This window comes from Carassius gibelio, chromosome A10 (assembly GCF_023724105.1).
Source record: "Carassius gibelio isolate Cgi1373 ecotype wild population from Czech Republic chromosome A10, carGib1.2-hapl.c, whole genome shotgun sequence".
Classification (NCBI taxonomy): Eukaryota; Metazoa; Chordata; class Actinopteri; order Cypriniformes; family Cyprinidae; genus Carassius; species Carassius gibelio.
The window spans coordinates 20,889,982-20,947,174 of NC_068380.1; the positions used below are offsets into that span (position 1 = coordinate 20,889,982).

At 38.8% G+C, this 57,193-nt stretch overlaps 2 protein-coding genes across 10 annotated transcripts; both read right to left on the bottom strand.

The window, feature by feature from the left end:
* Nucleotides 1–10,677: 10,677 nt before the first annotated feature.
* On the bottom strand, nucleotides 10,678–16,312 carry LOC128021548 (macrophage immunometabolism regulator-like). 3 transcript variants are annotated; one of them, XM_052608834.1, is made up of 2 exons: nucleotides 16,158–16,312; nucleotides 10,678–14,706 (listed from the first exon to the last, which is right to left on the bottom strand). In XM_052608834.1, exon 2 carries the CDS (start codon nucleotides 14,701–14,703, stop codon nucleotides 14,077–14,079), a length of 627 nt encoding a protein of 208 aa, XP_052464794.1. In that variant the 5' UTR covers nucleotides 14,704–14,706; nucleotides 16,158–16,312; the 3' UTR covers nucleotides 10,678–14,076. The 3 variants fall into 3 exon arrangements, with proteins under 3 accessions (XP_052464794.1, XP_052464795.1, XP_052464793.1); XM_052608835.1 differs by having other exon boundaries at nucleotides 16,179–16,311; XM_052608833.1 differs by lacking the exon at nucleotides 16,158–16,312 and adding an exon at nucleotides 15,823–15,916.
* Nucleotides 16,313–20,837: 4,525 nt separating this feature from the next.
* Nucleotides 20,838–55,611, bottom strand: LOC128021546 (inositol hexakisphosphate and diphosphoinositol-pentakisphosphate kinase 2). 7 transcript variants are annotated; one of them, XM_052608825.1, is made up of 33 exons: nucleotides 55,269–55,602; nucleotides 53,843–53,899; nucleotides 52,665–52,934; nucleotides 51,968–52,163; nucleotides 51,518–51,608; nucleotides 45,585–45,670; nucleotides 43,285–43,439; nucleotides 42,604–42,705; nucleotides 41,296–41,457; nucleotides 41,063–41,184; nucleotides 40,790–40,891; nucleotides 39,691–39,777; nucleotides 39,516–39,591; nucleotides 39,294–39,403; nucleotides 38,530–38,615; nucleotides 38,281–38,406; nucleotides 38,073–38,194; nucleotides 36,929–37,111; nucleotides 36,575–36,716; nucleotides 36,267–36,490; nucleotides 36,005–36,132; nucleotides 35,646–35,760; nucleotides 35,425–35,532; nucleotides 34,604–34,720; nucleotides 33,718–33,888; nucleotides 31,929–31,970; nucleotides 31,623–31,796; nucleotides 29,235–29,307; nucleotides 27,839–27,958; nucleotides 25,183–25,245; nucleotides 22,744–22,887; nucleotides 22,546–22,653; nucleotides 20,838–21,770 (listed from the first exon to the last, which is right to left on the bottom strand). In XM_052608825.1, the coding sequence occupies exons 3-33, from the start codon at nucleotides 52,824–52,826 to the stop codon at nucleotides 21,514–21,516; spliced, it is 3,954 nt and encodes a 1,317-aa protein (XP_052464785.1). In that variant the 5' UTR covers nucleotides 52,827–52,934; nucleotides 53,843–53,899; nucleotides 55,269–55,602; the 3' UTR covers nucleotides 20,838–21,513. The 7 variants fall into 7 exon arrangements, with proteins under 7 accessions (XP_052464785.1, XP_052464786.1, XP_052464787.1 ...); XM_052608826.1 differs by lacking the exon at nucleotides 31,929–31,970 and having other exon boundaries at nucleotides 55,269–55,601; XM_052608827.1 differs by lacking the exons at nucleotides 27,839–27,958; nucleotides 31,929–31,970 and having other exon boundaries at nucleotides 55,269–55,601.
* Between the last annotated feature and the right edge of the window lie 1,582 nt (nucleotides 55,612–57,193).

A 57,193-nucleotide genomic window follows, 5' to 3' on the forward strand; every position in this document is an offset into this window, starting at 1 on the left:
GATCACAAGTGCAATATGAAGTACCTCAAGGCTCAGTACTAGGGCCGTTACTTTTCACGCTTTACATGTTGGGAGATATCATCAGGAAGCACGGTGTTAGCTTTCACTGTTATGCTGATGATACTCAGCTCTATATTTCTTAATCCATGCGTTTATGACCTCAAATTTAGATTATTGTAATGCTTTATTGGGTGGTTGTTCTGCACAACAAACTAATGCAGCAGCAAGAATTCTTACTAGAACCAGGAAGTACGACCATATTAGCCCGGATCTGTCAACAAAGCACTGGCTCCCTATCAAACATTGTATAGATTATAAAATCTTGCTCACTACTTATAAAGCCCTAAATGGTTTAGGAAGTCAGTATTTGAGCGAGCTCTTATTGGACTATAGTCCTCCATGTCGGCTGCATTCTCAAAACTCTGGTCAGATCCTTTTCCTATTTAGGAAATAACCTACTCTGGAATAACCCACCTAACATTGAATGAATACTATTAAATATCCGGATTAAATCTAGATTAAAGACCCATCTATTTAACCTGATTAAGACATAACACACTAACACATTTCTAATATTCAAATCCATTAAAGGTTTTTTTAATGCTATAATTAGATAAACCAGAACCGGGAACACTTCCCATAACACCCGATGTACTTGCTACATCATTAGAAGAATGGCATCTACGCTAACATTAGTCTGTTTCTTTCATATTCCGAGGTCACCGTAGCCACCAGATCCAGTCTGTATCCAGATCAGAGGGTCACTGCAGTCACCCGGATCCAGTACATATCCAGACCAGATGGTGGATCGGCACCTAGAAAGGACCTCTACAGTCGACTTGATTGCACAAATACTATTTAAACTGAACTGAGTTAGATGACATCACTGAAATCAATGATGAACTGCCTATTTGCTTTATTGACATACTATTTTCCTATTTAATGCTGTTCAGTTGCTTTGTCACAATCTGTATGTTTAAAAGCGATATATAAATAAAGGTGACTTGACTGACTTAAAGAAATGTACTTAAAAGTAATTAGTAAATTTTTCTAGTAGTAACAACATCCTTAATAAAATTTTAGAGGATCTGTATTTAACTGCTTCTTTTTGAGTAACATCCCCAACACTGCTCATCTCTTGGTATTTCTGACTCTCAGTAGTCATGTCAAACCAATCATTTTTCACTTATTAAAAAAAAAAACATTGCAAGACAAAAAAAGTCTCGACTGGAGACATTTAATTCTTGCAATATTGATAAGGATGATAAGGTAAAGATGATGAGTTAAAGTTATTGCTTTGCCATGTCACATGACTACTGACTCCAAATTGTCAGGATATTCATGGTAGACAAAGGTAGGTGAATTCAGTACACAGTGTTTATTAGTGATTTAAGTGCTTTATTAGTGATTTAAGTACTTCTTGTTTTCAAGTGCGGGCAGTATGATGGACACAGGGGACTGGATGGTAGACAGGTGAGTGCATTTGATTCAGAAGTGTCACAGCCACAGATCGCTCATAATTGTTCTCTTCCTTTACAGAGGCCGAAGTTAATACCAGCTCGTATTAATAATACTACCCCCCCTCCAGGGTCCGCGCCAACAGACCCAGCTCTTCAACGTCATGGGGGCCTGCCTCAGGGACGCGGTGCGAGTCTTTCCGGAGGTTGGGCATGGAACTCTGTGAGCAGATTGGGGTCAAGGATATCTTGACGAAGTACCCAACATCTTTCTTCTGGTCCATAATCCTCCCAGTCCACTAAGTATTCTAGTCGCCCACCATGATGTCGGGAGTCTAGAATCTCTCTCACTGTGTAGATGGACTCAGTGTCAATGGGTGGTAACCAGGGGTTGTCGTCATCAGGGACCGGGTCTGCAGAGGGAACAGAGACAGGTAAGTGATGGGGTTTTAAGAGAGAAACGTGAAAGGTGGGATGTATCCGATATTGAGCGGGTAAACAGAGTCGGTAAGTAACAGGGTTTATCTGTCGCTCCACTGGAAAAGGTCCTATATACTTAGGGCTTAGTTTTCTGCAGGGTTGTCTTAACCAGATGTCCCATGTTGAGAGCCAAACCAGCTGTCCAGGTTGATATGTGGGATTCTGCCTTCGGTGATTGCTAGTCAATGAATGACTAGCATTCATTTGCATTTGTTTTGGGGTGATAGCCGGAAGTGAGACTGTAACAACAATGAGTTTTACATAGTAATTAACTCAAATGATATATAGGGAATTTGAATAATTAATCAGGAATGTGATTAATATATATCTCAGATGACAGTTACATTTAATTTTATTGATTATGAAAAATAGCTCAATTGTCTATACCAATAACTAATTACAGGGCACTGTAACTTACTCATTAATATGTCAATATTCCATTCTTCATATCAATTATTGTGATATCTCTTACTGTAAATTACTGCACATCAAACAGTGGTTTGTCCAGCAAACCAGGTTGACCTATCAATTTTCAATAAAGTTATCACTCCTTATAATTCAAGGAAAAATATTCTCTGGCCATGAAAACATTATCCTATCCTTATGATAAATTTAGTTTCTAAATTTAAAGCTTGTAGCTAAAGATCAGACCTTTCAGTGACTCGTAATGTGAGTGGGGTGGAGTCCAAGCCAATCATCAGTATATGGGTTTTTAATAATTAAACTAGTAATACATCAAACTACAAATCACACAGAGTAAATATGCTTACGACAATACAGACAGTAAACTCTTTACAAGACATAACGGAATCCAAATAAAAGAGAGAGAGAGAGAGAGAGAGAGAGAGAGAGAAAGAGAGCGAGCGAGCGAGAGAGAGAGAGAGAGAGAGAAAATGGAGAAAGCGAGAGAGAGCACAGAATGAGCTCAGGTATGAAAATCAGTCAGTAACCTTTTTGGAAGCCAACAACAATCAGATCATAGCAACACTTTAAAGCAGCATTTAAATTTCCATAGAGAACGATACTTGCATGGCCCAGTGGGTGAGCGTGGTACCGGCGACGCGCGTGTGATGCGCGGGTGAGCTGCTCTGGATCTCTGCGTGAGCGTGGGGTCACGTGGTCCTTTGTGGCAAAGGGATGTTCGTTCATCTTCGCGAAGGTATTTGAAAGGTTCAACAAACAATGTTCCAGAATTCGTCTTCCTTGTGTGGAGAGGCAAATAGTCGAATAAAAGAAAACAAACAACAAAAAGAAAGCTTCCAAAAGAGCCATGAAAATGGCTTTCCTTTCCTCAGTCCCAGTGCTGAGGGGGACGGCGAAATGAAATGGGCCTCGCGGGAGCGACGTTGGTCGCAGCAGCGTGTCCAAGAACGAAAAATGAGAAGAAGAGAAGAGCGTGATATGAGCGCGGCCTAAGGCCACGCCGAGGGACTCGCGGGAGCGACCTGGGTCGATGCAGGAGGGAAGGGAGTCAGCGTAAGAAGAGAGTGGACCTTGTTCGGTCGACTTTTATAGCTTGAGATGATTCACGCCTCTTTTCGAGGGAACAGCCAATGAACGTCCGCGATCTGAAGCGGAGGGAAAAGTTCCTTTGTCTCTGTGGAGACAACCCCCTGATGATCTAGGGCTTGTCCGATTTCATCAGGGATATTCTAGCAAGTTCGTAATTCCAGATTAAATACATTTTTAATTACTTTGCTCTAGATAAATGGGTCTGTCAGAGCATGACGATTAGAAAAATACTAAACATAATATATATAAAATGATCCAAACATGAAGTTACAATCAAATGCAGAATTACACACATTTAAAGATTTGATTAACACATGATAACACTGCAGATAGTCCCAATTTATATGGGAAACCTCTAATGCACCGCAAAAACAATAATATACACATTAAGACTACATTTGAGTACATTTTACCATTCTTTTGTAAGGATTAGGTTTCCTGTCCTGTGTAGTCGTAAAATTTTACGAGCTGCAAGGGACTGGTTGCAGCACATGGCTCTCTTTGAGAAAGTTGGTGGGGAGAAACAATTCCAATTTATACGCTAGTAAAATTATAATCCTCGCATAACAAGGATTAACCATGGTACACACAAAACATATTCAAAATACATATTATTAATAAAATGATGAAAGTAAGGAACTTCTACGAAAGGTTTCTTTTTGTGTATGTTGGAATGTGGTTGGTTTAGTGTCTACTTTGAGGCTCGCCCACGTGACTCTGGAATTTCTTGTCGTAAATAACTGTCACTCAAGGCAGGATGTGGCTGACTTCAGGGCGGCCAAAACGGTGAATTATGTAAACAACGAAGGTCCTTGTTTACTCACGTTCTGGTTTTTTGAGTTCCGAATGTGTTAAGAGTCAGGATTCACTAGTATGGAACAGATGGCTGAAATACAGCTCATTAGTGTTACAAGACTTACAGTGACATTGAGTATCGCGAAGAACGACCGCCATACTCTTGAGATAAACTGGGGTCCTCGATCTGACACGATGTCCTCCGGAATTCCAAAGTTACGAAACACATGCTCAAATAGGAGCTCTGCGGCCTCGAAAGCTGTGGGTAAAGCTCTCAAGGGAATTAATTTGCATGCTTTAGAAAATCTGTCTATGGCTACTGGTATACATGTTTTACCATCTGAAACAGGGAGGTCAGTGACGGAATCCAACCCCATGTGGGACCAAGGGTGATGTGGAACCGGCAAGGGAATTAATTTCCCAGTGGGTAGTTGTCACAGGACTTTTGTCATGGTACAAAAGGCAGACCCCGGGATGAATTTCTGGATGTCATCTTGCATTCCTGGCCACCAGTATTTGCGTTTGAAGCAAGAGAATGAAGCGAGAGTTTTATTTACCCCGTATCAATATCGTAGTTTCTCTCTGTTGGAGACAATTTCTTTTAGAAAAAGGCGCATGGCATAGGTTTGGCTGCATTCTTAGAATACTGGGATAGGATGGCGGCGACACCAGTTGTGGAGGCGTCCACTTCCACAATTAACATTTTCTCTGGGTCTGGGTATTGAAGTAATAGAGCTATCGTGAAGGTGGTCTTTAAGGTTTGGAAGGCCTGCTCAGCTTCAGGGTTCCACTAAAGGGTCTTTGGTTTCCCTTTTAGGAGAGACGTGAGTGGTGCAGTCATTATACTATATTGGTTAATAAAGCGACGATAAAAGTTTGCGAAGCCCAGGAACCTCTGAAGCTCCTTGATAGACTTGGGAGTTGGCCAGGAAGCGATCGCCTGTGTTACCCCAGGAATTCAATGGATGGTTGGTGAAAGACAAATTTTTTCCGCCTTTACAAATAAGGAAAACTCTCTGAGACGTTGAAGCACTTGGGAGATGTAACACTGGTGATCCTTTTCATTGGGAGAGTAAATGAGTTATGTCATCTATGTTAACAAGAGCAAAACGGTTCAGGTACTCACGGAGGACTTCATCCATGAAGCTTTGGAATACTGAGGGGGCATTTACTAGACCATACGGCATTACCAAGTATTCGTAGTGCCCAGCGGGGGTGAAAAAAGCCATTTTCCACTTGTCTCCCTTCCGAATTCTGACCAGGTTGTATGCGCTCCGTAAGTCTAGTTTGGTGAAGATACAGGCATCCTGGAGCTGTTCTAGAGAGGATGGGATTAAGGGAAGTGGATAGCTGAATTTTACCGTTATCTTATTTAAAGCCCTGTAGTTGATACACGGTCGTAACCCTCCATCTTTCTTTGGGACGAATAAGAAACTAGCAGCCTCTGGGGACGTGGACGGTCGCATGTACCCCTGTTTCAAGGCTTCCTCTACGTATTCCTTCATGCGTTTTGTTCAGGGACAAGGAACCTTGGGAATGGTCTCTCCAGGGACTAGGTCGATAGCACAATCCCAGGGGCGATGTGGTGGAAGCTTGGAGGCTGCTAAGGGGTTGAAGATGTCTGCAAAAGAGGCATAACAAGATGGGACATTGACAGATAGATTCTCTTTGGGACTCTCTATCAACGTGGAATTTACTGACATAGAGACAGGCTGGTCATCAACGGATGGTGTGGAAAATGCTCCTTGAGTGACATGGCAGTTAAAAACCCCACTTTAGAATTTTCCCCGTAGTCAAATCTATTGTAGGCTGATATTGGATCAGCCAAGGGCAGCCTAAAATCAGTTCAGCTTGACTATTAGTGAGTCAAATTGTTCTTGGTGGTTATGCTCAACACAGAGGGTACCCTTTATTTATCATCTCACCTGTCACTACATAGATGGCGTATGGCTTTGGAGTTCGGGTCCTTTGAAGGCGATGGGTCTTAACGAATTTCCCTGAAATGAAATTGCCAGCCGATCCGGAGTCAACAATGGCGGTAGCTTCAACATCGAGACCTCTAAACCTCAGATTCACACATATGGTTAGTGAGATTGATACAGAAGGTTGAGGAAGAACCGAACTCACCACTAACCATGGAGGACGAGATGGACAGGTGCGTATAAAATGTTCATCACTTCCGCAGTATAGACACAGTTTGAGCTCCCGTCGACGATTTCGCTTCTCTGGGGATAAACGGTGGGAATCTACTTGCATCTTTTCCGGCTGTGGCTCAGGGGTTTTCTCAGGTATGTTTCGGCGAGGAGCAGTATCTGTGGTGTGTGCATCCCGATAGCAGGACTGGGATCTCAGGTGAATTCGGAGAGCTTGTTGCATGAATTTCTCGAACCCAGATTGTCATCATATATGGCAAGTTGGAGTCGGAGTTGGAGTTAGGGTTTAGTCCTCACTAGTCGATACACTGTCAGAAGAGCTTTTTCATTCCATCCACTCACTGCGGCCGAAGTACGAAATTCAAGGGAATACTCTGAGACTGTCTTTTTACCTTGTCGCAGGTTTAAAAGTTGATTGCTGCCTGAAGAATCTCCCAGAGGACGTCCAAACACTTCCTTGAAATGGCCAATGAAATTCTGTAAGGAGGAGGTGATTGTGGATTCCTGAAACCACAGAGCTTCAGCCCATCTAAGTGCTGGTCCAGACAGTTGTTGTATTTTAAATGAGATTTTCGATCTCTCCGTAGGGTATTGGTGTGCATGTTGCTTAAGTGCGAGTGAACATTGTAATAAAAACCCATTGCCATCTTCCTCCCCATCGGAGAAGGGCGCTGGTCGTGAGACTGAATTTGCCATATACACCAACGTGGAAGCGGGATTAGCGGAAGCGCTGTCCTCTGGCTGTGCTGAATTCATTTTTCGGTGTTGGTCAAGCCTTCTGTCAGGATATGCACGGGAGACAAACGTACATGAATTCAGTACACAGTGTTTATTAGTGATTTAAGTGCTCGGTGAATACTTAGTGTTTTCAAGTGCGGGCAGTACGATGAACACAGGGGACTGGATCGTAGACAGGTAAGTGCGTTTGATTCAGAAATGTCACAGTCACAGATCGCTCATATATGTTCTCTTCCTTTACAGAGGCCGAAGTTAATACCAGCTCGGGATATACACAGGAGACTACAGAGACCATTGGATCACAGGTAATGATAGAGTTCCGGGGTCCTGAGGGCAGCAGAACAAGGACACAGGTTAGTGTTACAAAAGCGTAAGTATACGTTACGTCTGGTAGGCACTGAAGTTGTGGTGAGTGTCTTATAGTTCTCTGATTGGATCATTGATGCGGGTCAGGTGTGGCTGGTTAGTACTCAGGGGAATGTGGGCGTTGTGGATTGGCTGAAACTGGGCTTGCCTGATCCCTGACACAAATACATCAAGATTGCTGAATTTTTAACCCCTAACAAGGGTTCAGCGAGGCTATAGGCACACCTATAAATGTGTACAAATAATTTCAATAATGCCAAAGAGTAGAGTTGCAGGAATGAAGTAACACATGCTGTGGGAAAATAAATCATAAAAGTGGTGTGTTTTGTTAAACAATATATATATATATATATATATATATATATATATATATATATATCGTATTACTTGTGCAAAACAATCACTTTAGCAAAGATTGTACTCTATTTGTTTTGATAAATAAAACAATAAATAATATACTGTCATTAAAATGTTCATTTTAATTTTTTTAAACAAATAATTTAAAAAAAGTAAAGATTTTGAAAGCTTTGAAGGAGATCTCTTAATAATTGTATATATAGCTTTACATTGAAACAATAAATGTGCTATGATATATTATCTCTAATTATCTTATCTATAAGGTTGACACCCAAGTTGATAAATTATCATCTAAATCTATCCATGTCATGTCAACAACCGGGATATTAATATTATTTATTATCATAATGAAACTGCTCTCCTTAGAGTTACAAATGATCTGCTCTTATCATCTGATCGTGGGTGTATCTCTCTATTAGTTTTATTGGATCTTAGTGCTGCGTTTGACACAATTGACCACAACATTCTTTTGCATAGACTTGAACACTTTGTTGGCATCAGTGGAAGTGCATTAGCATGGTTTAAATCGTACTTATATGACCGCCATCAGTTCGTAGCAGTGAATGAAGATGTATCATATCGATCACAAGTGCAGTATGGAGTACCTCAAGGCTCAGTTCTAGGGCCGCTACTCTTCACGCTTTATATGTTACCCTTGGGAGATATCATCAGGAAACATGGTGTTAGCTTTCACTGTTATGCTGATGATACGCAGCTCTATATTTCCTCGCAGCCCGGTGAAACACACCAATTTGAAAAACTAATGGAATGCATAGTCGATATAAAAAATTGGATGACGAGTAATTTCTTACTGCTAAATTCAGAAAAAACAGAGGTGTTAATCATAGGGCCTAAAAACTCTACTTGTAATAACCTAGAACACTGTCTAAGACTTGATGGTTGCTCTGTCAATTCTTCGTCATCAGTTAGGAACCTAGGTGTGCTACTTGATCGCAATCTTTCCTTAGAAAGCCACGTTTCTAGCATTTGTAAAACTGCATTTTTCCATCTCAAAAATATATCTAAATTACGGCCTATGCTCTCAATGTCAAATGCAGAAATGTTAATCCATGCATTTATGACTTCAAGGCTAGACTACTGTAATGCTTTATTGGGTGGTTGTTCTGCACGCTTGGTAAACAAACTACAGCTAGTCCAAAATGCAGCAGCAAGAGTTCTTAATAGAACCAGGAAGTATGACCATATTAGCCCGGTCCTGTCCACACTGCACTGGCTCCCTATCAAACATCGTATAGATTTTAAAATATTGCTTATTACTTATAAAGCCCTGAATGGTTTAGCACCTCAGTATTTGAATGAGCTCCTTTTACATTATACTCCTCTACGTCCGCTACGTTCTCAAAACTCAGGCAATTTGATAATACCTAGAATATCAAAATCAACTGCGGGCGGCAGATCCTTTTCCTATTTGGCGCCTAAACTCTGGAATAACCTACCTAACATTGTTCAGGAGGTAGACACACTCTTGCAGTTTAAATCTAGATTAAAGACCCATCTCTTTAACCTGGCATACACATAACATACTAATATGCTTTTAATATCCAAATCCGTTAAAGGATTTTTAGGCTGCATTAATTAGGTAAACTGGAACCGGAACACTTCACATAACACCGTACTTTCTACATCATTAGAAGAATGGCATCTACGCTAATATTTGTCTGTTTCTCTCTTGTTCCGAGGTCACCATGGCCACCAGATCCAGTCTGTGTCCAGATCAGAGGGTCACTGCAGTCACCCGGATCCAGTACGTATCCAGACCAGATGGTGGATCAGCACCTAGAAAGGACCTCTACTGCCCTGAAAGACAGCGGAGACCAGGACAACTAGAGCCCCAGATACAGATCCCCTGTAAAGACCTTGTCTCAGAGGAGCACCAGGACAAGACCACAGGAAACAGATGATTCTTCTGCACAATCTGACTTTGCTGCAGCCTGGAATTGAACTACTGGTTTCGTCTGGTCAGAGGAGAACTGGCCCCCCAACTGAGCCTGGTTTCTCCCAAGGTTTTTTTCTCCATTCTGTCACCGATGGAGTTTCGGTTCCTTGCCGCTGTCGCCTCTGGCTTGCTTAGTTGGGGTCACTTCATCTACAGCGATATCGTTGACTTGATTGCAAATTAAAACAGACACTATTTCAACTGAACAGAGATGACATCAATGAATTCAATGATGAACTGCCTTTAACTATCATTTTGCATTATTGAGACACTGTTTTCCAAATGAATGTTGTTCAGTGCTTTGGCGCAATGTATTTTGTTTAAAGCACTATATAAATAAAGGTGATTGATTGATTGATTGATCATGTTAATAATAATTATTATGCCTTTAGCCCCAAAATACTATACTTTAATATATTCTTCCACTACTGAAAAACTGTTAATTTAATAGAATAACAGAGAAAACCATCAACAAGACCTTTGATTCAATGATTTCTTGACTTCTCCAGCTAATTAAACCTATAGTTTCTGGCTAAATATTTTTGGCTAAAAAGCAATAAATAAATCTTGATCACATATTCATTTGACACTTCTGTCATCCTGCAGAAGTTTGCTGAGGCCCTCTAGTGGACCCCGGGCATCCTGACCTATATGAGTCCCGTCTCTTAATGCATCTTGGAGGACTAAGTGAAGCAAATTAGGCCATATTTCAGATCCATAACACTGTCTCACTGATGAAGATAATCTCTCTTATAATTATGTATTTGACAGAAGCTTTTATCCCAAGTGACTTAGACTGCATTTAAGATCTATACACATTTCATGCAACATTCATTCTCCTGAAAACACGATGCAAGAAATACACAATGCAAAGATCAGTGTTTTATTAATATCAAATGAAACTCAAACTTTGACAAAAACAAGAGTTAAACTTGTAGAGGGTAAAAGAACATTAAGCATTAAAAGAGTGTTCAGAATAGAAGATAACAGAACATTACGTGTGTATTCAAGTATTCTAACACAAACTCAGACATGCCTTCTGAATAAATCACATACTGTCTTACTGAAGGCACTGCAGCCAGTAGTGGTTTCTAATGCTTTTTTATTCATTAAGAGATTCAAATCTACATGTGTTCAAATCAATTACATTGTATCCTTCTAGGCAGGAATAGTTTTTAAATTATTAATATTATTACTACGACATTTTTTGATAAAAGAGAACACAACAGTTAAACATTTTCAGTGCATGACAGGTCTTCAAGCTTAAGATTTTTAGCCTTGTTGGCTCTGTAATATTACAGAGCTGTATGAATATATTTCTTGGTGAGCATTTCACTATTTCATGAAAAAAAAAGAATTAATAATAATAATAATAATAATAATAATACAATATATACCTAAAAACCAGTTAGTAGCACAAACTGACAGTCGGCTGACTGCTACCCAAAAGCAATGTCCACGACTGGGAATCAGAATCAGAGCTGTTTTTAACACTAGTAAGCCCATTCCTTGATACCTGTGAACTGATCATTTACTTTATGAGTAGTAAATCTAGTTAATAGACTAAAACAGGCTTGATCTTTCACTCAGTGTTAAGCATTGTATATTCATTGCTGTGAAGATAAATGAGTTACACCGTTCCAGTAATGTCACTAATTCAGTTTAAACAGTAGTCCAATAGATTTATAGCACATAAACATGAACACTATGTAGTCAGGAAATCAAACGACAACAAAACTATTAATTAAACCCAATATGTCAAACTTTGGAAATACTGTAATAAAACAAATCACCAACACATCACAATTAATAAATATATAAAATGACTGAATCTAAGGTGCTTTTCAGAGCATATTCCACCTATGGTTAGATGAATGAAAGATTAAAATAATATGGCAGATCAAAACGATTAGATGGGTAGGAGTCAAACAAAACAACCCATAGAAAGTGTGAAATCTAGCAATTCGGTTCAAAGCATTATCAAAGTTACAGGTGGAAGATATAGACGAAAAAAGATGCACGAGGGGTTCAACTAAACGAGTTGGAAAAAGGAGTTTTGAAAAGCACGAAATAATGGGATAAGAGAAACAACCGCAATAATAACAAAGATCCTAAAGAAACAAGTAATAATCAAAGGTTTAGATCTAGCATCTTCCATGATGATAAAGATATAAACATTTCAGAAAGCAAATGGACACATAAACACTGTTGTCAAAATAAAGAGAGATCAGATCCCATGAACTGTTACTAGCGCTTACTGTCTAAAACCATGAAAGATTGTCTGCTGTTCAAAAATGAATCAAGTTCCCCTGGACTTTGGTTTTTATAGCAGTGTTGTCTACTGCGTGCAACGTGAAGGGGAAAAGAGACGTATTAATGGAGAAAGTAAATCTCACAACAACCTTGATTAGCATACAGACTACAACACAGCATTCAGTGTCATTTCAAAAGATCTGGCGAGTCTCCGGTTAAATACTGATTAAAGAATGAAAAGGCCATCCATGGTTTCTCTAAGCTAGTGTTAGTTTGGGTGCTCCAGAGATAAGCCTCTCTTGCACAAAGCCTATCAGAGTCTGTTTTAAACAACATCCAGACTGTGTAACAGTCGAGAAGCTCACCTGACACGAGTTACTGAAGTTAGCAGAATAACACAAGTGTATGATCAGAGGTAACGGGACAACATAAGACTAAATGGAGCAACAACATTTCCAACGGTCTAAGTGTTTTGCACACACACAGAAGATATTACGCAAATAAGCCACACCATTTATTGCTAATCTTGAGAAACGTCGCCATGAATGTACATACCCTTCTACAATGATCTGAAAAGTGGAGGAAGGAGTAGTAATCACGTCAGTATTTACTCACTCTCATGTTTTTCCAAACTGAAGAGAAGGGATTCTTTTTTATTATTTGTTATTTTTCATACAAAGTCAGTTCATAAGTAGGGCTGCACAATTTAGCCGTAAAGTTATATTGTTAGAATGTTTCTACATTATATTATCATTCAAAAGATTATATTAAACAAATATTACCCCAAAAAATGTTTATTTTAATAACTGAAAAATGACAACATTAATATTCATGGCTGTCTTTAATTCTTCACTTTCACATGATGATGCATGAAGCTCTCATTCTGGCAGAAGACTGCCACGTTTATTTAATTCAAGTCTCTTGATAGTTTTGTGTGAAAGACTGAATTCAAAGTCTTTATTCATGGGACCAATAACAATTTTCAGCCTCTTCCCTACACAAAGCTATAGCTTTAGCAGACTGGGACAGATTTACTAACAGTTTGCACCAATGCAAACTCTCTAAACCCAGGAAAGGTGTGGATGAGTTAATTTTATGGCTTACTTTACAGCATAAACATTTATAGGAGTTTCTCTTTAAGACTTAACATTTACAGGAGGAGAGTATTTAAATAAACAGGATAAGTAGACAATTCACTGGTATTCGTGTCATTATTTAATGCCCAAAAAAAGCATGTCTTGAGCCATTTTGGGCTTGACATGGCTGCAATGCATGCTAATTAGAGCAGCTCTTGATAGATGCGTGGCTCATTATGGAAATGAGCTGTGTCTGTGTCTATAAAAAAATATTTTCGGTCAGGAACAACATGAGAGTTAAGTAGAGAGTGACTAGTATGTTTGCATGAACTACTCCTTTAGTTTCCCCTAACTGGGCCCGACGGTGCTTCATCACGCCTCGAGATTAGTGCTCTATGGATGCCTTGAGCCCAAAGTATACTTCATTTTAATATGTGTACGCTAGTTTGTGTGTACAGTCGAACGCAGTATCCTCCATTAGATAAACGAGCGCTCTAGAAAGTGTAATCTTTGTCCAGTGCCTGCTCTGTTTTTCTCCAGAAGCTATGACTGATGAAAATGTCTGTGTGTTCTTCTAAACTAGAGTTGTGGCTCTCTCATAACCCCCTCACACGAGCGTTTGGGAATGTGGGCGTCTGTTGTTGTTGGTTCTGACTCTTTAGTTTTGTGTGTTATTGTGAATCATGGTCCGGGCCAGTGCGGACAGTTTGTGGAACAAATGATTATTGCAAAACCAAGTCAGTGTGCATGTGCGGTTATGAAAATCTGTGCGTGTACAGTATGCAGTGAGTAAACTTGCACCCTCACGTATGTGTAAAAACTGAAGTATACTTTGGGCTTCGGTGGTGAAGTGCCTATAATCAGAGTGGTAGAAATCAAGGCCCTGTATGAAGTGCAGGCAGGTGGACGCTGAATGGTGTGTATCTGAGAACTCATGTCTTGTTTCGGGTGAACACGCGCTCGCCCCTCAAATTGAGATGCTGTAGCTGGTACTGCAGCACTTCAGTGTCCGCCGGCTCCCTGAGGCTCATCTTGTCCAGGTTGAGGTAGTCCAGGGATTTGGAGTACACCCGCTTGCCCTTCAGCAGGCAGAGGGGCAGGGGCCCGTGTAAGGCCTTGCTGGGCTCCCCGCTCACCTTCAAGCAGCCGTCGCCCGAGCTGGGCATGCGCCGCCTCCGGCGTCCGTTGATGGCTGGGATGTCATACGGTTGGTAGTAGCGGCTTTTGGCTTTGTAAATCCGCGAGGCTCGGTGCAGGCTTAAATCCACAGGCTTTTTGATGGGGCTGGGCAAGGCCTCTGTGTTGCTGTTGTCAGGGCTAGACCACTTCTGGGCTAATTTGAGAAGCTCCTCACCGGTGGTGAAGCCCACTAGATAGTTGGAGTTCATGTGGAGGATCTGGTATCCTGAGACAGTAGTTTTAATGGGGGAGCAGGGGGTGCTGGAGCACCGGGGTTTATCGGCTTCTGGCTTCAGGCTGGCTTTGACCTCAGCGGCAGGCAGAACAGAGATGGGTGCCCTGGACACCCCACTGGCATCCATTTCCATCTTTAATGACATGACCTGGATGAAACACACAGGGGAATAAACTGCATTCATTAGTTACACATTTGTTGAATTTACTTCTCACAATACACACCGTTTCAAAGCAGTTTTTACTGGAAGTTACATTGTTATGTCTATAATGCCTTTGTGTTTTACCACTGAGCAAGGTCCATGGCTTGACCATTTAAAAATCACGATACAAATGATCCTCCAGATTTTAGATTTAGCTATATTGTATTTGTAGCATTGTCTAGCACAGATATCAGTGCTGTGGCGACTCGGCACATGTCTGAGCGCTCAAAGCAATTCAGGGAGTTAAATATTGGATGGGTTTGTTCAAACAGAAGTAACCAATTCCCAATGAAAATATGATCAGACGTCACAGCTGATGAGTCTGATGCCTGGGCACATGCTTAATTAAGACTGTAAAACGCTTACATTGTTCATGAATTATGACAATGTTTACTCTATGGTGTTAATATTGCAATATGTTGTGTATTTCATGTTTCTGAATGAGAAGCTGGCAATAGTAAAGCACAGATATTCCAAAATAAGAGTCCCAGTGTATGTCAGGCTTAAAAGTCACATTATGCATACGTTTATATTTTAGTGGTTATTATTGATATTTTGGTTACACAGTATCTGGCATTTTACTTCAGTGTAAACTCTTGTATCTTGTCAGCTGAAATTCATGCAGAATGGATCTTAACATTAAAACACAGAAGGAGAATTTCAAATGCTGACTCTCATTCCGACTAATAAAATACCAAGAAAGAAAACCATTTAGAAGGCATGAAACAATCCTGATATAAACCACTGAGCTACACGAGTGTTAATGAGAAATCATTCATCTTTAGGTGGGCTTAATAATGTAATGTCCTATTTTTATTTGGTATGAATGAACAAACAAATAGGCCAAATTTAAGATCATGTTTTACACACTTATTAAAATCTTTGTGTAATTTTGGACAGTATAGTGCTGGATGTAATCAAACAGTGTCCACACAGAGATGCGTTTCATGCCGGACATTATGAAGGATAACCCCCGAGAAACCAGGCCAGTGCCTTACTGTAAATCAAACAAGATCACTAGCATTTCAGCAGAAATCAAATCAAATGCGCAGTTTAACACACCGGACATTGTGACTGATGTAAGAGCATGAATAATAATGATAATAGACCATCATTTTGAGTGTTTAGCGAGAGGTCTGTGAGGATTCATCCCGTTTCTTCTCCAGCTGATGCTCGACATCAGTCTGTCTGTCCCACACACACGCGTTCATCAGCAGCTGCGTCGTCAGACACATACACTAAAACACACAACCTGGGCTTATTCTGGGCTGTGCCACTGCCACCATTTCGTGATTTCCCCCAGCGGCACGGGATTTAACCTCACAACCGCGGCGTGCACACTGCTGAGAGACCGAGCGGCGGAGAGATGCGATGAAGACAAGAGAGTAAAACCAAACCTGTTCAGAGAGACTGCACACCTGGGCTTAAGAGAAGCACAGACGAGATCCCTGTCAGAGGAGAAGAGCAGAGCAGCTCCCAGAGTCTGCCGTCGACACCAGTCACGTGACGCGAGCCGCTGATGCTTCAGGATTCAGTCACGTGACGTCACAAGGCTCGGATGCTCTTATATAAAGCAGTGCTTCTCCTACAGGGGCCCGGGGCCCACTAGGGGACTCAGCAGCTTTCCAAAGGGTGCTACAAGAAGACTTCAAACGGTTTAAAATTAAATTAAACAAGCTTAAAATGATTCGTTCCAAAAAAAATACATCTGCTGGAAATTGTGTAAGTTGAGGTAGGTGGCTGGGGCGTTGCTAAGAAAATGGAGGCAGAGTAATGGTTGTGGTAATATTCTAATTTCCTTTAGATTTTTAAGGGTAGTGTACAGTCATGGCCAAAAGTTTTGAAAATTACATAAATATTTGTTTTCAAAAAGTTTGCTGCTAAACTGCTTTTAGATCTTTGTTTCAGTTGTTTCGGTGATGTACTGAAATATAATTACAAGCACTTCATACGTTTCAAAGGCTTTTATCGACAATTACATGACATTTATGCAAAGAGTCAGTATTTGCAGTATTTGCCTTCTTTTTCAGGACCTCTGCAATTCGACTGGGCATGCTCTCTATCAACTTCTGGAACCCATTCTTTCATAATCACTTCTTGGAGTTTGTCAGAATTAGTGGGTTTTTGTTTGTCCACCTGCCTCTTGAGGATTGACCACAAGTTCTCAGTGGGATTAAGATCTGGAGAGTTTCCTTGGATGAGAAGCAACCCCACACATGAATGGTGTCAGGATGCTTTACTGTTGAAATAACACAGGCCTGATGATAGCCCTCACCTTTTCTTCTCCGGACAAGCCTTTTTCCAGATGCCCCAAACAATCGGAAAGGGGCTTCATCGGAGAATATGACTTTGCCCCAGTCCTCAGCAGTCCATTCACTATACTTTCTGCAGAAGATCAATCTGTCCCTGATGTTTTTTTTTTTCAGAGAAGTGGCTTTTTTGCTGCCGTTCTTGACACCAGGCCATCTTCCAAAAGTCTTGGCCCCATTTTGCGTGCAGATGCGCTCACACCTGCCTGCTGCCATTCCTGAGCAAGCTCTGCACTGGTGGCACTCCGATCCCACAGCTGAATCCTCTTTAGGAGACGATCCTGGCACTTGCTGGACTTTCTTGGACGCCCTGAAGACTTCTTTACAATAATTGAACCTCTTTCCTTGAAGTTCTTGATGATCCTATAAATTGTTGATTTAGGTGCAATCTTAGTAGCCACAATATCCTTGCCTGTGAAGCCATTTTTATGCAACACAATGATGGCTGCACGCGTTTCTTTGCAGGTCACCATGGTTAACAATGGAAGAACAATGATTTCAAGCATCACCCTCCTTTTAACATGTCAAGTCTGCCATTCTAACCCAATCAGCCTGACATAATGATTTCCAGCCTTGTGCTCGTCAACATTCTCACCTGAGTTAACAAGACGATTACTGAAATGATCTCAGCAGGTCAAATGCAGTGGAAAGGTTTTTTTGGGATCCATAGCTCATGACCAGAAGAGAAGATGAGTCTTCTTAGGGGGAGGGGAGGTTAAAGGATTTTGATTATAGATTATGAGGACACATTAACAATTTTTTTTATAAACTCTACAGTATTCCATTATAAATTAGAATTTTCAATTTTGATGTGATGTTGACTTTAATAACGCTGTGTAACTGCACAACCATTGGTTCGAGCAGTGATATAAAAACAAAACAATGGCGAGGCAGTGGAGCTGCATGAGCCTTATGGCCTTGAAGCTCGCCAGACCTGGCCAATATGGGTGGGGCCTTCTGGCTGTATCAGCAGGCATTGTGGCATAGGATTCTCAGGTTACTTTGACTGAAGCAATGACACTGAGCCATGTTACGCTGTGCACCGAGGAACAACTGATATGTGAACTTTTGCTTAAGCGCCCAAGGGACTCAGAGGGACAAGTATAATACCATAAGCCCTTCAAGTGACAATGGGTCAAACTCACAGAAACTTAAGGCCAAGAGCGTACGAGAAGTAAAGCAATTCTGGCAAGTTTAAGCACATCACAGCCGAATGCAACTCGAAGCTAGTCACTCATATCTAGTCCCACCCTCTGGCAGGTGCATGCCAAATATGCTGAAAGGACCCTAGCCTATAAGGCAGGGATGTCCAGGTTGTAAAACCTAACAAATGTGGATGGTGAGGCCCAGCTGGCTACAGCACAGACTTCTGCACCACTAGACCAAGCCCAAGAAGAGGCCATGCCTCTGGTGGAGTGCGCTTGCACTCCAATGGTGCATTTCTGGCCCAAGAAAGAGTATGCTAGCATAATAGTGCCAACTATTCACTCTAAGGCCCAATCGCAATTCTATTTTATACCCCTTCCCCTTCCCTTACCCCTCCGCCTACCCTTTGTCCCTTGAAACAGAGTGTCAAGGGGTAGGGGAGACAATATTCCCCTAAGGATTGGGACAACACTACCATGACATCACAAGCCATCATTCGTCGTCTAGCTCTTACAATACACACACATACTGGTGTGCTGGTGTGCATTAGAGCCTTTAATTATCGTTCTGTATTAATGAGCTGCTTACTGACACACATATCGGAAATCGCGCAGCTCACACATCCAGGAGAAAATAAACTTGTCAACGCTGCCCCACGACTTTTACTAAATACAGTTTAAACACTGAATCGCTACATTATATTTTCCAGCGACGAGAGGATACAATCGCAGTTTTTAAGTAAACTCACTCTAAAAAGATAAATGCACAGACGTGAATACACGCAACTTCCATTTCTCTTTTTCTCTTTCTCTCTCTCTCTCTCTCTCTCTCTCTCTCTCTCTCTCTCTCTCTCGAATAGGCAATATTTGAGAAAATAGTTTAGCGATTTCTAATTATCAATGTCAACGGCAGTTATCGCCCTGATCAGACATATGCTATAGCACTATCATGCAGTCTGTAATGATATGACGTTAACAGATATTAGCGATTTTTTTGCAAACATTTCTTTGAGTAACATGACCATTAATATGAACTCACAATTGAATGTAACATAAAACAAATTATTACTTTTCGTTAAAATCTTTATGCCAGAAAAGCTTCCATTTATGTCTTTTTGTTCGCTGTAGCTGCCATGTTTCCGAGATAATTCATACCCCTTCATCTGAAGTGTGGTCCCGAAAAAATCTTTGTTTGAAGGGCTATCTGGCCCTTCGCCTTACCCCTACCCCTCCAACCAAAAGAGAATCGAGAGACCCCTACCCCTTCATGTGAATGCGCGAAACTGAGGGGTAGGGGGAAGGGCTAAGGGGTAGAATTGGGATTGGGCCTAAGTCTCTGCTTCAAAACTGGATGATCTTTGGTGCAGCCACCAAAACAAGTAAAGAATTGTTCCGACTGCCTGAACGGGGCGGAGTGCTCAATTTAAATTCTCAGTGTAGAAACAACTCCTGGTCTTTCTCCAAGGGAGGAAGCAAAGAGAGTGTTTCAGTGACAGGAGCCAAAGGTCGGTTGATTGTAGAGGCTCAAAAGGGAAGGCTCTTAAGAGCTCCCAGAAAAGTAGGCAGATCCCATTTAGGGACGGTAAAGGGGCAAGGCGAGTTGAGCCTCCTGGACCCCTTAAGAAAGCGGACAACTAAGTTGTTTCATTCTTATTCTGAGGTCACCGTAGTCTTACGGATCCAGTCTGTATCTAGCCCAGATGGACGATCAGCTCCTAGAGATGCCCTCTACAGTCCTGAATGTCAGCGGATACCATACCAACTAGATGAGCCCCAGAAACAGTCAGTAGAGAGAACAAATCCAATTTACAGTCGCTCCCATAAACGCTGTATTATAAACACCCTCACAATAGCGTTAACTAGCTTTTTGTAATTTGATGCACAGGAAATCTATGACAAAGTATAGTGTTAGAAATGTACATGCATTAAACAAAAATTAAAAAAAATTTTTTGGGAGGATTTACGAAGCTGATGACGCATCTTCACAGTCTTGTGAAAAGGGTACATTGAACTCATTCCATAATTGATGAACTTTGACAATTATTAAACTGAACTGAATCAACAATGAACTGACTTTAACTGGAAAATCGACTGTTCACTATGTCCTCTCTTTTTTTTTTGATCAGAATTTAATTTCTTTACTTTATTGAAACATTATTTTCCTGTTTAACACAGTACAGATGATTTGACACAATCAGTATTGTATAAAGCACTATATAAAGGTGACCTGACTCGGCTTTTAAAAGAAGATGTAAGCTGGTTGGAATTGGGCATCAAGATCGGCAATATAAATGTGGCCCTAAACACTAGTGATGTCTGATCCAATGCTTCCCAAACCTGTTCCTGCAGGACAATATTCCTTGCAGAGTTTAGCTTCAACCCTAATCAAACTCATCTAATCAAGGTCTTCAGGAAGATCACTACAAAGTTCCAGGCCGGTGTGTTGGAGAAGCTTGGGGCTAAACTCTGCAGAAAAGTGGACCTCCAGAACCAAAATTTGACAGGATTGGGTACTATACAATTATGCAATTAGATTAGAACACAAAATACCTTGGGGCCAGAGATTTGAAGAAGTGGCTACTGAAGAACTATTCAACCATTTCCAGTTTTCTAATGCACCATATAGTTTGAACTAAATTGTTTATTTTTCAAGAACTTACCAAATACCAAAGTTCATTCCCAATTTACAAATAATTTGTATCTAATTTCAGTTTGATGAAAAAAGTAATTATTAACAAAGCAGATGTCAGTTGCAGTGGAGGGAAAGAAGTGCATAATCTGATTGTAATCAATTATATGAATCAAAAATGTTTCTAAACAAGAAATATCACTTTGGACCTTGTTTGATGAGGCCCCAGAAAGTGCTGCATTCATTAAATATTCCAAATGAATTAAAACCAGCTGCAGCAATATGTCATACTATGACAAGTAAATTCTATGCGAGCTTCTACATTTCAACATTCAAATGTACAAGATAAATGTAACACATTCTTCTGAACCATTTAAGGTGAACGGAAAAGCTAAATAAGCCTATGATATGATTGTAATTACAACAATGTGATATATTTTGGTGGACTGTGTTTTGGTATCAAACATTCAGTGAGATGTTCCTTTAAAAGCAAAGAAAGGTAAAGCGAACTATGACAAATTCTTGTCACTAAAAGTAATGAGGTGAGGCCTGTAACATGCTCTCTGAGTTTTGGTTACTGGGTCCAGTTGACATATGCATCATTTGTCCATGAGCTTGGCATGTGTGCTTTGATAGCTGTGTTTTTGGTTGTGCCCTGGTTGGGGGTTTGTCATGTGTAAAAGCTGGACACAGTTTTTGAAGCGCTCTTGTTTTCTAGAGCAGGGGTTTCATGTGTTGCTGTGCCACTGGATTGTTGTTGGGTTTTAACAGCAGGGTCATGAGACTGAGGTGGCAGAAGGATGGAAGTGTTGGAAGCAGGATTGGGCTGCTTGGTCTCTGAGCTTGGCTGTGAGGTTTTGCTTACACCATGCTCTGAAACATCTGCCGAAACTGCTCTGGGTTTTCTGGCTGGAAAATCATCATGATCTAAAGGGGAAAAAATACACTGAGTAAACAAACAGAAAAGCACAGACTGGATTGTGACAAGAATATCATGTGCTTCCCACACCTTTTGACAAGGATTTTGCATGACTTCTTACTATGTATGGACTTTCTTGTTGTTTGTGATTACTGGATAATATTCATTAAGCCAACTGACATAGGAAAAATCGAACATCATTTGATTTGGTATGCTGCTCCAAGTCTAACGAGACTGTTGGTCAAACTGTTTAGAAGTTATAAAATAAATGTCAGTTTTTAAGATGACATTAAGGTGGCACTGTGTTTAAACTATTCACATGCCCTCATGTCATGCTTTGTAAAACACATACCAAATTTGGTCAGAATCCGTTAAAGCGTTGCGAAGAAATAGCCTCGTCCATTTTTGTTAGAAATTCATGAACATGATTTACAAGAACTGAAAGGCATTTGAAACCCTTTTTTCCAGCACTGAATATGAATTTGACTTGAGCCAATTTTGGTGAAAATAAGACAGACCGTCTAGGACAAGTCAGGAAAAGTTAATTTTTCAGGAAATTCAATACTGCGGAAAATCTTGGTGTTTGATAAATAAATAAAAAAAGGTAAACAAAAAAATAATTTAGTTTCTAGCCCTTATGGTTCAAAAGTACATGAGTACATATTTAACCTTTTCATGACACTAGAAAGTTTGAGTTAGAAACTCAAAACTTGCTGTGAATAATAAATAGACTGTCCTCTATCTGTGCGCCAAAGTTTATAACTTGCATTTAATGCAACATGCCTGATGCACTCTTCTCTGATGAGCATGTCTTCTTGCCAAGAGACTTGGTGAATGGCAAAACTTTTGCTGGAGTATAAGTGTTCAAAGGAGCCTTCTTGTTGGGCACAGCTGAGGGAACAAATAGAAAGCAGCTAAGACAAGTGTACAGTAAACCACGTATTATACAATGGCAGTCAGAACATGATGTCTAGACAGTACCTGGGGAGGAAGCTGATATTTCCAGTACTGGATCATGGGATATGGCTATGGAGGCGAGGAAATCATCCACTTGTTTGAGAGACAGGGAATTATGGAGGGTCTCCAAGGGACAGATTGAAGGAACCATGGAGTACAACTCAAAACCTTCAATGAAATATGCCAGAAATTCAGAATCTGGAAAATAAAAAAACTACACACACAACATCTTCAGCTAGGATAATCATATAGCTTGAGCTATAACTTGAGATCTTGGACACATGACAGAAACATGTCGTTCCATTTCCTCTTAAAGTGACAAGCAACAACACGGTCAAACGTGAGTTTGAGGTGGGCAGGATGGAGGCAGACGGGTCACACAAAGAACAGCTCACAATACCTTCAGTCTACCAAAAACACTGGCCAAGATGAAATTATGAAGCAGAAATGATAATCAACCTACCTTGTACAATTTTTTTTTGTACATTTCTCAGATGAAACTAGTGAAACAACATGATTATGATTTGGTTTATTCACATCATGCAATTCGGCAGAAAATGTCTGAACATAATCTTCTTGAGTCTTTCTAATAAAAGCAGTAAGCAATGAGAGGCCATGCATTACAGTGATTATTCCACTGTAACACACAGTGTCTTTTTGGTTTATTGTATTAATACACACCAACAACAGATATATAATATAAAAAGACACCAACAGTCATTAATGGTTACATTTATCGGTAACACTTTATAATAAGTATACACTAATCAAGTACTTACAAATCATTAAGAAACTATTAGCTTCTAGTTAATGCATAGTAGCTTCTAGTTAATGCATAGTAGCTTCTAGTTAATGCATAGTAGCTTCTAGTTAATGCATAGTAGCTTCTAGTTAATGCATAGTAGCTTCTAGTTAATGCATAGTAGCTTCTAGTTAATGCATAGTTTATAAACATTAATAGACAATGCAAGTGAATTCTTCATTCATTATCATTGCTTATTAAACAATAATAATTGTGTTAATTACAGAGACAATGAATGGAGAACTCACTATTCGTGTGGAGTCTATTAATGTATTAGCTACAGTTTATAAACTTCATATCAAAATTAAAAATCAAAAGAACCAATTCTTCTGAATTCTTCAGCTCATTAGTCTAAACCTGTCAACGGTTGCTAAGCAACAGTCCATGCAGAATATGCAATGAAACGTGTGGATTTATTCTGAACTCAATCTGAACGGAGTACATTTAGATTATTTATTTTATATTGAAGTGCTGTTCTAACACCCGGACTGATTTGCTAATGTTGTTAAAAGCATATTACCTATTAACAAGAAAAGAAGAGGCATTTTAAGAAGTGAATAAGTGAAGGAGCTAAGAGCACAACAAGGTAAGGCAACAAATATTAGGCAATATTCAGGTTATTAGGTTTGGTGATATACTTAGAACAGGTCTAAAATGTGAAGATAAGATTGTCCCAGTTATTATTTAAAAAATAAAATACATTAAAAATACAAACAAGCATGTGTTACTTGTTACCTTTCCTTCTGCAAATGCAAGGAATAAACCAAAAATGTACAATGCACATATAGGATAATTTTCTTGTGGATAGATAAAGTAAAAAAAGAAATAGAATTCGTTTTTTTTTTTTTGGTAAGGGTCAGAAATAGGGTATAAAGACTAGATCTAAATACTTACTACAAAAAATAAACACTAATTAGACAGGATAGGAGGAGTATATTAAGCATGATTAACACTTACCAGTGAACATACTGGAAAACACTGACCCATATAGAAAAGCAGATTAAAAGAAAAACAAACAAACAATAAAAATGGTATGCTAAAAATGGGCAATTTTCTAAACTTTTAGATGTTATCAACTTATTAAACACTACAACGCATGTATTAAATATTCGGGCATACAACGGTTTTAAAGAATGCTTCACTTCTCAGCTGCTCACTGTTTTCCTCTTTAATTTATGTGACTGTTAGATCATAAAGTTGTGTGTATACTGTGGAATTTGGAACTGAAAAAAACAAAAAACGAATCACACAGAAACCATGTGAAGTGTTAGCAAAGCTAACCTATGCAGACAAATGTAAACAGGTTTAAATAAAGTGTTATGTTAAATCTTTATCCTTTAAATAGGCATAAAAGCAGCAAATTCTGTTCACCTCAAATCGCAACATGTTTAATCAGTTTCTAAGAGCTAGCTCATTCAGCCACAAATAAACAAGCAAATATTACGTACCAGCAAAATATGTTTTTTAATCTTATTGTGCTTTCACACAGATGAAGGAACAGAACTGACAGCAATCTTTGAAATGCATGAAATGAAACATGGGTATTTTTAGTCCTCTAAAATTAATATTTCTGTTCGCTATCCTGTGGTTGATGGAGGAACAAATAATAAAAAACTCAAAGGGGAAGACTTGCAACTGGGAATTAACAAAAGCAAACATACCATTGGTCGGGTGTCGCGCAAATGAGATAGAAAATCTTTTTACAGCAGAACCACGCGTAGCCTCTGAGAAAGAGAAAAACAGGTACCTGAAATGTGTAACAGCTAACAGAAAGAGGGTTAAAGAAGGCTAAAGAAGGCAAGAGTCATGCCGGAGAGACGCAGAGGAGAAGCAGAGGGGTGCTTGTGTTAAGTGTTCGACAGCCAGAGGCATGGTGATTAAAAACAAACCAAACAAAACATTCCTCCTCAATATGAAAGCTTTCCATTCTGTTCAAGAAAACACCCCATATCAACCCTAGAATGCATAACAGGGGTTAATTTGATATGATACAGCAGTAGCCTTCAATTCTCTTCCTGGGCACTGAGAGCAAATGGTGCGTATCTCACACCTGATTCAGTCACCAGAAGATACCTCAGGTGACTGAAAACCACTGAGGTACAGTGAGATTTGTTTATTTTTGCAAATTAAAATTCTAACAAAATGCATTGATTCGAATTCTGACTACTTCCTACTATGAGTTGATTTACACTCTGTGGATTACTTAAAAGTTTGGTTTTAAAATTTCATATCATTCCAAAGTCACATCTGAGTGAATGTTAAAAACTTCGAGGAACAGGCATGTTCAAGCTTTAGACTGGTACTCAAATGGAGTAAACTGTCCAAAAGGCAGAAGGGTGGAAATCTTTGTGCAAGATGTTAAATCAAACAGCATTACATTAAGCCCTGGATATTATGTCAGGGCCCGTCTCTGGCCGCCACGGAGAGGTGTTTGTTACACCCCCACTGGATCATGGATCAACACACACACACACACCCAGTGGCATCCCATAAACACCCTCTAGGTTCAGCATGGACTGGCCATGCAGCAGAAGTGGCGGCAACAAAACCTCCACATACTTTCTGACACAAAATGGATATAAATAATGCATACAGGATTCAGGGGTCGGCCGAAATTGGCACACAGAGTAATCACTGTATACACATGAAGACTGATCAACTCTGATTTATGCATCATTAAAGATCGATGCATCATGATGTGTGAAGCGGACTTGTGACAGAGCCCCGAGGATTTTTCACCAAAGTTTTTTTCTCGTGTGAAGATCACTATAACGTGCTGACCGCATCTGCAAGGATCCGTTTCATAAAAGTTTCTGCTAAATTAATCTCTCATATTAATACGCTTGCTACAAGTAATTCTACTGAATTGTATTTTTGTTGTGGTATATAGGAAATGAACAACTGAACATTATCACTAAATATTTAGGATTTTGTGTATAGTCACATTCTTAAATTACTTAATTACACTAAAAGATAAAAACAGGATTTGAAGAAAAAAAAAAAAAACCAGCTCATTTTGCCCCCATTATGCATTCATGTAGGTTTTTTTAAATAATGCATTCCTAGGTTAAAGTGATATCATGTTGCTCTGCTTTCTCTTCTGATCCACAGCAGCACTTCTGCTCCATCAACACATCTACAACACAACACTAATTATCCATGGAATCTCAGATCTACTCTAAATCACTGTTGAGTTGAATTTCTCCTCAGATAACTGACTTAACAGAGTTCGAATGATTTTAAGTCACTCGTCGCATTATTATAGCTGCACTAAAAGCTTCCCACTCAACGGTTTCTATCACTGACACTGCAGCTAGAGACTAAAATGAGGTTCTTGGCTTTTCACAGAAAGATGAAACGTCAGACTGCACATGTTAACAGAACAAACTAGCCTCCCGGATAGGAAGATACTGTCTGCCTCTTTCACTCTGATATTTTACTATATACGGTTTATACTGTGCACAATGCAGACCTGTCTGCACCATTCAGGCAGGTTTATTATTAAAAGAAATAAAAATGCATTAGAGAAATCAATTTCAATGTTAACAAAATATCCAAACATAAATTCAAACTTTTAATTCAGAGCTTTAATTCGACTTGCCGGGAGATTTCTGGCTTCCATGATTTATCATAGGATGTTTATGTCAAGTCTGTATTCAAAGATGGGACAGGTGTGGAGAAGGGATTGAATAATAATAATAACAATAATAATAGGGGGAAACTGTAGATCTTTAGTTTCAACAGGCAGATCAATGAATTACATAAAACTGCCTTGCATGCACTATAATGAACTAAAACAAAACACTTTAAATTTACTAGTTAATGTCAACAAATTATGACTGAAAGTTAAAGTCTAAATTAAATCTGTTAATCATGTAAAGCGTAAGACTTTCGTTTCGTTCTGATTCCATTTCCCATGTTTTTTCAAGTTTCAGAGTCAACGTAAATCAAGGATTTGATTTCATGGCCTTCGATGCAGGTTCAGAAATATCTCAGGATTCATTAAAAAAAATTGTTTTTGCGAAGACAAAACATGAGTTGGAGTGAAATGAGGATGAGTGAAATAATTTCCATTCATTCATTTCTAATTTAAGTGGTCGTGCTTCATTTAGTTACATGTTTGTAACTACACAGTGTATCTGAATAGAGCTTATAGTTATTTATATTAAGATATAAAAGCATATGAGGTGCAGGGATGAGGTTTGTGTAACACAGATCTCTGATAAATGACATCAATGCAACCAGTGGAGAAACACAGATGGGACTCCAGGGACGGGGATTCACCATTAGAAGGTGTGCGTGCGTGTTTGCACATACCATCTAAGAAGCCAGAGGAGGTCAGCTTTTTACGGTGTGCGAGAGCGTAATCTTGTAGGTTAGGTGCACTGGAGGAGCCACCCAGCACCATGGTGCTAAACAAGCCAGCGCAATGAGACCCTGATGAGAGTTAGAGAAGATACATACAGCAATCGGGTGTTCACAGAGACACACCTCGCAATGCATGCAGCATGCTTTCTACAAGATTCCTGCCACAGAATGAGTAGTGCAGCCTCACTGAAAGCATCCCATAATGACAGTAATGTCTTTTGTCATGGCAACCACTCATCGACCTATTACTAATGCTTTAGGGTCACATGATATCGAGCAATTACTGACACAATGAATGTGTAATACACTACACACTCCTAAAATCATATTTACTGCTGTACTGCATTACCCAATGTAGACAACAATTATGATTATTCTGATATATTTCATCATTCTGCTTCATAGAGTTGAATTTGAACAATTAATATTAATCTGTATTGAGTCTAATTAACCTGTATTGACAGAAAGCACTTTGCTGTGAAAGACCAGCATGTATTTTGCTCTCATGCACACACATTTTTTTTTTACAGCTGCCAAAAAAATGGCAATGTTTATAGTATTTATGCAAATGTCCACCACTTTGCAGTGTCACTCGTGCCGTGAACAGTGAAACATGAAAAATCCTTTGGTATGTCACATCACAAAGTAAAACTAAATCACACAAGCTCTTGGTTGTTTGAAAGATTTGCACTAACTTTGTGAGGACTGACACACAAAAGATATTGATGGCTACTTTCCCTCCCCAAACAACAACCACATTTCTGTTTTAAATGTATATGAAAAGTGAATATATAAAGCAAAGCATCGTAGATCCAGTAAATGGTCACATTTTCTCTACTTCACTGCTTTTAAACTGTCCTGCAGAATGACAATACTTTTTTGTGAATGCTATTATGCTATTGCTATTATGACCCATAAAGAATAAAAATACACAGAGTACAGCATGTCACACTGCAGGACATCCAATTGTATTTCATATCCTTCTACAAATATGGATAATACACGGTAAGGAACATGTATATGCTTCAAACCATGAGCACACACAAAGGACATTACAAGCATATATGAGAGTCAGCGCTGTATTAGTCAGCTGTGTGGCAAAAATCTTACAACAGTGTGTTTCAGAATAAAGCTCACAGATAGTATTACACACACAGATCCAAATTAATTGGTCTTTAAGTTTGAACGAATCGAGAGAGAGCAGCCACACCAACATCACACACAACACAGATTAGAAATGGAACGGCAAAACATTATTTGGACACATGTGCGACCAGGACGTTACGTCAGAGCTCCTCATAATGAACATCCGACAGCTTCAGGATATTATAAGGTGACATCTTACCTATTCCAGGTGTGAGCTTGTGATCCGGGTGAAGTCTGCTGGCTCTGCTGTGACTGTTGTTCTCGGACACTACCTGAAAGAGCACAGGCACACCACAATAACTACTCAAAACGCCAACCTTTATTCATCTCTGCCAAGAATTTGTTTTCCAGACAGACAGGTGTTAATAAGAAGCACTGTAAATGTGTGAGTTCACAGGTCTATACACCCCAAAAAATAAAATAAAAGCGCATGAAGACACAGAAATGGACCATGCGTTAGGCATCGCCACACAGACTCCATTCCATATCAGAAACAGGAAATGAGATCACGGATGCAGAAGGGTATGAGGACAAACATGGCAACAGTTTATAGAGTTTAACTCAACATAGTCCATTGGCATTCATGTAAAACCCAACAGAGCAGGGAACAGCCCGGTTATTTTTCTCATTTCAGTTTCATGCAAAACTAGGAAATCTACTTTGGGGGAAAAAGAGGTTATCCTTGGCACAGGAAGAGGGTTAATGGACAATAAACGGCTCAGAGGTCTCAATGCCATCCTTCATGTCTGAACAGGTTTTACCTGAGGCCTACATCAGTCTTGGTTTTCCATAAACCCTGGCCGTTCAGGACACAGATTCAGCCCAGTTCTCAACTAAAACGATTGTCAGTGGAAACAGTGGCAACAAAAATACACTCGAAAAATCTGTCTTAATCTCATAAATCAAAGCACTTTCAATCTATCTGAAAGATTAGTGTAGATAAAGATAACACACTTCAGAAAAAGTACTTGAAATAAAGACCAAGTATGTCTTTTTTCTGGTTGGAAAGTGCTGAACTATCTACAGTTACTCTAATAAGACTCTCGAAAGGAACTGATTGTATATCTACAAAAAAACTGACTGAAATGTGCTTTGATTTTATTTATTTTTCTTAAATGACAATGACATTTTTAAATGTGGCTGAAGTGTCCGAGTTGTTTTTGGGGCCACTATATTTAGTTGAAACTTGAGTTGATCTGTGCCACATCTTCAACTGTGTAAGTACTTGAGACCGAGGTTCCCACTTTGTTATAATGTTGTGTAACGATGACAGGAAAACTGACCAAGCAATAATATCTTGCAAAACAAAGACACAAGCATAATTATAACATTTGGGTTATAATTATTAAAAAACAAAGAGTGATGCTCACTAAATGGTTAACCACCATAAATAAATAAAATAAATAAAAGTATTTGATTTATACTCTTGTTAAGAGCTTCCTAATGAACTGTGAAAACAAGAAATGCAGATCTGGCCGCATGGACAGGGACCAGTGAATGTTACAGGGAGCAAAAGCAGAAGCAAACTCGTGTCCTGAAAGAGATGAGTCACAAGCCATATCCACCCGAAACAAACATGATATCAATGACACACATCCCACCGCGGCCCAGAGGTCAAATCTAGCTTTGTCACTGGAGCAGGATGCAAAGGACAGCTAATGGCACAGCAGATGAATGAAAAGAGCTGAGAGTTAGCAGCTAAACATGGATCAAGACAGCAGATCGCTGAACAGAGAACAAGAAAATACTGAGTTTATGGTCTGAAGGAGCAGCAAACACAAAGAGGATCTTTTTTCATAGCAAAAAAGTAATTATAATACATAAAAAACTATATTTTCTTTTCTACATGGTATGATATTCAGGTTAGATTCAATCAGTCTCATAAATAATAATAGGAACATTAGTATACATTACTCACAAATTTTGTAGAAATGTATTTAAAACAGAATATAACGTCAATCTGAAATGGCATTTGCAATATATTTTACTTTCTTAAAATTATGTATTTCTGAAGACTTGAGTTCATCCATCATGATGCACTAATAGTAAATATTTTTTAACAATTAATTATTGGCAAGAATGCCAATACAAAGACTGAACTGCCTATAATGATATCTAAAAATATACATTATATATTTATGTTTTTTTTTTTGCACATTTCATGTCGACTCTAAAGCTAAAATGAGAAACCATTGGTCTGTAAAAACAAAGCCTGGGTGTTCAGTGTTGTAATATTAAAGGATATTTTTGTATAAATAATGAACTACCAAATTTAGTAATAATCACAGTAAATGGAGATATCTTAAAGTAGTTAGTTTTCAAATGTTTAGAACAAAAACATGATTAATGTGAAACATGAAGATGATTGTAACTAGCCCAAAACTGGTCAAACGAACTGAAACGCTGACTTTCCAGAACACAGACCAGTGCATTATATTTCAACAAAACAGATGATGAATGAGGTAACAGTGCGCTCTTTTAATTCATCTGCTGATTAGGTGTCCTTGCTGACCGCCGCCAAGATCTTGAGTGTGAACGAACAATACGTTAGTGGTTGGTGTGAAGAATGAATTAAATTGGTAAAAACCTGTTGCCATGAGCCAAAAATACTGGATGTGAAAGCCAGTGATTTGGGGGAGACTGGGGAGGAAGTGATTTGGTCCCCTGATCTGCGTCTTCGACGCCCAGTACCAACACCACAGGTGTAATGAATCCAGGTACCTAAAGAGTCAGGGCTAGACACACTCAGGGGGCTCTCTTCCTGGAAGTGAGACAGGGGGCAGAAACAGCACAGTCATGCAGCGTTAACAACAGTCCGGCTACGACTCCACCAACATTCACCACAGAGCTCTTCGGCTCAACAGAACACAAACACAGTTAAGTGTGCTCATACTTTGCCAGCAGGCGTCTTGAGAAAGTCTTTCTGCAATGGGGACTAAAACAAGAAAACAAATCAGACACGGTGGCAGTTTTTCAAATAATACACATTTGTGGGCGAGAAAAGCTTTGAACTGAAATATGAAAGAGCAAGATATTACATACACAACACAAAACTGCTAGCTGAGCTGAATGAAAACTGAATGCTTGAAACAATATCGTGTGACATTAATACAGCAGTGATGTCACACTGTAAAATAATTAATAATGAATATTATTTTCATGTTTTTTTGTTGTTGTTGTTATTTATTTATTTTTATAGAGTATATTTTGTGTTCGAAAGGTTTGGAATGGCATGAGACAGAATAATGAAGGAACTTTCAATTTCTGGTAAAACAGTCTTTTAATAAAATTTTGAAGTTCACAAGTTATTAAGCTCTGATCATCCAATCTATTTTTTTTTTTTACATCTAATTAACTAAGAGATCATTTATGGCTAAGGTATGCATAAAATAATTATAATGCACAACAGTGAGTTAAAGATCTACCTGAAAAATGACATTTAAGTCAGCCATGTTACCACCTCGCAGCTGAGAAATATAACACGGTTTTTAACGTAGCTCATGAATGCTTCTGTGTCTGTATCCCTGTGCTTCAACTACAGGAGCGCATTCATTTATAACGGTGATTAAAATGACTGGAACTACTGTTCTAACACACATTCCAGCCAATCAGATTACAGCATTCAGACGCACCATGTTATAATGACTGTTCTCAATTATTTCCCCATCATTACAGTAGCAAGGGCTCTGATAATTTGGTTGTTCAGTGCAACACTGTTGATTTCACTTTCACTTTGAGTGATATGGAGCTAGAATAAAATATATTCTGAAAATTTGTTTTGTAAAGTTTGAGGACAAAATCATCAGCTGTAGTGCAATGTGTAATTCTAGCCTAGAGTTGTACAACACACCCAGAGAAACAGTGCTATTTTACTCCCATTTTCAGTAATTGTAGATACTTGAAAATTAAATATATGAAAAAACGGAAGAAACCAAAATATAGGAATGTCAAACTGATTACTGAAAACTAAATTTAAATGGAAAGAATTGAAAGTGAAGAGAAGGCTTTGGCGTATTAAAAGTTAAGGACATGTAAAAGCATATTTGCATTAATAGAGATAGTGTTGAGATTGATGGAAACTGCAAGCACTTGTTCATAGCAATGCATAACGTGAATGTCACAGCAATGGAAAAAGACATTTAAAAAATATATACATGATTCTAGCAATGCACCGCACATTCACAGTTTTTTTGTGATCTAAAAACCTTTTCATTTAAAAGTTTATGCTGAAATGCTTGAAATCAATTTTGTATACAAACAAATATGATCATATGAATTTGTTTATTTACAATAAGGTCTTAGTTGTAAACAATACTTTTACTGAATTTATATTAATTTCAATACATATTTTAAATTAAAAGTTGTGTCTGTTAACATTAGTGACTGCTCTATAAACTAACATCTGTATTTTTTTAACTACTACAAAAACTATACAGCTCATTGTTAGTTAATGTTAACTAATGCATTAACCAATTTTAACTACTGAAACATCACTGCAAAGTCTTACTTAATTTCTAGCACTTGTTGAATTTGTATAACACACATATGCAGCATCTATATCTGCGCATAAATGTAAAAGTATGTGCAACACTGTTATCAGAGAAGAATAGTTATTACCTGTGAATGACTTAATTTGATTCATTTAACAAAGGTGTTTAGAGACATGCTATGTAGGATCTTACTTCCACAGAGCCGATCTTTTTGGAGCGGGGAAGAGGGGACTTCCTGTGGATGTAGATGGGATCGGACACCATGGGGCGGAACATCATAAGAGCTCGATCCGGCTCGTCACGTTGAGCACCACCGGACTCTTCATCATTGTCATTATGGGATTTCTTCTTGGAGCCCTCATTCTGAGACACATTCAACATTTAGAGGGATTTTAGTCATTAATTACTCACTCGCAAGTCGTTCCAAACCTATCTTCAGAACACAAATAAAGATATGTTTGATGAAATCCAAGAGCTCTCTGTCCCTCCATAGACAGCAACACAACGGAAACATTCAAGGCCCAGAAAGGTAGCAAGGACATGGTTAAAATAGTCCATGTGACAGCAGTGCTTCAACTCTAATGTTATAAAGTTATTTTTGTTTTCTTTGCCCACAAAAAGTATTCTCATAGCTTCATAACTTTACGGTTGAAGCACTGCTGTCATGGTCACTCTCGGATTTCATCAAAAATATCTTCATTTGTGTTCTGAAGATGAAGATATTACGGGTACAACTTTCTGAGGGTGAGAACTTGATGGCAACATTTTCATTTTTGGGTGAACTATCCCTTTAAGTGCATTTGACAACAACAACAAAATTTTTTAAGTATTCTCGTTGCTTCATAACATTGCGGTTGAAGCACTGCTGTCACATGGACTATTTTAACCATGTCCTTACTACCTTTCTGGACCTTGAATGTTTCCGTTGTGTTGCTGTCTATGGAGGGACAGAGAGCTCTCAGATTTCATCAAAAATATCTTCATCTGTGTTCTGAAGATGAACTAAGATACTACAGGTTTGGAACGACTTTCATAGGGCGAGTAATTAATGGCAACATTTAAATTTGTAGGTGCAAACCTCTCTGGATGCTGGTCTATATCCAAATCCAGACGGCAGGTTCTTATCTTCTTCACAGCCTTTAGCTCCTGGACTGAAATGAAGCTCCACGTGGAAACGGTCCTCTGATGAAGGATCCTGCAAATCCAAACCCCTCATCAACACACTATTAACAGGCTCTCAATATACAGTATATTTGATAAGTTATATTTCTTTTTCCACAATTAAATGTGGTCTCTTGTATAGATTAAGCAGTTACCGAGTGGTTTCAAACTAATTTGATTTCTTCTAATACATAAAATAAAGTACTTCTAAGGCAAAAGAGTTTACTGAAGATGGTGTGACAGGAATGCATGCCTCAAGACGAATGTGATTTATTTCCATTCCGTTAGTTTTCTTGAAATATTATTATATGAAGCTATAATTAAGTTTTAGGTACACTTTCATAAATATACTAAGACTATGTGTCTCATAGTAGAGTTACATTTAAAAAGTCAACTTACGTTTTGCATGCTCAAAATATTATCTTGCATGAGCAGAATTATCGCAGCAATACCTTTTCATAAATTTCTTGGATATCAAGTCAAAAGTGGTTTCTGATTTGTGTTATTGACTTGATTGCAAATAAATGCACAGACACTATTTAAACTGAACAGAGATGACATCACTGAATTCAATGATGAACTGTCTTTAACTGTTATTTTGCATTATTGACACTGTTTTCCTAATGAATGTTGTTCAGTTGCTTTGACGCAATGTATTTAGTTTAAAGCTCTATATAAATAAAGGTGATTTATTGATTGATTATGTAAAAGCCCTGCATGTGTGCAGACCCCTGGTACCTTGTTTGGGTCTTCATAGAGCATGATGACTATCTGTGTCATGTAGTTCAGCTCGCTGACTATTTTGAGGTAGTCCATGGCTCTCTTCCACTGATCTTCTCTGGCCTCCTGAAGATACAGCCACACAAAACCCTTCAAGTAGATCTCAGAACAGCAAAACAACAGCCAGGATATTTCCATGTACTTTAAAGCTTTAAAAGATGATATTAATCAGGGCCTACATCACAGAGGGCTCCGTAGCGCAGGATAGACAGCAGCGAGTGAACGTGGCTCTCACTGGTGAAGTAAAGTCTGGTCCGCACATGACGTTCAGGAGACATGACTCCTCTGGAATATCTGCGGACAGAGCAATCAACACAGAAAGCCTTTTGCTTTTGATTTCACCCAAAACCTGAAATATTAATGCATTTAAGAGGTCGTAATGACCTACAGTTTTCAACTTATGATACAAGTAATAGGCACCAAAAATAAAAATTATTTGGTTAAATCTGACCTGCAGTTTCTTTTTAAAGATTTCAATGTAAACTGCCAAGACAGCTAACATCGACTACCATGAAGAGTGAGAAAGATGATGTCTTACAACGGATGCAGTTTGTTAACAGTGTCATCGTCTTGTGTCCTCTGTAGGTCCGAGCGGATCTTGCGAACAAGAGGTGTGCAGTAACCTTTAGCTATGTCCAGTTTCTCAGCTTGAGAAATACCGTATTCCTGACAGCAGCAAATAAGGACAATATTTTATGAACACAATAATCAAATAGTGACACATTCATTTATACAAGCTCTAATAATGGATTTAATTGATCTTTTACTAAAAGCAATAAAAAATTTAATAAAAAGGTCACCTGTGGGATGACGATGTCTGCCAGGGCTTTGGACAGCCGGTAAATTTCCATGGTGTTGTCCAGCTTTAACAAGCTGTTGTGTTGCACGTCATATTTAATGCAGTCGTAGATATCAGGGATCTTGCTGATGTTGTATCGTCCGTTCTTCATCTTGAAATCCTTCTCAAGTTTAGACCAGCGACGCAGCATCAGCTCGAGAGTCTCACTGTGGTACAACTGGATGTCTGTTAAAAAAGAGAAAAGAGAAGTACATACTAAATGTATTTGTGCAATGCTTTAATAATGTGCATGCACAACATCATGTCTACCTGCTGATTTGGGGTCTTCCATCCTCTGGCGGATCTGCAGCGTCAGGTTCTGGATGAGGGAGTACACCTTATCACACGTCTTCACAGGGTTTTTAATCATCTGCATGGACTTCACCAGAGAAGTGCTGGAGGTGGGCGCCAGCTAGTCCAAAAAAACCACACAAAAAAAACAGATCATCAGTCACAACGACAAAAAAACAAACCTATAAAACAGGTGAACTTTTCTGAAATAGCTCAGTTTTTAATCCAATGGTCTAATGAAAAGCTCCCCAAAAGCAGAGATGAATAACATCGTGACCAATTCTTTTAACAAGGTTCAACAAAAAGCACCTTCCTTCTTAAATCTGACCGTACCTTCTCGTAGTCTTCTGGGGTGAAGTCTCTGTCCTTCTGCAGAATGTCATGAAGGCGAGCTTTGACTTTCTGTTGGCAGCTGCTCAAGGAGTCGCTGTCACTGTCCAGCAGCCCATTCATATTGGCACTTTTTACCATCTGCACCAGGATGGGCGTCAGCTCGCCCTCTAACGCCAGCAGGCCCTGAGACACCAGACATACTCTTACTGAGAAATCAGATTATGAACATGTTTTAAAGGTACAATTTGTAATATATTTGCAGTAAAATATCCCAAAACCACTAGACTAGTGTTACATATTTTGTCCAGCTGATTACTAACAATATCTCTAATGTTTTCAACTACCTGTAAATCATTCTAAACAGTGACACGGGGCAGAGCAATCCTCTTTATTACCACCTTATTTACCAGCTTTATTACCACTGACGTAGAAACCACATGATAACAGTGTTGTGGACAAATGCGGAAGAAGCTTCGCGACAAACTTCAACTAGAAAGAGATGCCGATCTCGCTTGTTTTACTCGACAGGTGAGTTGTTTTGATTCGTATCTTTACAGAAAACGTATGCTATTATAACGATCAACAAGATTAGTATTATGGGGTATTCACGCCAAACGCAGGGCATCGCGTCTTTAGACACGCGAGGAGGTGTGATCACGTCTTTGCATTGACTTTGTATGTAATCTACTTGCGCAAATCGTTGAACTCGCGTTAAATCCATGATTTATCTCTCCGTCTGATTGATGGCTGTCAGCCATTGGGTAGAAGACAACAAATCCCATCATTCAACGCTCCTTCTTAGCGTCATCAAACCATGCGATTGTTATTGTTTTGGTAGTGCGCCCTCTAGTGGCAGGTCCTACAACCTGTACCTTTAAATAGGGCTGTCAAAATAAACCTTAAAGCATGCGACTCAACACTAAGCTGACTTGTTTTTCAGAGCTGCTTAACATTTGAATTAGTCACATATTTGATGAATTGTTCATCACTTATTCTGTTTATTACTGAGAAGCTGCTTTGAAGCAATGCGTACTGTATGAAGCGCTCTAAAACATGACTCTATACACTGACAACCACAGTTAAATAAGGTACTTTGATAACACTTATTCTTTTCTATTTCGGAAAATAAAGGTGGTGGTGATACTTTAGCAAATGCTGCAGCGGTCATCTGAACGCGTCCTTCATCAGAGGCGTATATCTTCAGGTCATGCCTGTACGTGCTGTGCAGACGGAGAAGACCACAGCCGGGAAAGCCAGCGTAATCGCCTGAAGCATAGGAGAAAAACAATACATACAACAATACACAGAGCAGACATGCTACGACAATCACGAGCACAGTGAGAGTGAAGTACCTTGTCCTCCAGGGTACATACACCTGAAGGCCCGGCCAAGCTCTTCAGCCTGAACCCTGCCAGCGGGAGTCAGCTCTCCACCCCACTTCAAAACCAGCAGGAGTGACGGGTCGTCCCTCCGCACATCTGGACAAAAACACACACATCCATATCAAATACATCAGCCTTGTGTGCAACATTCATGCACACACTTCATTAACTCATCTGATGTTTCACCTACAAAACAGAAACATGGAAGACCATCCTCACCTTCCTCTTCACTGGACGTTTTAGGGCAGCCATGTGGCAGATATGTTAACTGAACCTTGCGATTAATGCCAGAGAAATGACCATACCTGAACAAACAAAATGAGATATTAGAAATGAGACTGAAACACAGCTGTATAATTGAATGTAATGGGGCCAAGCATGACAGATCAAAAGTGGGATTAAAATAAACTGGATATAGCATCTGCAGGGATTATATTAGCAAGTGTGGTTGAAATACCACAAAAGCTAGCACTGTCATCAAATCAATACTGCTATTGATACTGCTTTGTCAAGGCAATGTGCCAATGACACAAAATAACTGTAAATATGTCACAATACATCAGCAATATAAAACCTTAGTTCTGTTTAAGAATCCTTGCTATTTAATTAATGATGCATTACACACACACACACACAAAAAACAAGTTTAACTTTTCACTAGTATGGTATGAAGATGATTTAAAGTTGATACTACATTTGGTGAGCATCTGATGAAGCTTTTTCAATAAAATGCTAAGTGTTAGAGAGAGAGTACTGCTGTCTAAAAGGCCATGTAACCCTAAAGGCCATGCTGAAATGACATTTAACGAGATTCACCCCAAAATATAAATTCTGTCATCATATAGCAACCCTTTTGTCATTTCAAACCAGAATGCCTTTCATTAGCTCGTGGAAGGGACTACAAACCAGAAGCAAGGGCAGTAAAAGAAGAAATCTGGAAACTAACATGCTTCGACATGCCTGGCCCCTGTTAATAAACTTACATTTCCAGAACGGTTTTCAGCTGTTCAAGCTTTGCTTTGCTCTCCTCGATTTCTGAATCGTTATTTTGGCCGAGTTCTAGCAACAGCTGCCTGGCAATGTCCAGCACTTCCTGTCCGATCAAAACAAACACAACAAACAGCTGAGCAAACCAGACAATGAACGCTTTAGATATGTGTGATGAATAACATCTGTTATTCGTTACAAAAACTACATTTATTTACTTGGAGCTGCTTTGGTTTTTTTAATTTCAGTTTTCCACTTTTGTAACCTTCACATTTTTCAAAAAGGTCAAAGAACCTGAAAGACATAAAAAGAGAAATGAAATAGCAACAGTGCACTTCAGCTGACCAGAGCGTGTATTAAATGTGTTTTGGGAACGAGCTGAAATGTGCGTACCGCTGATGTCGAACTTCCATTTTCATCTTCTGTTTAGGAGTTCTGTCACCGTGTCGAATCACAGCAATCACACACCTCAACTCCATCCTGAAAGTCATAAGACAGCACTTGAAAAGAGCTGAATCAATACATCAGTATTAATATATAACATTAAATGTGTTCAAAAGGACTTCACAATTTCCTAGAAATGAAAATTCCCACTGCATCACTCCAATATCACTGACTTTCTTCTGCTCAATACGAAAAGTGATCATTTGTTGAAACAGTCGGGTGAAATCAATCAATGGCAGCACATTGTGACTTGACAATGTACCAAAAATAAGATTAATTTACTCATCCTTATGTCATTCCAAAAGCATAAGTCCTTTGTTCCTCTTCAAAACCCAGTTGAAGTCAACTTCAATGAAACATGAGGGATTTCTGCCCCTCTGTAGAAAATCCATGACCCCAGCTTTTGATGATTCAAAAAGTTCATAAAACATTGTTAACATCAAGTGTTTTAATTCAAGTCTCCTGAAATGACACATTTGCCTGATTCAAGCAATTAAGGCTGTTATTCACATATAAACCCTGATCAACGCACACTGGAGCACATCAAATATTGCAAATGCAAGCTCAGATGTGACACGCAAGAACCAAAGAGACCTCAAGCAAGTACGACTGAGCTTCCTGTAGCGTATTAGATGTGCTGCATGTGTCAATCAAGGTTTCTATGTGAACAAAAGCTGACATGCAAGCATTGAAGCGGATATATCGACTGATTAGATTTACTATCTTTTAGAATCGGCAAAGTTTCGGTGGAATCGACAGAAATCTCTCAGGATTCATTATTAAGATCTTCATTTGTGTTTAAAAGATGAACATATCTCTTATGGGTTTGGAACGACATGAGGGTGAGTGACTGATGACAGAATTTTCCTTTTTGTGGGAACTCTTCCTTAAATAAAGTACATAAGAGTATCAGCAAGAGTAAGGGTTTTCCTTTAATATTTTCCTAGAAACTAAAAAGATAGCTAACTAGCTGAGAAACTAATAGCATTGTTGAAATACTATCACGAAAAGTTTAAAATGAGGCTTGTCTTTGCTCGTTTGGACGCACATGGTCCCAGAGGTTGTGGGAACTATGGGAATGTCCTCCGCTTCTAAAGGAATAGACCACGGGATCTGAAACTGTGGAGCCAGCTCTCTCATGATGGTATTCCTGTGGGGAGAACCAAAACAAAATAACACATTCATATGCATAAATAAATGTGTGTTCTACATTAAATGCATGAAGTGTTTCTAATAAGAAATGACCACAGTGTAATCATCTTATTATAATTAAAAATGCAACAAATCAAATACACTGGATATTAAGGATTTGTATACTAACCCCAGGATCTTTGCACAGTCATCGTAGTATTTCATGGAGTTCTTGACGAAGCTGAAGCCGTTGACGTCACAGACGTATGACTGGCCATTAGCACGGAGCAGATCGAACCCACACACAGTTTGCTATAAATGAGAAATCGCTAATGCTTCATGACCAACTTTCAGAATAAGGCTCAAACTATTCAAACGAGTAGTTTTGCATTTTGCAAGACTGTTTTCAACATCTTGGTTTACCTTGAAAGCCGAGCAGACTTTCCATGCGATGAGTTTCTCTCTGGCATTGAGGATGACTGGGTAACGGACCTCTTTCCCCTCACTGTCTCGTTCCACCTTCCCATCCAGAGCAGGAGATTTACGCGCCTCTGCGTGGGCATAGTCAGGACCTACAGTATACACCTGAGAAAAGCACATCAAATAATGATTTGTTAATAATGAGTCTGTAAACAACTATAAAAAGTGGAAGTCCTATCTGAATGACGGATCTTTATGAAACACTGTAAACCCAAGTCATTATAGAATATTAGAGCAAATCGGATTAGACTATAAAACTATAAAGCTCTTAAACTATGATTTAAATGAGATATTTAAGGGTTTATGTTCTTGCCATGTGTTTTTTGTACTTTCATTTTCTGATTATACGTCAAAGGATCCGTTCACACTGCAGGCATTAGTGCTCAGTTCAGATTTATTCTGAAGATCAGATTTTTGTGGTATGACTGTTCACATTATGCTTTTTAAATCTGGCCAATATCAGATTCCAGTGTGAACTGATCACGGTCCTGAACGTGCAAAATAACAATAACGACCGTATGAAGCACGCCATGACTTAAGGAGGCCACTTTAGTAAACATTTATGCATTAGTTTATAATCTGAAGTGCTGTGTATTCTAAGCAGGCGATTAAGGAGGACAAAGATAAGGAGAATTTTAAATATTCATGGTATCTTCAGTTTAGCTTGTAAAGAGCTGTCACTGTAATACTGTAAACAGCACCACACTGTCTCTTCACTGACTACATCTACAACTTTCTGTCATATTCACTGAGTGATCAAAAAACAGCATGTCAAATCACTGGAGTGACTCCTGTCAGTGCAGAATTCATCATGTCAATCATAGAGCGATGTAAAGTGATACTGCAACACATCTGACCTTAATCAGAATCAGCACCACATATGAAAGTGGCCCAAATCAGAATCGAAAAGGTCAGATTCTGTGTGGTTTGTGCTGTTCACACTGTCAAAAGAGTCACACAAGTACAAAAAAGAGAGATTTTCCTGCATAATGTAGCATAAATTGTGTAGCCAAGTTGCCAACTTGGAAAATAAAATTAAACACTGAACAGCCTGACACAACTCAAGAGTTTTCACAGACAACATATCTCACACTGTGTGAAGAACAGAATAAAGAGAAAAAAAACTTTCCTCTTAAGAAATTCTAAATATTATTTTCACTTTGATTAATCTAAATACTAGCACTGATATGAAAAAGCATGACCACGGTGTGTGAGGATCTTTGCTCTGCTGAAGATAAACGACTGCGATACCTTCACATCCGTTCCATCTGTCGGCATGAACTCCTCATAGATGTAGGATCCAGTCTTTCTGACGTTACTCTCCGGAGAATACACGCTACTTCTGCTGCCAATCTGAAACAAACAAGAAGGGATCAGAAACCGAGTCTGATAAACCGAAACACTACAATAGTGTTCCAAATTTTGTGATAACATAAACCTTTCTGTAGGATTTCATCTCATTATGGTTCTATCGTCTTGTTTTTGAATATTTATTTATTTGCACCTCACTACTAAATTATTAAACACAAACCATGTCAGTGTTACACAAGCTATTAAGCAGCTCAGCTCCCTAAAAAGACCTGCATGTTATGTTATCGAGTCTCTGTATAATGGAAACCTATATCGTATTATTTTTAATAAATAAAGGCTGCAACTACTGAACAGTTACACAGAAAACCATGCAGTGTTGTTTTCAAAACAAACATACTAAAATAGTGTATGTATCCAAGTCTTTAGGCTTTAAACCTTCAATTTGTGTCCTATTTCTATAAAAAATTAGACCTGATTAATCAACAAATGAATTGTTGAATTGAACAAATTAATGTGATTAAAATCTTTAAATATATTTATGAAGTATTTTTAAATCAATTGATGTAATGTGGTGTGTATTGTGGAGCTGAAGGGATGGATTGTGACTCATGATGGTCACACCTTGCGGAAGAGCCGCTGACTGCCTCCTCCGGCAGATGTGGGGTAGTAGATGTAGACATTGTGGTCCTCAGCACTCACTGGCTTCTCCACGAAAGGCTTCTGGAAGATCTCCCCATTCACCTCCACGTGGTCCTCTCCCTCCACCAGATTACATTCTACAAAAACATCACAACCTCATGAAACCCCATGAAATCGTTCGTATTAGAAACAGGATATTTGGGTAAAACATATTTTGAGAGACCAAATAAACATGGTCAGGTTCAAAGAGAAGCTCAAGCAAATACTGCTTTATAAAAAGACAAAGTAAACAAACAGGCAGCAAGAAAATGAAATCGCCTTGATTTGACTGAATTCAATTGAAAAGTGCATACATAAATTCTCTCAACAAATCCTCTTTTGCAGGTAACCTGCAAACTTTTTACTCATTATTTATTCATATTCATGAACACACATGTATAAGTAGTGAATGCAACTCCAAATAATTATCAGAGAAACAAAACCAAATAAAACTGAAAATTAGTTTTTTTTTTTACTTAACATTTTTTTATAATTGATATTATTGTACAAGTGCATCTCAATATATTAGAATGTTGTGGAAAAGTTAATTTCAGTAATTCAACTCAAATTGTAAACATGTGTATTAAATAAATTCAATGCACACTGACTGAAGTAGTTTAAGTCTTTAGTTATTTTAATTGTGATTATTTTGGCTCACATTTAACAAAAACCCACCAATTCACAAATTAGAATATGATGATATGCCAATCAGATAATCAACTCAAAACACCTACAAAGGTTTCATGTAGGGGTGCTCCGATCGTGATCGGCCGATCGTTATGCGCATCTCGTCAGTAAAGCCGGTTATTTAATCAGCGGTTAATTCCATCAGGTGCGTGATTTCACATAGAGCACCTGTTACTACACAGAGCCGTTGTTAATAGAGAAGATGCGCGTTTATTGGCGCATCTTCTCAGTTAACAACGGCTCTGTGTAGTAACAGCTGCTCTGTGTGAAATCATGCACCTGATGGAATTAACCGCTGATTAGAGAACCGGCTTTACTGAAGAGATGCGCATTAACGATCGGCCGATCGTGATCGGAGCACCCCTAGTTTCATGTGCCTTCAAAATGGTCTCTCAGTTTGGTTCACAAGGCTACACAATCATGGGGAAGACTGCTAATCTGACAGTTGTCCAGAAGACAATCATTGACACCCTTCACAAGGAGGGTAAGCCAAAACATTCATTGCCAAAGAAGCTGGCTGTTCACAGAGTGCTGTATCCAAGCATGTTAACAGAAAGTTGAGTGGAAGGAAAAAGTGTGGAAGATAAAGATGCACAATCAACCGAGAGAGAACCACAGTCTTATGAGGATTGTCAAGCAAAATTGATTAAAGTTTTTGAGTGAACTTCACAAGGAATGGAGTGAGGCTGGGGTCAAGGCTTTCAAGAGCAAACACACACAGACGTGTCAAGAGATTTACTGAACCACAGACAACATCAGAGGCGTCTTAACAGTCTGTGATGATTAGGGATGCAATGTCATCTGCTGGTGTAAGTCCATTGTGTTTTTTGAAAACCAAAGTCACTGCACCTGTTTACCAAGAAATTGGAGCACTTCATGCTTCCTTCTGCTGACCAGCGTTTTGAAGATGCTGATTTCATTTTCCAGCAGGATTTGGCACGTGCCCACACTGCCAAAAGCACCAAAAGATGGTTAAATGACCATGGTGTTGGTGTGCTTGACTGGCCACAAAACTCACCAGACCTGAACCCTGAGAGAATCTATGGAGTATTGTCAAGAGGAAGATGAGAAACAAGAGACCAAACAATGCAGATGAGCTGAAGACCACTGTCAAAGAAACCTGTGCTTCCAGACCACCTCAGCAGTGCCACAAACTGATCACCTCCATGCCACGCCGAACTGAGGCAGTGTTTAAAGCAAAAGGAGCCCCTACCAAGTACTGAGTACATGTAGAGTAAATCTGATGAAGTATTCTAATTTGTTGAGATTTGTTGTGAATTGATGGGTTTTTGTTAAATGTAAGCCAAAATCATCGCAATTAAAAGGGTTTCACAATCTGAGTTGAATTACTGAAATAAATGAACTTTTCCATGACATTAGATGCACCTGTAGGCTCGTGTCTCATTTGTAAGTATCAGCTCAATGGCACTTATGTCCTATAAACTACCTGAGAACAAGCCACTGAGATGCAGATGCTGTAAACACATTATCTGTCGCTGGTGCCACAGGCTTATTTTATGATGTCCAAACTAGGACAGTGTGAGGAGTTAACAAACCTTCTGGTCTGGCAGGATCTCTGTTCAGAACCGCAAAGCGGGGAAGCTGTATTCCCTCGGCCTTCAGTATCTGATACACCTCCCTCCTAAACACAAAAATATCACATAGGAATTTGGATTTTATGTGTGTAACAAACAAACATTCATATAACATACATTCATATTGTTTTTCATATAGCACCCATGCACAGTTTCCTTTAAAGTAATTTAAATGGTGCTTAAAACCAGTTTAAACCCTTTTTAACCAAAATGTCCCTCATCATTTACTCAGCCTTATGTCCTTAAGTTTAAAATAGTTTTAGTAATCTCCAAAACATAAATGAAGCAAAGAGTGTACATTATTTGATGTGCTCTTTTCAATAAAGTGAACATCATAAAACAAATTAATTTGTGTTTTAAAGAGGATTGCAAGTTGCATGAGTTTGGAACAAAATTAGGATGAGTAAATGTTAACTTAAATGACAATAATCACACAAGAGAACCACTGTTCAAAATATCTGAAGTGCTGCTGTTGGACACAAGGCTGCAGTGATGAGTATTATTTGTGTAGTATAACTTGTGTATTGAAGACAATAAGTTGATATCGAGAACATTTTAGACACAGTACTGCCAGTGCAGACAGAACTATTTTCACTGGAAGAACAAAAACAGTCTGGACTACATTTCAGGACTCTTGAAATGCCACTAGGCCAACCACATTCAATAAATCAGTGTGCACTGCATCAGCTTCTTTTGATTTCTCTTATCGTTCAGAACTAAAAAGAACCAGTTGTTTCACTTGTCAGTTGTGTGAGGAAGAATTACTGTGAGAGACAGTTAGTCATGGATGCATGAAGTTTCTAAACCAAATCAAATGAATACATTTATCTCTTTAAATGATCACTTCTGTTGCAGTGATGACCGCTCCATGGGCAAACGCTTGCATGCATGCTGCAGCTTGCTGTTGACCCCAGTTAAAATGCAAACATTCAAACAAGTTTTTCAGGACCTTTAAGATTTTCTCTCATTTACCATGTACTTCACAGGACTGGACAATTTGTCATCAACAAGCAAGAGGTCTGCTGTTTTGGTTATAAACACAGCTGTGATGTAGCCATAGGCACCAGGTCCACTTGCCATTGATATTTAGACTAACAGCACAATTTCAAATGTGATATTGCTTTTATTAACAGGCCAAATTAAGAAGTGGTTAATATTGTCTTGTAAGTTGATGTATTCTCTGTGAGTAGAGACCATGACAATCACCCATGCTAGAGGAATGACATACAGGTGCTGGTCATATAATAAGAATATCATCAAAAAGTTGATTTATTTCACTAATTCCATTCAAAAAGTGAAATTTGGATATTATATTCATTCATTACACACAGACTGATATATGTCAAATGTTTATTTCTTTTCATTTTGATGATTATACCTGACCACTAAGGAAAATCCCAAATTCAGTATCTCAGAAAATTAGAATATTGTGAAAAGGTTGAATATTGAAGACACCTGGTGCCACACTCTAATCAGCTAATTAACTCAAAACACCTGCAAAGCCTTTAATTGGTCTCTCAGTGTAGTTCTGTAGGCTAAACAATCATGGGGAAGACCAAAAATGTCCAAAAGACGACCATTGGCACCTTGCACAAGGAGGGCAAGACACAAAAGGTCATTGCAAAAGAGGCTGACTGTTCACAGAGCTCTATGTCCAAGCACATTAATAGAGAGGTGAAGGGAAGGAAAAGATGTGGAAGAAAAAAAGTGTACAAGCAATAGGAATAACCACACCCTGGAGAGGATTGTGAAACAAAACCCATTCAAAATGTGAGGGAGATTCACAGAGTCAGTCTTTTGTTCATTATCTGGCTCGGCTCGGCTCGGTGTTCATCTTCAGTTCTCTCCTCACAGCAGTTCAGTCAGTGTACTGTTTGAGTAAATGAATTACTCCGGGATATTGGTTTGTTTGAACTCAGAGGGAGTGTCAGCCACATTAAACAAGTTAACAGCTTAAGTCATTTGTGGATTAATGCGTATTGGAGACGCGAACCGTTTAAAATGATTCAGTTCGATTTGGTGAACTGGTTCAAAAAGATCCGGTTACATCGAGTGATTCGTTCGTGAACCGGATATCCAGCTTGAACTCTCTCTCACACAGACACGGAAGAGAAGACAATGCTGAATAAAGTCATAGTTTTTGTTATTTTTGGACCAAAATGTATTTTCGATGCTTCAAAAAAAATTCGAACGGACCCTCTGATGTCACATGGACTACTTTTATGTTTTTCTTACCTTTCTGGACATGGACAGTAGACCGTACACACAGCTTCAATGGAGGGACTGAGAGCTCTCGGTCTAAATCTAAAATATCTTAAACTGTGTTCTGAAGATAAACGGATATCTCACGAGTTTGGAACGACATGAGGGGGAGTCATTAATGACAGAACTTTCATTTTTCTGTGAACTAACCCTTTAAAGTTTTTTTTTTTTTAAATACATCATAACACAAGCATCACTTAAAAGGGGTCATATAATGCCCATTTTCCACAATTTGATATGATTATTTAGGGTCTTAATGAAAAGTCTGTAAAATAAAACATATTTTAAAAATAAATAAATATTTTTACCCAGTCAAAAACAGCTCTTTTCAAGACACACTAGTTTGTGTAATTCTCCTTTAATGCTAATAAGCTCTGCATACGTCATACGGTCAGTCGGCTTGATTTGAGAAAGGGGAAACATTTAACGAGATTACAGAAAAAACACTTGGTGGATTTTTATCATTATAGGGTGGTTGTGTACGCATACTGCCAACACACATTTCAGTTCAAACTACTTGTAAAAGTGCATGTAGCATTAAATGACCCCCTTTAAGTAAAACAATACATTTATTTTGTGATTTTTAATATTATTATAATAATTTTTTTTGTTTTGATTTTTCATTTTATTTAGCTCTTAAATTACAAAATTACTCCATTGACTTTCATATATGTGTGCATTTATATTTGGACCACACTGAGATTGTTGTAAAGGCTCACCACTTTATTTATGTGTATGTATGATCTCCATTGTGTTATATTTATAGATTTTTATTGGACAAATTTTTTTACAATTATAGTCTCAACCATTAACAAAAAGTCCCATAATCAAAAAAGTTACGATATATGTAATAGTTTCTTTGCTCAGTATAGACGGTTCATGTGAGATTATGTGCAGAACTGAAATCATTGAAACACGCTTAAGGGATCTGAAACGTACTTTGCTTACTCTCAGTTTGAATAACCGCTTTGTTCCCTTTCAATACTACACTCGTACTTTTGGTTCGTGCAGTGTAAAACATTGAATTATGCCCTCGCAGTACAGCTGACAGGCTTCGCCGCCGCTTCAGCAACACAGCCGTTTCAGTCCATTTCCCCTGCCTAAAAGATACTAAAAGAGCTTGCTAAACACACACGGGCTCTGTAACTGACTCCACCCCATCTACATCATCCGTACCGAATGACGCCAATGACGAGATGGATGCCGAGCTTCTCCGTATCCTCTCAAAAGCATTTGAAGAGCTGGGCTTAAAATGGTCTCCACCAGAGGAGCCCCCTCACACCCATCTGGATGAGTGGTTACTGCCGGGGCACCGCCAAGCCCCTCGTCAACATCCCTCTCTGTTCTTCCCGGAGGTCCACGACAAGTTCACCAGATCGTGGAGTGCTCCCTATGTGCCTCTGCTTCATCTGTCCTCACTTCCATTGACGCTGCTGAAGAGAAGGACTATGATAAGCTGCCTCCCCAGGATGAGTCAGTGGCGGCGCACCTCTGCCTGCTCACCCATCTAAACCATCTAAGACCCTTCAGCTCTCGCCTACACCTCAGCTGGACAGGTGGCTTTGCTGTTTACTCAATGGCGGTCCTTCAGGTCTTTCAGGCCAAAATCTTTGCTTCCTCTGATGAAACTGGCCTGGACCCTGCGATCGGGAGATTGATGGCCAGCCTCATGGTGCTCAAGCGCCATGTTTGGCTAAATTAACTGAGATCAAGGACTCGGATAAAGTCCCCATCCTCAATGCTCCAGTCTCTACCAAAGGGCTCTTCGGTCCAGCAGCCGAAAGATTCGCCGGGCACTTCACGGAGGCACAGAAAATCCTCCCAGGATATGCAACATTTCCGGACCGCCCCACATGCAGCCTCTCTTGGACCTCTTGACACCCCGTTAAATTCTAGGTGCAGAGGGAAATGTGTTTTGTGCAAAAAACAGGTCCATCTAGACACCTCTACGTCTTCAAGTGGTATTTTTTCTCCACTTGGTGTATAAACCGCAGCAAAGACCCTCATACTTCTGATTTGACAGCGGTGCTGTTATTGCTACAAGAGCTGCTGGGTAAGAGATGCTCCCTTACTCACGTTCAAAGTCTATGTGGCGACTAGAAGAGGTCTCTCATGCCCCTATTGCAGGCCAGTCAGTGGGCAGAAACAGCACAGTTATCCGTTTCTTACGGGGTGGCAGGAGTCTGATCCTCCCTCGACCCCCTACAGTCCCCTCATGGGATCTGCCCACTGGACCCAGTTCAGTTTGCAAACATTTGTTCGCTATTGCTAAAGACTGCGCTGCTTTAAGCAGTGGCATTAGTAAAGCCAGTATGGGAGCTGCAGGTACCCTCCATTCAGGCCTAACGACACAAAGCTCATCCTGAAACCAAGGCATGGTTATGTAAGTAAAGCGCTCTCCATTTCATTCAGAGCACAGCACATTACGCTCTCCTGAAGAGGACAGAAAGTCATCTCTGCTCTGTCCTGTCAGAGCTCTGCGAATATATGTTGAGTTTTCCGCTCCTTATAGGCGATCGGACCAGCTCTTCATTAGCTTCAGTAACCGCACCAAAGGGTTTTGGGCACAAAGCAAAGACACTCTAGATGGATAGTAGATGCCATCTCGCTAGCATACTCTTCTTTGAAGCTTCAATGCCCCACTGGTGTACAAACCCACTCGACTAGAGGCATTGCCTCGTCCTGGACATGGTCCAGTGGTGTGTCCATTGCAGATATTTGTGCGGTGGACCGCTGGGCCTCGTCGTCCACATTTGCAAGGTTTATAACCTGGAAGTGGTCCTTTCTGCTTGAAGAGACACATGCTGCATGAACAGATCTGGCAGAGAAGCCTTGGCCGTATCACGCTCAAACTCTCTAGCATCAGTTCACCAGTTAGCATTCCCATATCTCAGGGAACCAGTAACCGAGTATGTTTTTCATCTTAATAAACATAACCAAGACAGTCTTCACTTTTTAATCTGTAAAATGCAATAAATGATTCTCAGCTTGTTCTGTTTCTATGTACTCTACAAGTTAAAAACAATTATTTGTCATAAAAACAACACAGACAAAATTAATAATGAGGAAATTCTAGAAACATGGATGCAGCAGTTTACCCCATTTTGTAGAATAAGTTATATGCTGCCCCCCCCCCCACACACAGAAAAAATAAATATAAATAAATTTGTCCAATAATTACAATTTTAATCAGTAATCACAGTTACTAGGGCTGCTCCGATCACGATCGGCCGATCGCTAATGCGCATCTCATCAGTACGGAGAGAACAGAGAAGCTTCGCAAATAAACGCCGAAAATGAAGTGGATTTGCGCATCTTCTCTATTAACAACGGCTCTGTGTAGTAACAGCTGCTCTATGTGAAATCACACACCTGATGGAATTAACCGCTGATTAGAAAACCGGCTTTACTGACGAGATGCGCATAACAATCGGCCGATCGTGATCGGAGCACCCTAACAGTTACAATACCTGGGAGAACCTGTCTATCAAATATATTGAACAAAAGTTTTTCCAGTTCTAAAAGCAATAAAATATAGCTGCCAATATCTTTTGCATTAGAGCTGGAACAAATCAAATGTGGTCATTAAACAGTGCAGTTAACTTGCAATACAATGAAGACATGAAGCTCACCTGTCCTGAATAAAATACTGAAGATCCAGATCATTGATAACAAATGGATTCCTCAGCTTCTTATAAGCCACAGCTTTATCCAGTGGGAATCCTTCAAAAAACATGTAATATACAGAGAAGATATATTCACAAAAGCAGATTCTTATCGAGAGGGAATTAATACATCTTCACTCTTGTTCTCAATACAGTAACTGACTGTGCCTGCAATCGTTTTAATGCACACCTTTCAGCCAATCAGAGGTTTCAGACCATGGTATAAATTAACAATTCACATTCTACACAAACTTCACATCATTTATATTATTTTACAAATAAGGGTACAACTTAAAATCATTAACCACAATTTGATAAAAATGATTTCAAATTTAAACCATTGTTTCAGAATATACTGTACAGTAAAAACACTTGTTTTTAATGCATCACTCTAAACACAAGCGGGACGTCACAAACCTTTGGAATGGAAAGAGATGAGACAGTCACAGAGCGGCCAGTTTTCCACCGGCTCATTCAGAACCACTTCCTCTTCAAACGTGACCACTGTGATGTATTTGAACAGACACAGTCTCTCCAGGATCTCCTTCATAGGTTTGGACTTTGACTTCTTAGACATGGCACAGATGCCCACCACGATCTGTCTCTCAGGAGGCTGCAGAGAACAACACACATCTCCAATTAAAATCCTTTCACTGGTTTGAGTTACAAATAATGAGGATAAAGTGTTAATTTGCGTTTAAAAAAATGTAGTGCTCTCAAAGGATTAATTGCGATTAATCACCTCCAAAATAAAAGTTTTTGTTTGCATAATACATGTTTGTGTTATGTGTATATTTATTATGTATATATAAACACACACACATACAGAATATATTTGGAAAATATTTACATGCATTTACATATTCATATAATTTATATTAGAAATATATTTAATATATAAACATAAATTTTTATGAAATATATACATGTGTGTGTGTATTTATATATACATAAAACAGTAAATATACACAACACACACACATTTATTATGTAAACAAAAACTTTTATTTTGGATGCAGATTTTTCTCTCTCCTTGATCTGGAAAACTATATTTCACTAACTGTCCAGTGGGCCGAGAGTAATATGCATCACTTCGCATCCCTCGTTCACACACCGAATCATATTCTGCGTCGTCTCGGTCTTCATCCTCTTCTTCCAGGTTCTCGTACAGGCAGTCGTAGCCGAGCACTCTGCCCGGATCCAGCAGCTCGTCTCCCTCGCCGTCCTCCGCTCCCACAAAGAAGCGCGGGTGATCCAAGTCCTCGTGCACAGACATGCTCACCACAGACAGCTGTCAGTCACTCACAGAGGATCATGTGAAGCCCCCTCCAGCTCATCTTCACCGGCTCGCTCTTTAACAACCGCTGACTCAGGCACAGTGCTTCTGAAAGAGAAAGCTTTAGGTTCACCCAGGCTGCATTTACTTGATCAAACACACCGTAAACTTAGTAATGTTGTTAAATATTCTATTTTCACATTAATCTGATATTTTTGGCTATGTAATATTGTCAGTGACAAATTTAGTATCTACTATAATGCAAAAAAATGTTTTTATCTGGTTTAAGAGTGCAAATAAAATCAAGTTACATATGGTTTGGAAAAAGGACTAAATTAAATGAATCAAAAACATAATTGAACATCAAGTAAAACGTCATATATGTGAGTGTACACACCTTTTCCAAAAAATTACATATTTTTCATGGTAAAAAGCTTTTTCACAAACATTATCAATCAACTCATAAATATTAAATCTTTATGGAGTCAAACCAAGTGACATTATACAACCTAAACTACCCTTATCTTGTAATAAAAGTCAAATCACCTGACATTTTAAAAGGATAGCCCTGTTATGTTCCATAAAAGATGACAGTTCTCTATTTTGTCCCTTTACTGACGTACAAGGACGCACTGACCTTGGCACACTGCCACGTGTGTAAGTATCATTTTAGTGTCAGGTGTTTATTCTTTCTTCAAGTTGGTTGGAGCACAACTTTGTTGGTTGCACCACGTGAATGATTTGGTACACACCATTTTTATTAAAAAATGAAGTAGTGAAGTATTTTTGTTAATATTATTATTTTAATAAGGCTTTTTGTTTATTTTTTTTAATTGCCATAAGGACATTTGTATCACCTTTATATTTTTGAATGATCTCATCTCTAAACAAAAAATATTAATACACAAATTAAAAGCCATGTTTAGAAAAAATTCAAGTAATTGTATGAATTGCAGTTTTATTTTATATGTAAACAACCCATTAACTATTCTCTGGTGAATGTTTAATGGACTCACCACCCAGATGTGTCAGAGTAATCCCTGGATGACCACAAGTTCAGAGTTACTAGTGACCTGCAAAAAAAAAAGAAAAGAAAAAAACCTGCTTAAAAGATGTAGACCTGGGATAATATATATATATATATATATATATATATATATATATATATATATATATATATATATATATATATATATATATAAATTGTTTTAACTATTTACATGCTATGTGCTCATATTTTCAAAAGAGATGGCACTTCTCTAAAGACAAATACTAATGATTATGAACAGCATAACATGCACTCAATTAGATAAGGCAAATATTTGACCTTCTTTTCTGCAATCAAACTAAATGTAATGACAGAGATCCACTTAGAGACACTTTATCATGGGAAGGGTTCAAGGTTCCTAAATCTAAATTATTTTTTTATGAGGACAAGGGCAGTTTTTTTTTTTAATTCCCTTAATTTACAAGGCTGATTATCTCTGGTGTGGAGCAGATAGGAAGTTGCTATCATAGATACTCTGTGCCAATATCTTTCTGTAAAAAATAGTTTAATAGACAATTAGACAACCTGCGCAAAACCACGATCATATTTTGTGCATGCTTTGTGCAGTGAACAACAGCTAATATCTACAAGTTGCTCTGCTGTACCAACACAGTTAATAGCTTAAAACAATTAAGGAAATTAAAAAAGGTCAAACAAACAACAACTTTTGGACCACTTGAGATGGACTGGCCTTTATATAAACGAAACAAAAATACAAAACATTGATGATGAACAAAAAATGCATACATATGTATTAATTATTTAAATCACATCCATGTTGTCTCAACTATCCAAAGGAAATGCTGAGAACCCTGTCAGTTATCTGAGAACATGAACAGAGCTATGCCATAATCCTCAGACATCTGTCACTGACAAGTCAAGCCAAGTCACCTTAATTTATATAGTGCTTTTAATAATACAGATTGTGGCGAAGCAGTTTGCAGTATTAAATAGGACAATAGTGTGTCAAACACCTGTCTGAAAACACACTACATACCATAACAACACATCTCACACACACACACACAACACAAAAGGGAACTGATGCCTTATTCCCTTACACAATACTAAACAAATACCATAAGTATCAAATAACATCCCCAAAGTCAGAAAAACACCATAACTGGGTTTTAGTTAATTCATTGTAAAAGAACGAATATTACAGATATTATATTAGACCGTTTAGAAGATTTGATACACGTTACTTTGACTGGCAGCATATATACATGTAATAACCTGACCTACAGTAGAGATTAAGTCAAATGCATTAGTGTGGCAGTGAAAGTCATGTGCACTTTGATGGCTCACTTTTAGCAGCTAATGATATTTCCTGCAGAAACAAAACACGTGCATGATGTTAGAGATGATCAACAGCAAAGACGTTATATTCCTACCTGCTCTAAAAGAGATGGAAGTGAAGTCGAAAGCTGAAGGCTGCTATGTTAGCTGTTCACACACAGTAATGTTGAATGAGGAAAGCTAGCATTAGCGTACATGCTAAAAGCAACGGCAGCAAATATCATCATCACTCTTCAGCTAACGGGCACAAACACAGTTGAGCTCATTCTGAATCTGATCTCCTGCAGGCCTCAACGATTCTCCACAAAATATTTATTACATCCATCTGCATAACTGCTGAATGAGTGTATTCAAGTTTAGGCTTTAAAAATAAAAAATAAAAATCAAAAGTCAAAGCGGCGTGGCGTGGCGTCATTCATGACGTCACCGCGAGGGCGGAGCCACAACGAAGGTGGACGCTTATCCACCTCTTTACCTGATTGGTTTAAAAATCGAATCGGATTTGTGATGGGGTGGTTCCCTCCTGGAGGAATGACCTGGCAGAGTACAACATTTTCCTAGCTAAATTTTACATTCACAAATGTGAATTTTCTTAATGCAATCCTCTTTTTTTTAGATTTAAACATGAAATGAAGATGTACTTTGAATCTATTGAGTTATCTGAAAATTTAAAAGCTATGAGAACAGTGGCTGTGTTTAAGGACTTGGCACTTAATCTGGACTGAAAGACTGAAGGAACTTAGTCTGGACTGAGGGTCTCTGGAGTATGGTTGTAATGTAATGACAATGACTGTTGTTAATGTTTTTGTGTTTTGTGTTTGTGTGTGTGTGTGTGTGTGTGTGTGTGTTTTGCTGTTATCTTCTACAAGCATTTAATAATAATAAAAAAAGTGCAACATGTTACTGGATCAACATCCTTGTTGATCCTGAAACAATATTCCAATCAACCAATCAGAACTGAGATAACTTCTCAGGAAATATCTGTTTTAGGCTTGTAGGTGCTTCAACACAACATTGTTAATCACCTATTACTTTGTAAGGTCCAGGCACTCGGCCCAAGGAAGGTATCCGGTGCTGGATGAAGGTTTCCTGCGTGTTCAGTCTTTCAGCGTGTAGAGTTATTCAGTTTAGGTTAAACACAAATCTGACTCCATTTTATCATTTAATCTGACTCCATTGTATTATTATTTAATCTGACTCCATTGAATTATTATTTAATCTATTCATCCATTTGAGTATGACCTCGAATTTAGGTTGAAATGCAAATTGGTTGCATGCCTGTTTAATCAATATTCTTCTGACATTTGATTATTCTAGTTAACTCTTTATTTTTATATTACCTTAATCATTCGGATGCTCATGTTGCTAACAAGGATACAACGTAATCTACTGTAAAATAATTACAGAGTAAAACAGAATAAAATCAAGTGTAACAATCTATAATCAGTCAGGTAAATATGTATTTTGCTAATTACATATCCAATTGAAAACACATCAAATCATATCAATACAAAACATTAAATTCTCAAAGATAAATCTAAAAGTAAAATTTGCATACCTGGCCTTAGAAAATACATAGTATGAAGTGAAGAGACACACAACACACTACGGGCTTTCTGGCTAAAGAAATCGCCCTGATCCTCTTGCTGCAATCGTTTAAAGATCTCAGACCAAGACAAACATCCCCCAAGATGGAGAGAGGAACTGACCATTGGAATTTGCATTAACTCAGGTTCCAAGCCTGGGTGGTTTTACAACTCAATGGGAACAGGGGGTACCAGTTGCACCGAGACATTTCAAATGAAACTAGACATGAGTGTTAGTTCACTTGCATTGTCGTTTTCATGTAATCATTTTGAGCAGACTGAGTAGAAGGAAGAATGGGTGAAGGGATTTAAAATGAAACAAATGGCCGGAAGGGGAGGAGGTCTCCTGCACCTCCAATCTGTGGGGTGTCTCAAAGATGCTTGTATGTTTGTATTGTCTGTTTCTCAGGAGATCAAAGTATCTCAGGTTCTTT

What these genes read in the sequence shown, in the direction of transcription:
- LOC128021548 (XM_052608833.1), bottom strand. Translation starts at nt 15,849, where the DNA reads ATGCTCTTACATCAGTCACAATGTCCG. An exon ending in TACATCAGTCACAATGTCCG is followed by an intron (nt 14,707 to 15,822) that starts GTGTGTTAAACT and finishes TGTTTCATCCAG; the next exon opens with GTCATGTCATTAAAGATGGA.
- LOC128021546 (XM_052608825.1), bottom strand. Translation starts at nt 52,826, where the DNA reads ATGTCTGTGCACGAGGACTTGGATCACCCGCGCTTCTTTGTGGGAGCG. An exon ending in CAGATGGAACGGATGTGAAG is followed by an intron (nt 41,458 to 42,603) that starts GTATCGCAGTCG and finishes TGCTTTTCTCAG; the next exon opens with GTGTATACTGTAGGTCCTGA. An exon ending in TATGTACCCTGGAGGACAAG is followed by an intron (nt 38,195 to 38,280) that starts GTACTTCACTCT and finishes CCTATGCTTCAG; the next exon opens with GCGATTACGCTGGCTTTCCC.